At 33.3% G+C, this 60,948-nt stretch overlaps 6 protein-coding genes across 6 annotated transcripts; all 6 read right to left on the bottom strand.

Moving 5' to 3' along the window:
• Positions 1-4,504: 4,504 nt before the first annotated feature.
• On the bottom strand, positions 4,505-5,017 carry LOC115961537 (uncharacterized mitochondrial protein AtMg00310-like). The gene has a single exon (XM_031080509.1). It carries the CDS (start codon positions 5,015-5,017, stop codon positions 4,505-4,507), a length of 513 nt encoding a protein of 170 aa, XP_030936369.1.
• Positions 5,018-10,264: 5,247 nt separating this feature from the next.
• On the bottom strand, positions 10,265-12,533 carry LOC115959617 (MDIS1-interacting receptor like kinase 2-like). Its single transcript, XM_031078076.1, has 2 exons — positions 10,990-12,533; positions 10,265-10,892 (listed from the first exon to the last, which is right to left on the bottom strand). The coding sequence occupies exons 1-2, from the start codon at positions 12,071-12,073 to the stop codon at positions 10,555-10,557; spliced, it is 1,422 nt and encodes a 473-aa protein (XP_030933936.1). The 5' UTR covers positions 12,074-12,533; the 3' UTR covers positions 10,265-10,554.
• On the bottom strand, positions 12,097-13,735 carry LOC115961536 (MDIS1-interacting receptor like kinase 2-like). The gene is made up of 2 exons (XM_031080508.1): positions 12,173-13,735; positions 12,097-12,105 (listed from the first exon to the last, which is right to left on the bottom strand). The coding sequence occupies exons 1-2, from the start codon at positions 13,733-13,735 to the stop codon at positions 12,097-12,099; spliced, it is 1,572 nt and encodes a 523-aa protein (XP_030936368.1).
• A 5,498-nt stretch (positions 13,736-19,233) lies between these two features.
• Positions 19,234-20,811, bottom strand: LOC115959620 (F-box protein PP2-B10-like). Its single transcript, XM_031078079.1, has 3 exons — positions 20,446-20,811; positions 19,894-20,012; positions 19,234-19,786 (listed from the first exon to the last, which is right to left on the bottom strand). Exons 1-3 carry the CDS (start codon positions 20,758-20,760, stop codon positions 19,345-19,347), a joined length of 876 nt encoding a protein of 291 aa, XP_030933939.1. The 5' UTR covers positions 20,761-20,811; the 3' UTR covers positions 19,234-19,344.
• A 4,930-nt stretch (positions 20,812-25,741) lies between these two features.
• Positions 25,742-28,304, bottom strand: LOC115959619 (F-box protein PP2-B10-like). Its single transcript, XM_031078078.1, has 3 exons — positions 27,950-28,304; positions 26,476-26,594; positions 25,742-26,376 (listed from the first exon to the last, which is right to left on the bottom strand). The coding sequence occupies exons 1-3, from the start codon at positions 28,268-28,270 to the stop codon at positions 25,932-25,934; spliced, it is 885 nt and encodes a 294-aa protein (XP_030933938.1). The 5' UTR covers positions 28,271-28,304; the 3' UTR covers positions 25,742-25,931.
• Positions 28,305-50,861: 22,557 nt separating this feature from the next.
• Positions 50,862-53,187, bottom strand: LOC115959622 (F-box protein PP2-B10-like). Its single transcript, XM_031078084.1, has 3 exons — positions 52,617-53,187; positions 51,530-51,648; positions 50,862-51,431 (listed from the first exon to the last, which is right to left on the bottom strand). Exons 1-3 carry the CDS (start codon positions 52,920-52,922, stop codon positions 50,996-50,998), a joined length of 861 nt encoding a protein of 286 aa, XP_030933944.1. The 5' UTR covers positions 52,923-53,187; the 3' UTR covers positions 50,862-50,995.
• Positions 53,188-60,948: the final 7,761 nt, after the last annotated feature.

Genomic DNA, 60,948 nt, shown 5'->3' with positions numbered 1-60,948 from the left:
GTATTTCAGTCAATTTTTTAGATTACAAGGGCATTTTTGTCATTTTTAAGGTTTTCGGGGTATTTTGGTAATTTTTATATTTTGGGATTATTTTGGTAATTGTAGGGACCGGGTTCGAGCGCTCCTTCTATTGGACGAAAGGTCTCAAGCCCAACTAGCCCAATACAATAAATTTTTAGAGAATGGGTTTAAGAACTAGGTCTTAGTCCGAATCACAATCACTAGACATGGTTGTGTGTGGGCTGAGTAACAAGGAAATGGGTTAAAGTATGGAATTTTATCCTTGGGCGTTTCATTTGAGGAACTTAGTATTCTTCTTCTTCTTCTTTCAATACTAGGTTACAGAGGTTTTCAAGATCATGCAGACTGCCACAACTTCCTCCTTTTTCTTTCCTCCTGCTCTTTTCTCGCGATCCCCCATTCCTGGAGGGTCTCTCACATTATATACTTCTTTCCAATCGATCTTGACCCTCCACTTGTTGATTATGCAGGTCACTACTCGAGTGCTCGTCCCATCAGCCACCTTCCCAAACCCTCTGTGAGTTGCGGCAACCAAGGCCGCACTGTTCAGGGGTCATTTCCTCATTAATGCGGCCAGAACGTTAGTTGGGTGCATTTAATGTGGAGGTGACAATTTCTCCTTGGATTACTCCTGCACCATACGCCAATATGTATCCTATTGTACTTACCCTTCTCCTGGGGGCGCTTTGGGAGGCTGCCTTTGCCGGTGTGCTGTTCTCTCCCCTTGGGATTTGGGGTGCCGAAAGCAAGATCATCCTCGGCAACGCTTCTGGGCCATTTGGGCTTTCTTTGTCCGTCCTCGGCCGTTTCTCCCTCCTCGATACTTGTCTTGGGCTCAGTATAAAGTGGGTCAGGGTTGTCAAATTCTTTGGCCCCACAGTAATTTTATAGATCTTGGAGTTATTTTGGTATTTCAATGTTATGGGGGTATTCTTGTCATTTTATATGTTTAGGGGGTATTTTGGTAATTTTAAGGTTTTGGGGGGGAATTTTAGTCACTTTTTAGGTTTAGAGGATATTTTGGTAATTTTAAGTTTATGTGGGGTATTTTGGTCATTTTTAGGTTTTAGGGGGTATTCCGGTAATTTTTTATGTTTCGGGGGTATTTCGGCCGTTTTTTAGGTTTCGAGCGTATTTTGGTAATCTTTAGGTTTTGGGGATATTTGGTCATTTTTTAGGTTTCAGTGGTCTTTCGGTCATTTTTTAGGTTTAGGGGTTATTTTGGTAATTTTTAGTTTTCAAGGGTATTTTGGTTATTTTTAGGTTTCAGGGGTATTTTGGTCGTTTTTATGTTTCATGGGTGTTTCGATAATTTTTTTAATGTTTTTTTGGGGGGGGGGGGTTTGGTAATTTTTATGTTTCAGGGGTATTTCGGTCATTTTTTAGGTTTAGAGGGTATTTTGGTAATTTTTATGTTTCAGGGGTATTTCGGTCATTTTTAGGTTTAGAGGGTATTTTGGTAATTTTAAGTTTATGGGGGGGGGTATTTTGGTTATTTTTATGTTTCAATGAGTATTTAGATAATTTTTTTTTTCGGGGGGTATTTCGGTCATTTTTTAGGTTTGATGGTATTTTGGTAATTTTTAGGTTCCGAGGATCTTTCGGTCATTTTTTAGGTTTAGGGGTAATTTTGGTAATTTTTAGGGAATGTTTGGTAACTACTTTTTCCCCTAATTTTCTGTTTTCAAAAATAATTTTCTATTTTTGAAACTAAAAAACTTGCTTGGCAACCTAAAATGGATAGAAAACAAAAACTGTTCTCAAAACTTAATTTGTGAAGAAAATTGAAAACATGCAAAAAGCTGTTTTCAGTTTCTAATTTTCAAAAGTCAATGAAAACACGCATTTAATTTAATGAATCTAACTCATTTAATGAGTTAGCATTAGAGTTCAAATCTTAATAACAACATATTTTAATATTTCCTATTTTTTTCTTCAAAAAACTATCTTTTTAATTTCAACTAACCAAACATGTTTTTTATTTCAAAAATACAAGAAAATTGTTTTTCATTTATATTCCCAAAAACAAGTTTATGAAAATAGAAAACAAAAACTGTTACCAAGCATAACTTAGTTTTCGGGGGTATTTTGGTCATTTTTTAGGTTTCATTGGTCTTTCAGTCATATTTTAGGTTTAGGGGTTATTTTGGTAATTTTTAGTTTTCGGGGGTATTTTGGTCATTTTTTAGGTTTCAGGGATATTTTGGTTATTTTTAAGTTTTGTGAGTGTTTCAATCATTTTTTTTTTTTTTATGTTTCCCCGGGTGGGGGGGAGGGGGGTTTGGTAATTTTTAAGTTCCAGGGGTATTTTGGTCATTTTTAGGTTTAGAGGGTATTTCGGTAATTTTAAGTTTATGGGGGGGGTATTTTAGTTATTTTTAGGTTTCAAGGGGTATTTCAATAATTTTTTATGTTTCAAGGGTATTTTGGTCATTTTATAGGTTTAAAGGGTATTTTGGTAATTTTTAGGTTTCGATGGTCTTTCGGTCATTTTTTAGGTTTATGGGATATGTTGGTAATTTTTAGTTTTCGAGGGTGTTTCAGTCATTTTTTATGTTTCAAGGATATTTTGGTAATTTTTAGATTTCAGGGGTATTTTGGTCATTTTTTTAGGTTTAGAGTGCATTTTGGCAATTTTAGAGGATTTTAGGAATAATTTGGTCATTTTCAAGCTTTAGGGGCAATTTGGTAATTTTGATTATTGGGTAATTGGGTGGGTTGACCTACAATAATTTGGTTGAGTTGTGTTTGCATTAAATCTAATTAGTTAAATGTGTAATAATGGGTAATATCCCAACCCTACCCAATTACCTTCTACCCATTAAGAATTGGGTGTAACACCCTGACTCAACTTTATAATTAAACTATGTGTTTTAATGGTTAATTATTATTTGAAGCAACCTTCTTTTTTATAATTAATAGAAGAGTATTTAATAAACATATTATTTTATAATACCTTTGAATAAGAATTGTAAAGATTATAAATAATTGAATGGCCTTTTGTATTATATATATATATATATACACACACTAAGTATGTACAAAAATATATTAAGTGGTTTAAGTTTTTTTTTTTGATCTTCAACTTATAAATTCATTAAACTGAAATAGAAGCCAAACGGCTTACATCATTTAGCACTTGATTAACAATCATAGGTGGGGTATCTTCCACCCATATATCACATTCGTTTACAAACTTGGCATATCTTGCCATAATATGCGCTGCTGAGTTACTGCCTCTACGTGTGTGAGCCACCTCCCACGCATTAAAACAGCGCAGTCCTAGACTTGTGCCTTCAATCACTTTCTGGATGTTACTTTGCACCGGACCTTGCTTGTAAAATGAGTTGACCACAACCTGAGAATCACACTCAATAACTATCCGACCCAGGCTAAGGTCCCTTGCAAATTGGACCCCTTCCTCCACAGCTTTTGCCTCTACCTCCAGTGCTCCCAAAGGCAACTCCAGTCTTTTGCACAGAGCTCCCATGATTTGGCCCTTTTCATTCCTGACCACCACACCAATGCCGCAGTTTCCTGTCTCCCTGAATACTGCCCCATCCGTGTTGACTTTATACCAACCTTGCTTTGGTGGATTCCACATTTGTGCAGCACTTTGATGAGCTCTCCTTTGTGATGTTTTCTCTCCTTTAGTCTCTTCAATATACGCTGCCACCGACTTGATTAGCCCCTCCTGCCCTTTGCTTAGTCCACCATGAATCACCGTATTTCTATTATTCCACAAACTCCACGCTGTCACAGCAAAAAGCACCCAATTTGTATTTGGATGAGAATCCATAACCTCCCACACAAGATTCAAAAACTCAGGCACCGGTTCAGGCAGAGCAGGGAGTTTGATTTTTGATCCACACCAAACTTCCTTGGCTAATTTGCAGTCCCATAGGATATGCCCCGATGTCTCACTACACCCACACAAAGCACAGCAATCCTCACAACTAATTCCCTTCCCCTTTAGCCTATTCCTAGTGGGTAGAATATTCTTGCAAGCCCTCCACATGAAATGTTTTATTTTGTTTGGACAATCCAACCTCCAAACCATTTTCCAAATTGCTCTCATCTTTGCATTATCCGAGCAGCTGCCTAGATCAGATCTTGTTGGTCCCTCTTTTAGACAACTCTGAGCTACCCCGTATGCACTCCTCACAGAAAATTTTCCATTTGAGGTCCAGGCCCATATAACTGAATCATCAGGCAGTCTATAGCTAATTGGGATGCCCAACACCAGCTCTGCTTCATGTGGGAGAAAAGTGCTCCTGACCTTTGCTGTAACCCAGCACCTCCTATTGGCATCAATGAGGTCCGAAACCATCACCACGTCGTCCTAGGTTCGCCAAGGGCTGATTATTTTAAAGGAGTCAGGTCTCAAAACCCACCTATCATCCCAGATATGAACATTAAGACCATTTCCAATGCACCATCTAGCACCCTTCAAAATTATGTCCTTAGCCGCCATAATACTACGTCACGCGTAGGAGGGTCTCCTACCCATTTGAGCATTTAAGAATGACTCATTTGCAAAGTACTTAGCTTTGTAGACTCTATGAACCAGAGAGTTTGGGTTCTCCAACAATCTCCAACCTTGCTTTGCTAAGAGAGCTAAGTTGAACGCCTTGAGATCCCTAAACCCCATACCTCCCTCGGACTTTGGCTTACATAACTTCTCCCAAGAAACCCACGCCATTCTCCTTTCCCTTCCTTTTTGGCCCCACCAGAAATTACCCATCATTGAATTGAACTCCTTGCACAAGGAGTCCGGGAGCTTGAAAACGCTCATCGTGTATGTGGGGGTAGCTTGTGCCACAGCTTTTATGAGGATTTCTCTGCCTGCGTTGGATAATAGCTTTCCTTTCCACCCCGCAATTTTCCTTCCCACCTGATCCTTAATTCGGTTGAAGGCTTTCCTTTTCCCCTTTCCTATTAGCGGCGGAAGCCCCAAGTATTTCTCATGTTGTCTAACGATCTCAGCCCCGAACATTAGCTTGACCCGATCTTGCACTTCCCTACTTGTATTCTTACTAAAATATAAGGCTGTTTTCTCCTTGTAATAAGCTTTGATATTTGGTTTAGGTGTTACCAGTATCCAAGTCTAAGCTCCTTCGACTTTAGGCTCTCGGTTCCTCTGCTTTCGGGTAAATGATAAGTTATATGGGTATTTGGTAAGTCATGAGATTATTTTAAAGTATATTATGCATTAAAAAGTTTTTGATTAGAGATATGGTATATAATCATTACTTTGACAAAGATATGTTCGTGAGCTTTCAAAACCCTATGTATATGATTTAAGCATATTGATGCCATTACTAATTTCCACGAACATGATGTTTAAAGAAAAGAATGGAAATGCTATTATTATGAAATGTTATGCAAAATAAGAAATTTCAGTATGATGTAAAGTATGAAATGTTTTCAGGTTATGTCCTCTGGTGATCTGAACTCTGTCAGTAGGGGTTAATTACTGGTTTTCCATGGAAAACGTTATATGATTGGCCATTAAGTGGGACAGGTTCTACTGTACCCGCCCTTGTTGGTTACGGCCAACTTGTGGAGGAAATCAACATACCCCCATGGTTGAAAGATATGTATTATGATGTGATCTCGGGAATACCTGGCATTGTGGGGAATGCTGGATGCCTAGCACCGTGGTGCTAGAAGCCTCCCAAATAAGTATAGACTTATCAGATATGGACTAACCAACAAGTTATTTATGAACAACTATATTATGTTATTAATCATTTGAATGATTTTGTTTAAATGCATTATAAAAAGCTGTTCTTTAAAGATAAGAGTTTCTAAAGTTCTATTGTGCTATAAAGATAAAACTTCTGATGAAAGTACAAGTTTATGTTTAAAAGTTATCATATATCTGTCTTTATGAAATGTTATGTTTTATAACCATGAAAATTATAATATTTTATGAGAAGAAGTTTATAAAGAAAAGTTTTCTTATTAGTCAAGATGTTTTTAGTTTAATACAAAGTTGCCAATTATCTGATTTAAGTTATAATAATTATTTTGTAATGAGAATATATATATGGTGACTTTGTCAGAAATGAAAGAAGTTTGATCCGAAAGGTTTTGGTAATATTAACCTGATAAGAAAAATGAGAACAATTATTTTCTATGAAGAGCGTATAAGTTATTATTATGAATAGTATAAAATACTATGCATGAAAAGTTGTTTTCCTATTCGAATATTCATAGAATGAAATGATTTGATTTACATGCATCCTTATTAAATTCTCATATATCTCACATTTACTGAGCTGTGTAGCTCACCCCTTCCACTCTTTTAGTTAGCAGGTTTTATTTTGGAGCAGAGGGAGCCTTAGTCGAGTTTGGAAAGAGCTGGTTTTAGTTTTATATGTATAGATCCTAAATTAGCAATTTAATGTTTAGATTTGTAGTATTGTGTATTTTAGGATCTAATGAAAGTGTATACCTTAAAGTATTAAGAGATGTATTATGTGAAATTTAGAATTTAAATAATCGGTGGATTGTGTTATCCTTTGAGGTACAATGTAGATGCTCTGAATATCAAGTGGAAAGTTATATCATTTAAGTAAAGAAACAAGAATGAAAAGAAAGAAGGAAGATTTTGTAAAAGTTTTGAAAAAAGTTAATTTGGTTCTTGTTAATATCAGGTTTAAGCTTGATATTAGCATGCCGGTCATGGTCACAAATTCGGGTATCGGATTTGGGGCATGACACTGGGTATTACCCAGAATAATTGGATCGGGTAGGGTTGGATATTCATTATCTAATGGGTATGGCCATCCCTAGTCACACTATACTATTTCAGCTAATTTTTACTTTTACTTATAGTACTTTTAGTAAAAAAATTTCAATTTTAGCAAAATAAGCGAATCCCAAACAGACCCTAAGTAATCTTTTTACTCAATAGTATAATGCAAAATAGTCAATACCATATTGGGGGCCATTTTAGTTTTGCTACAAAAGGAAATAATTTGGTATTTATGTATGCTAGTATGTCATTTTGTTTTTTAGATAAATATCTAATTAATTTATTATTGTCAATTTTTTCTTCATTTGAGCATTGGATTTATTTCTGTTTTTTAAATTAGATATATAATTAGTAATAAAATAAAATTTACTTTTATTTTTTCTTATGCTATAGATATATAATTTTGATCATTATTTATGTATTTTTTTTTTGAGAATAATTTTTGATCATTATTGGTTCCGTAATAGTTGGGATTGTTTAGTACAACACTATGCTACAAGCAAAGAAAGTTGGCTCTTTTCACCAATCATCCTCTTTTGTTCAGAATCATCATGCTTAATCACATAACATATATAGAACATATAAATAAATGAAAGATCTCAAATCCAAATCCAAATCAACCTCAATTCCTTTGTATTTAAAATTATCAAATTTTGATCAAATTGTATTATTATATATTTAAAAACTAGAAGCAAGATAGAAAATTTATAGAGGGAGAATACCTTCCTTGGCTTTAAATACAAAGCAAAACTTACGAATTTTAAGAAGAGAGAGATTAAGGGTCCGTTTGGTATATGTGTTTAAAAACTGAAAATTGTTGTTTGAAAACATTTGTGAAAATACGTGTGGGTGAAAAAGTACGTTGAAATGCGTGAAATGTTGTTTAAAAACTGAAAATAGTTGTTTAAAAATACAAACCAAACACCCCCTAAGTTTCCGTTTGACAAAGATTATTTTTGCCAACTTATTTTACTATTCAACTTATTTTTGCTACTATATATGGGTCCCACTACACTTTTGGTACTATTCATGGGTCCTACTATACTATTTCAACTAACTTTTACTTTTATTTATAGTACTTTCAGCAAAAAGTTTTCAGTTTCAGCAAAATAAGCTGATCCCAAACGGACCCTAAAGAAGAAACTATATGCTTTGATTGAATTTTTCTGGAACATCCCTTACTTCCTTTGGTCAGAATCATCATGATCATGTGCGCGTGTGCGCGCACACACACACACACATATATATAAAGAGAGAGAGATGAAAAATCCCAAATTTAGACTTTGTCGTTCATAAACTTTGTCCTTCATAAATTTATGAATTTTTACTATAAATGGATTGTTTACATTATCAATACTACAAATAATAATATGATATCATATGGACCTATTTACAAACGAACAAAATCAAATCTTAAGTCTACATAAGTATATTAATGTTAAAATAGCCTTATATTCATGAGCTTGTTCATAGACACATTATTACGTTTAAGCATCGCTTGTTTTATAGTTAAGCTTAAACTTCAACCTAATCTTGACTTGTTTGTTAAATAGATTAATATATATAAGCTTTGTCTTGAGCCGAAGTTGGTTCATTTACAGTTAGATTCCAACGAGTTAATCAACAACTCATCCAATGCACAATCTAGAAACTTTGAGGAAGTAAATGTGGGTTGGCCACAATCCTTTGCATCAAGCTTCTCATAAATTACAATTGTCTTGTTAAGGTAAAAACATACTAATATAACTTTGTCATCTATTATTCACAACTTGTCACTTTGACAATTGAGAAATGTTTCATAAATATTTTTGTGGCTTTAAAGTCATTGGTTAGTCTAATGCATTGTTTTTACCATTATACTGCTAGATTTGGGACTAATGGATGGTTGTATCAATTAATAGAAGAGCATAATTATCTAGTCCAATATCTTTTAACAAACAACTTATTTTATGAACAAGTTAGAATATTTGAGGGAGTATATGCGGTTGTACCATTATAATTTATTTTTGATTTCATGATTTTTTTTTTTTTTTAAAATCTTACCTTAAGAATGCTGCAAATATGCAATGAAGCTACTACACTAATTTTTAATATCTCAAAATGTATATGTTTCTTTACTTTAATTTAGTTTACTTTTTCTTTATAATATATGCACAATATTATTCAAAACTGTCTTACATAAAATATCACAAAATTATTTGTGCATCGCACGGGCAATTTACTAGTACTCTTTAATCGATGTAATGCCTCCAGCAACAAATAAGGTTGTAAACGAGTTGAGAGTTATCGAGTATTGAATGTTTGAGATTGCCCACACCATGTCTTAATGTTGCACTATCGATGAGTGGAAAACGGTCAGAGAGTTGGACATACTTTAATTTCATGGTATGAAATATATGAACACAACACAAATTAATTGACTTTCATAGTTCCGTTACTTTTTTGCATTTATTTTTGGTTTCATGATTTTTTTTTTTTAATCTTATCTTAAGAAGGCTACAAATTAATATGCAGTGAAGTTACAAAACTAATTTTTAATATTTCAAAATGTATATGTTTCTTTACTTTAATTTAATTTAATTTTTAATATTTCAAAATGTATATGTTTCTTTACTTTAATTTAATTTACTTTTTCTTTATAATATATGCACAACATTAGTCAAAACTATCTTACATAAAATATCACAAAATTATCCGTGCATTGCACGGGCAACTTACTAGTAGTCTTTAATCGATGTAATGCCTCCAGCATCAAATAAGGTTGTAAATGAGTTGAGAGTTATCAAGTATTGAATGTTCGAGATTGGCTTGACAACAAAAGTAAAATGGTCAAGCTCGACTCGAGTTCGAACCATGCTTACAAATAATGTTTGAGCATAAGCTCGTCAAAAATTCCAAAAACTTGAGATTGACTTGATTCTTTAGTCAAGTAGAGCTCGAGTTCAATATCAAGCTTTTGAGCTTGAGATCCAATATAAGTACATTATTAAGCCCATATTAAACATATTGCTAAGTCCATTTGGTTTGGATAATTGTTCTTAACTCACCATTATTATATTTTTAATAAAATATAGATTTATATTGTTCAAAGTTCATATCAAGCTTATTACTATGCCCATAAATTAGCTTAGGCTTGGGTTGTTGTCTATCAAACCCTATTGTTTACAAGCCTGTTCATGAAGAAATTTATTTTTGCTTGGCCTCAACTCGTTTATTAAACAAGCCTAAAACTAATGATCAAGCTTGATTTATTTATAAACAAATAAACATAAATAGATATTTTATCGAGCAAAGCCCAAAATATATATGAATGGTTTGGTTCATTTATAGTTCTAGATACAAAGTAAGATCACCTTAAGAAAAATATCTAAAAGGATATGGATTAATTTAAAACAAAATATAAAAGGTTGAAGAACAAATGTGTAATCAACAAAAAATTAAATTATCACCTAAGCAAGTCAGTGTTTAAGTATTGCTAATTGTACATTGATTTTTGTGGAGATATGTGGCTTTACCGCTGAGTATGCCTTACAAATTTGCACATTATACCTATTTCATGAAATGCCATATACACCTCAAGTTTCAACTTTCAAGTAACATCAATCACATCAATTTTGGATTGTGTATGTTTCTTTTTCTTCATGGATCACTCTCCACATCAAAAGCAAATGGAGATTGTGTCTATACACAGAGAATCATTATGAGATATCAAGGTATTTGATGATGTCTGTAGGTGCATATGTTTGTAGCAAACATAGTAGCCTTATGATTTAGACCCTGACTAGTTCTCCAGATGTGACTGTTGTAGGAATCTGCACAATTGAGGATGATAACCGCCTAGAAATCATGAGCATGGTTGGTCTAGATTGTGGACTAGCATGTAAGCAAGCAGTTGCAATAGTTACAATCTTTATCAATTCATCCCGAACCTCACCCGTGGGAGGTTGAAGGCGTTGGTCCAATACATCCTTCAAAAATATGTTAGCCGATGGGGACAATGCAGAATAGATGAAATCACCAGGATGATTTCCTTTGATCACTTCAAGTGCTAAAACTCCAAAACTATAGACGTCACATTTCTCGGTCACTTGCATTGTGTAAGCAAGCTCTGCCAAAATTTGGGAGAGTTGAGAGTCATCATTATTGATTTATTGATGCTTTCTTTACTCAATGTAAAATTGACAAAAGTGTAAAATAATTTTTACCTGGTGCAACATATCCATATGTGCCTGCAAAGCTTGTCCAATTTGATGAGTCTTGCTTTAGTAGTTTAGCAGTGCCAAAATCAGAGACATGAGCTTCATAATCAAAATCCAGCAAAACATTATTGCTTGATATGTCTCTATGAACAATTGGCGGTGAGCAATCATGATGCATGTATGCCAAGGCATGTGAAACCCCTTTAACAATATTCACCCTTCTACTCCAATCCAATTCTTTAGCTTCTTCTTCTTTGCTTAGGATTGTGGCCAAGCTGCCCTTCTCAAGGTATTCATACATCAACAACGAGTGTTGTGTGCTTGAACAAAAACCATATAGTTTCACAATGTTTCGGTGCCGAATTTCTGTTAGTGCCACTATCTCATTATGAAACTCCTTCTGATCTGTCAAATCACCATCACACGATGAAGCGTGGATTTTCTTTACAGCTATAATATCACCTGAAGGCAATTGTGCTTTATAAACGCTTCCATATCCACCACTCCCAAGGCAATATATGGCATCAAAATTCTCAGTGGCTGCTAAAATTTCTTTATACATTTCTTTCCCATCAAAGGTTGATATGGGATACAAGTTTTCATTTTGTATTTTTCGTGGCTGTCTCCCTTTTCTTATGAAACTTGTCAGTCCCATAAATGCAAATAGTAGTACAAATACTCCCAAGAGGGGAAATATGATCATGAACACGAGATCATGGATTCTCTGTTTTTTGTCTGTGGTGATCAGTTGACATGGTTGTAGTCCTTTCACCTCTCCACACAATCCCTTGTTCCCCTTCAATGCTTCAATTGGAGCATCTTGAAATGCTTTGATGTTAGGAATCTGACCCTGGAATTGATTGTATGCTATGTTGACATCCAACAAGCCGTACAGTTTCTCAAAAGTTGTTAAAGTACCAGAGAAATTGTTATGGGATATATTCATGTTCTGCAAGCTTTGCAAGTTCATAAACTCCATTGGTATCTCTCCTGTGAGATGGTTATGACTCAAATCTAGCACGGACAACTGAACTAACTTTCCCACCTGAATTGGAACTCCTTGGCTAAACTCATTGTAGCTCAAATTCATATAAAATAGGCTTGAGAAGCTACCTACACTTCCTGGAATGGACTTGCTCAATTTGTTATTGGACAAGTCAACATAATCAAGGTTTGTCAAGGATCCAACCTCTGAAGGTATACCACCTGAAAGTTGATTGTTGCTCAATATAAGCTTCAGCAAAGAAGTCAACCTTCCCAATTCCTTAGGAATCTCCCCAACTAAATGATTTGAAGAAAGATCAAGAACACTTAGTTTAGTTATGTTTCCTATCTCAGATGGTATGGTACCACTAATATTATTTCCCCCGAGTTCTAGATCTGTTAGTATTGAGCTCCTTCCCCAGTTAGGTGAAAGTTCACCATAAAGTTTATTGTTGGCAATGTTTATGTAATACAAGTTTGGATAGATGCCAAAAACTTCAGATATATTTCCAGTCAGTTGATTTCCATCTAGACGAACTCTATATAAAGTAGTGCAGTTTCTCAAGCTTTTGGGAATTGGACCTGTTAGATTATTACCATTTGCTGTAAAGTTTCGAAGCAATCCATTTTGGCAAATATTTTGAGGCAAATAACCTGTCAATTTGTTTCGGGCCACTCGAAATACAGTCAACTTCATGAGATTTTCCACCTCTTGAGGAATGGAACCAGAGATTAGGTTGTCACGAACATAAAAAATTTCTAATTGGCTCAAATTACCAATTGAACTTGGAAAAGAACCATTGAGTTGATTTACACTCAATTGAAGAAAAACAAGAGACTTCAAGTGTCCAATCTCTTGTGGAATGGCACCCGAAAGACTATTCTGGGAGAGATCAATATAGGTAAGATTTCCTAGTTCACATAATGATGTCGGGATAGAACCAACAAGATTGTTTTTTTGAAGGCTCAGACATTTCAGTGATTTCAAATTCCCTATTTCCGTAGGGAGGTGACCAGCTAAACTATTGTTATTTATGTAAAGTTCAACCAGGTTGGTGAGATTTCCAAGTTCTAAAGGAATGGAACCAGATAGTAAATTTTGATCGAGACATAAGTAACCAAGATTGCTTAAATTACCCAAAGAAGGAGGTATGGGACCATCTAGATAATTGCTTTGCAAATCAAGCACATTAATAGATCTTAGCTGACCTATTTCTTGAGGAATTGAGCCATCTAACTTATTCATACCCAAACGCAAGACCTTAAGGTTTGTTAGTAGGCCAATTTCTGGTGGGATTTTCCCAGAGAACTGATTCATGGACAGGTTCAAATAGATGAGATTGGAGAGGTTACTAATCTGAGGTGGAATGGTACCAAAGAGTGAGTTCTTACTAAGATCAACATATTCAAGATTAATAAATGAGGAAAATGAAAACTCATGCAGTGAACCCTTCAAGCTTGAATGAGTAAGATTTATTTGGATGACACTTCCAACAGGGTTGCAAGAAATACCAAACCAAGTACATGGTCTAGTGCTTGAATTAAGATTGGTAGAAGAATTGGTGGCATTATTAGGAAGCAAAGTCCATGAAGATAGCTGAGACTGATCTTCATTTTGGAGGCTGGCTTTCCATGTGACAAGAGCATCAGCTTCTTCATTGGACTTAGATGCGGAAGCAACAATTGATGATGAAACAAATAGAACAATTAAAACAAAGGAAATGTGAGAGCATACCTTCTCAAAGGTTGATGATGATCCTATTCCCATAGTTTTGTGTTGGTGTAATTACTATAATGAATAATGATGATAGAGAGCTTCATTTGAGGTAGATAGTATTTCTCATTCTTCCTTTCATATTCAAAAAAGAATAAAGATTCTAGCTTGAGAAACTTCATTGTCCATTCCCATCTGGCCATCTTCCTGATTTTTATAAATTAAAGTAGTAATTGATTGACGAAGTGGCTTTGAGATTACCAACCTCTCCACCATCTTCGCCATCACTCTAGTAAGGCGATGACTTTTGACATTTTGTATTGTTTTGACTCGTTGTTCAAAGACTTGACATTTTAAGGTAGGAACCTAACAGGCACAGCCGAGGAAAACTTCATCCGGGAGTGATCAAGAGAGAATTTTCACTCTAGGTGTTCATATTTCAAGCGCAAGAATCCCAAGGGATTTGAATTCTTGAAGTTGAAAATACTAATACTTACCCTTTAAGCGTGTTTGGATAGCAGGATATATTGAGTTGTGGATTTGGATTTAAGTGATTAAAATCCAAATTTCTTATTTGGATAGTTTTAAAAGATCAAAGATTTGGATTTGACAAAATCCACCAATGATTTTAAACCTATAAAAACCTTAAATTTGAAATGATATCTAAAATCAGTACATTTAAAATTCAAATTCAAGTTTTCAAATGCAATCTTAAATTAGAAAGCTCATGGTGTCATACTATATATTTCAATTTGAAAAAGATACTTAGAAATTTAACAAAGTTTGGTGCGGGAGATTTTGCCAACTTTACTTAGTGCAGAGTGCAGGCAAGTATTCTTTTATTTTTCTCCCCTTTGTTGAATTAAAAATATATATATGTTCACATCGAAGCCTACAAATTAGAACAAAGAAAATTAGACAGCATGCTGTATTCAAGTCAAACTATTCAGCCTGGTTCAGTTTAGGTAGACATCATTACACATATGAATATGATTCAAAATGAGAAATTTCTTCGTTCTCAGCTTCTCCATTATTCAGTCGTTGACACATAAGAATCAAATCGAGAAATTTTATTCATTATCTTCTTCTCCGTGAATTTTTTTTTTTTTTTTTTTTGACTTGTTTCATAGAGTTGTCACTTGTCATATACTAGTATTTTAATTTGGAAGCGATTACTAGAAATTGAATATCAATAATGTTTCACTTCAAAGTCTCTACCACTCAATTATTCTTTTATTTTCTATTCTTTCTACACTCTGTCTCTTTCTGTTAAACATGTACTTTCTTTAAAAACGTGATGCTCACATAGAGTTGTCATATATTTTAATTTGGAAAACGATTACTGGAAATTGAATATCAAGAATGTTTCACATCAAATTCTCTACCACTCAGTTATTCTTTTATTTTTTATTCTTTCTACTCTTTTCCTGTTAAACATGTAATTTTATTTTATTTTTTAATTTTTTTTAAACTTGATGCTCACATACGTGTCACTTGTTAGAACTTTTAATATTGCACCTGAGATTTCCCTAGGAAGGAAAAAAAAATTTTGAAATTGAGATAATTTCATGCAAAGTCGTATAATATGGACACTTCAGGACAAAATGGACTTCTGCCCTTTCCACCCGAATTATATAGCCTTATGCCCTCATTTCCAAACTAATTAGGGAAATGCCCCTCTTTTGTAACTCGATTTTCTCAAAATCAAATTTTTTAAAAAAAAAAAAATTCTGGAGCCCTATAATGATGTTTTTAAGGACCTATAGTGACGTTTTAAGGATCTATAGTAACGTTTTGTAACTCAATTTCATGGAGCTCGAGTTACAAAACGCCGCTATAGGTCCTTAAAAACATCGCTATAGGTCCTTAAAAACGTCACTATATGGCTTAACTCAATTTTGAGAAAGTCGAGTTTCAAAAGAGGGGTATTTCCCTAATTAGTTTGGAAAGGGGGGCATAAGGCTATATAATTTGGGTGAAAAAGGCATAAGGCAATTTTGTCCGAACACTTCAACTACCAATTTAAGTCAATGAATAAATTAGTGGATAACCTATACAATACACAAGAAAGTTCAACATAATTTAATTTTTTTCAACATAGTTCAACATTTCTGCCCTTTTCACCCGAATTATATAGCCTTATGCCCTCCTTTCCAAACTAATTAGGGAAATGCCCCTCTTTTGTAACTCGATTTTCTCAAAATCAAATTTAAAAAAAAAAAAAAAAAATTCTGGAGCCCTATAATGATGTTTTTAAGGACCTATAGTGACGTTTTAAGGATCTATAGTGACGTTTTGTAACTCAATTTCATGGAGCTCGAGTTACAAAACGCCGCTATAGGTCCTTAAAAACATCGCTATAGGTCCTTAAAAACGTCACTATATGGCTTAACTCAATTTTGAGAAAGTCGAGTTTCAAAAGAGGGGTATTTCCCTAATTAGTTTGGAAAGGGGGGCATAAGGCTATATAATTTGGGTGAAAAAGGCATAAGGCAATTTTGTCCGAACACTTCAACTACCAATTTAAGTCAATGAATAAATTAGTGGATAACCTATACAATACACAAGAAAGTTCAACATAATTTAATTTTTTTTTTTTTTTTTTTTTTGTGTCTAAATATGATTATTAATATTTTTTAAAAGAAACAAACACACACAAAAGAAAATATTTTTAAGCTTAAGTAGAAAATTTAACCTACTAGTACACAAAATAAAACCAAGAAATAGACGTTGAACCAATTGATTTAGGGACTAAGGTGTATCTAATTTCCAAAAAATATATATTTATGAGTTGAGACTGATTTTTTTTTTTGGTTGTTTTCAACGTAGAATGTCATATTCTCTTTTTCTTGATCCCTTTCTTATTCTCTTTTAAATTCTCATACTTGACCAAGCCCAATTGTCAATACGGGGGCCACTAATTTTGATCATCCTAGAATGTCAAATAATTTATTTATCCCTCTAAGTGTGTGTGAGTGCTTTTCTTTGTTTGTTTACACTACTTGTACCTGTGAGGTTGTGATTGTGTATAGGGAGTGAATAATGAATATAGTATATGGACTTGTCACTGATTATTGAGATTTTTAAGATGTGATTGATCATCAATGCGTAATTGATTTAAAATAAGGCCAAAGATCTAAGAGTTATAAGATTCTTTAACTTAGCTAGGTCAAATTGTATCTTGAACCCAAAACATAGATCTAAGAATTCAATTATATGTGGGGAAAGCATCCTATGACATTTGTCAATGATGATACTGAAATTTGCTTATCCCTTCTAATGTTATGCAATGCAAGTTAAATAAAACACTTGACACTATTTTAGGGGGCCACATGTCCCATAATATCGTACATGCATCAAGATTGTTGCATGAGGGACAATATCAATGGTGTTAGGACATATATGATTCAATGTTAGGAACATATGTCAATATTTATGTAATTGGCTAATCCTTTGACAAAACACATTTTACTTGTAATTGGGTAGATCTAGGATGTGTTTAATACTTCAAGAAACATGTTGTTCAAGTCTAGTATTAAAGCCATAAAGATTGGACCAAGAAACAAGTGAAGAAAAATTGTTCACTAAAGCTGGACAGATAGCTCGACAGCTGCTCGATAGATAGCTATCTATCGAGGTTTAATGAGGCTCGACAGATACTATCTATCGAGGTATCTATCGAGAATTACGGAATTTAGTTTTTCAAATATGATTTTCGGCCCATGCTTATGTATTTGTGTAGGGTTTCTTTTCTCACAACCCTAGACATATTTAAAGCTTATTTTAGAGGCCGTCACATAAGATAATATAAGGAGAACACATGCAAAAAGTGACCGAGTGCCTTATTCTCTCTGAAAGAAACTACTGCGTCTTTTGTGCTTTAGGGTTTTGTAACCAAGTGCTTCTTGATCATCGTTGATGAAGTAAAGAATTTTGCAGCTAACAATCTTCTTCAAGATGGTGTGTTAGTCACGTACTAGAAGTCGTGCATCTTTGATTAGTTACGTACTGGGATCCGTGCAAAAAGGGTGGCGTTCATATATTGAAGAGTTTAGAGGTTCTTAAGCAGTAGAAGGTTTCTGCTGTAAGTTCATCTACGGGAATTGTAGAGTCTAGGGACAAAGGTTTTGTACTAGATCTGAAACTTCTCTTTACTATAGTGAATTGCCTTTTGGGAAGGTTTCCCCCTAGGTTTTTTACTGTAAAACTAGTTTGTTTCATTAGTTTTCCTAAGTTATCATATCTTGTCTTATTTATTTTTCTGTTGCATGATTTTGACATGATATTGATGTTTGTTTGTTTTAACAAGTTTTATTCATAATAAATCTAATTAATAACTTGGGTTTAGAATTTGTTAATTCTATCAACCGGGGTCTAAATTTCCCAACAAATAGTTTCGATTTGATGAAATTAGGAAAATACATAAAGCAAATTTTGATTTTGAAAAAATGGGTTGGCAAAAAGTTAACGTTAGATGTATTCAAAATCATAGTGTAACTTAATGCAACCACACTTAATTAGGGGAGGATGGAAGTTGAGGTTTCAAACTCCACATTGCCTTTCAATTTTTTTTATTTTTAAATGTCACTCCCTTGAAATTGTCAAATCATGAATGGTTGGTTGGTTGGTTGTTGTGGTTTAGGACACACAATTTTTGAAGTAAAAAAAAAAAAAAAAATAGCTTGACCATTGTTTCACGACCTAACTTGATCAGATAGGGCAATCCAATCCTAGTGTAAAAACCATTTTATTTTTAGATTAAATTGCAAACTACACCCCTAAAGTTTTGTGGTGTTTAAATTTTACATCCTGAAGTTTTAGAATTTGTAGAGTACCCCCCTTAAGTTTTATTTTGTTTGCATCAGCAACCTCTTCATCCATATTTTCCGTTAAGTGCCACATAAGCTAGCCACATATGTTTAGTTTATCCAATAAAATGATGTCATGTCCTTTTTAATTATTTAATTTTTTTAGGCTACAAAAATTATTTTATTTTTTACTTTTAAGCCTCATATATTTAAAAGCCATTTAGTAATAAGCCTCATATATTTAAAAGCCATTTCTACTTCTACTAACTATGTAAAAAGAGTGAATGCTCTTAGGAACAGTGTTTTTGGTTTAGTCAAGTAGTGAGCCAATACGCACCGTTTAGTAGCAATTTCTTTATTATCCACTCTCCTATTTACTTTTGTACCATTATAGTACTGCTAGATTTGTAGAAAATTGGACTAATGGTTTCAACAATCAACATAACAGCTTGTCAAGAACTGTGTAGCTTGTAGCTCATGGGCATTCCTGATTTCACCCACAGAATTGAACTTTGATTTAAATCCCTTCTCTGCTGATTTGAAAAAAAAAAAAAAAAAAAAAAAAAAACCAACAGCAACAACAACAACACAGAAGAGCACTATATCTAATTTACAGTTTGGCCAAGGGTTTTGAGGCTCAATTATAGCTCCAAAGATCAAAATCAAGAACAATGAAAAAGATTGGCTTTACTGGTAATAAGCTTGTTGTTTAGATGTTCAAAATTCTGTTTATAAAGCAGAATATTAACACAATATAAGTTTGACAGTATATAGATGCCACGATATTGACACAATATAGTGATGGTAGCAAAATTTTATTAATGCTACATAGTGATGATGAAGCACAAATTTTTATTAACCCCTTGTTGGCCTGATCTCGATCCCTTCAACAATAAGGCCAGACTTCACTGAAAGACATTTTACCTCCTTAAGTCCAAACTGCAGTTCATCAGCTTCTCCTCCCTCATTGAAAAACTGACCCAACTCAATCTCTAACCATCCATCATTTCTCTGCTTGGGGCGTGAAGTGTGCTGCTGCTGCGGCAGTACAACCTGGTCTTGCTGTCCTGGCTCCACGGCAGGCAGGCCCAAACCAACAGTCTGTTCATAAACTTCACCTCCTCCAGTTGTTCCAATTGAAGCCGTTGGAAGACGGTGTTTAAATCCATGGGCTCTGCTCCTCAACTTGTACACAAGGTAAGCAGCATAGTTTGTTTTTGGAGACAGCATGGAAGTACTCATCTTGCCATTGATGTCAAACCAACACACAAAACTAAGTTTAGCTATCTCTGAGAACCTGTTTGGTTTTTACAATGTACAGAATTAAAAACTAAATGAAAAGCATAAAATTAAAAAAAGGAGTACTAAAATAGAGCAGGAACAAATCTGGAATTATGAAGAGACCTGGATTCAGGTAGAGAAACCCATCTCCAGTACCGAGAATCGTCACCCCATGCAATAGTTAGCTCCCTTGCAGAAAGAAGGTAACATTTCTTACCACTCAATTTGTCCAAGAAAAAGCTCTGCTAGAAAGAAAGAAAGAAAGAAAGAAAGATGAGCAGAGATATGGTTATATTCGCTGATTGTGGTACAACTTAATATTCATGCGTGATCAGTGATATATCACATAACAAATTTAATCCATACAGAATTTCGATAGTCTTGATCACATAACCAAAGCCTCACACAAAATTGGAGAAAAAGAAAATGTTTAAATAGTTATAGCATACAATAAGGACCAACATTCAAGAACTGACCCCTTATTTCTTACTACGCTTATTTTCATTCAACGAATTCAGAAACAGAGTTCAGAGTTCTAGAATTGGAAAACTGTCCCGTTTAAAATGTTTGAAACTGGAATTGAACCTACGTATATAACTTACTGAAGCAAAGCAAACATTTAAAAAGTTATTTAACTCGGGATAATTATGGGATTGTTTGCTTGGCTAATACTACCTTTTTAGCGTCATCGATTAGGATGGGGTTATCGGAGAGACTGAGGTAGAGCTGTTTCTTAGAAGAGAAACTCAAGGAATCCGATGATGATCGAGCAATGATGGCTTGATAATCGGACGGCAAGAAGCTCTCCCAGACAGCGTTGGATTCAGCAGCCGCACGGAATATAGAAGAAACCGCACAAGCTCTGCAGGCATCCTTAGGAGTGGTTAACGCTACTATGTCCGATATGCATCCCTCTGGTAACACTGAAATGTCCACAACGCAGGCGCAGGGAGGACCACTCCTTTCTCCCTCTTTTTCTTTTTCCATCATTTTCTTTTCTCCTCTGTTTCTCTGTCTCGCTCTTTCTCACATACAATCCACATTTTTTTTTGGCTTTAATTGCTTATTGCTTAATGGTTAAGTTTTTGTTCTCTCAATGGTCATAGGTAGGTTTTTTTTTTTTTTTGTGAAACAGGTAGGTTTGATTTTAAATGTTCTAGGGCCCTTTGAATTTATTAAGGAATGTTCTAAAATTTATTTCAAGTGTAATATTATATCCACAAATTATTTTCCAAATTTTTATTGTGATCAACTGTGATTAGCTTTCATTTGGGTTTACCACAAACATTACTTTTGTAATTACCAATAACCATTTATTATATCAACCGTTTGTAAATAATAGAAAAATTATTATTATTATTATTACAAATTTTATATCTCTAGCATTTTTCTTATTTCAATATATAGATGTTCATGGGTAGGGTTTGGTCATATTGCCCACCAATTTGTCACTTGACTCAACTAGTCCAACTCTATTAAGTCTTATAAACCCAAACATGTTATTGATTGGTGGGATACAAGTTGTCGACCAGCAAGCCTTCATATTTCAATGGTAAAATGAGTCCACATTGCCGTCCTCCTCATCGATGGTGGCACGTCTCCAAGATATCTAGATTCGATGAAGATCTCAACAATTTGGTGAAGATATCGTCAAATTTAGTGAGATCTTTGTTGGATTTAGCAAGATTTGAATTGTGAAAAATGGTGTCAAGATACAAGGATGAACAACGAAAAGAAATGGTGGGTTGGTTGGAATCCTTTTATTTATTTAGAATCAAAATGGAGTTGTTTTATTGAAATAAAGCTAAGAAGCATCACAAATTACAAGAAGTAAAACCTCATGAGGGTAAGCAACAATATTTCCACTTCGCTTGACATGATGAACAAATGTTACCTTTCTAGAAAGGGAAAACCAGCACTCAAATGTTAGTCGATTTGAACACTCTATACCCACCATTTACTACCACATTGTGGCTCTCAATTTAGATTATTCTGAAACATGTGATTTTGTTAGATCCGAGCCTAATTTTTTTTGATAATTTGATAGCTAATGATGGAGGGATTTAAATCCTGGATGTCTCTCTTGAAAGTACCTTGAGATGTTAGTTAGTTAGTTTAGCTATAAGTCTTTTGGTGAACCCAAGTTGGACAACCCTACATTTAATAAATGATTTTTTTTTTTTTTTTCAAAAGAAGGTCTTGAGAGCTTTTAATACGCTCAAAGCATCTATAATTTATTTTGGTAATTTTATATATGATTTATTTGGTTTTTATCCAACTCATTCCAATTGTGTTTTCAAAACTTTTCTAATTTATTTGGTTTTTATCTAGTTCATTCCAATTGTGTTTTCAATTTATTTCTAACTCAACTGAACATGTGAATTTAAAAAGTTTAATAATAAAAAATATACATTATTAATATATTTGATTGAAATATATTTTATTATCAATTTAATAATTCATTAAGAAAAGAATATTTTCCTTTAATTTATTTTATTTATTTATGTAAAATTTTAAAATTCTAACTCTTTTTAGATATAAGTGTACTTTCAAAAAAAAAAAAAAAAAAACTGTGCTTAGTTTGTCTATTTTTTTAATATTTAATTTCAAATATTCATTTGATTTTAGTACCTTAAAAAAAGTAAAGCTAGTCATACAATAAAGTTTATTCCAATTTTTTTTTTCATTCTCTTTTAGGAGCCATTTATTTTTTTAGCAAATGTTAGGAACTATTTAAGTCCTACATAAATTAAAATAAAATAAAATAACAAAAAGAAAAAGAAATTATTTAAATATTATAGTACACGTGGGATAGTACAATATTTGGCAGGTATCTATCTATCTATAATCTATAATCAATCAATCAATCAATATATATATATATATATATATATATATAATCTATATATAAAATAATAGGTGAAGCAGAGAGAGTGTGAAATTGAATTCCAAATTAGAACTCTAATTTTGTGCCATGTGTCTAGAATCTGAAATTGAAGTTGAATTTTGCATCATGTGGCTAAATGTATGTGGGTTCATTCTCATTAAAACCACTTCTATGTATGGGGTCAAGTGAGTTACTGTGCTAATTAAGTTTTTTCTTGATTTTGTAGTCAAACGTGAAAACCAAAGAGATTAATATCGGTGATAAGAACTTGGTTTGGGCACATTGCATAATTTCCTAAAAAATAGCAAAGCTAGAGTTTGCATCTTTGTTATAAATTGCTTACAAAGTTTGCATCTTTACATTTGCATTGAGTTTCAGATTAAAGTGTTTTCTTCTTGGTTCTGACACTGAGTTTTGTTTACTATTCACTTACAAAGTTTGCATCTTTACATTTGTTATAAATTGCTAATATGTGATTAGATGCACATTATACCTAAAATTCACTATCCTTATATTTGGATTTTTGTTCAGGTTTGGCACCTATAACAATGAATAAAGCACTGCTGTGGACCGATGGATGATACTTTTTGCAGGCTGCAAAGGAACTTAGTGATCAATGGAATCTCATGCGAATTGGAGAGGACCTGGTTGTAGATGTTTGGATGGCAGATGTGAGTCACTATGTTTTTAAAATGTTCAGTGAAGATAAAGGTTATGAACAATGTAAATTTTCCGGAGAGAGATTTATTATTCTATATTTACGCAAGTTTGGTCGCCTTCTTGGAGTGGATCACTCCACCTTGTCTTTCTACTGGAATTTTTTTATTCAGATTGTTACAATTTAATTCGAAATTTTATTTGAATTTTTTTATTGTTGTTACTATCATATATTATCATTCCAATTGTTCAATTAGAATATGAAATTGGAGTCCAATTTTACTATTCACGTGTACAATCTAATTATTTTTAATTTTGCTGTCATGTGCAGAAGCCAATGAGATGAAATTAATAACACATTAAACACTCATGCTTTGGGAATCGGTAGTACCAATCTAAATCCATTGGACCTGCTTCGTGATAATACAACTATGAAGGATGTATAAAAACACGCACAAACCCCTCTCTTTATAAAAAGAGATTGGAGAGAATTTCTTTTATTAGCCATGGAACTTCAGAGGTTTTTTCTTCACACAAATGCCTATCATGTTACAAAATGACCCATCGTAAAACTACAAAATGAGTACAACTCTGAGGTTTTTTTTTTTTTTTTTTTTTTTTTTTTTTAATTTTAAATTTTTTAAGCTGCGAAAATTTCAATCACCAATAGAGATTGAAGATTCAAATGCGTGAATGGATCTTTTGGATAAACATTGTCACCAAGGTTCATCTTTCTGTGTAAAATATATATACTGCTAAGTTTTGTTAATGAAATTTTCTGGTTAATAATATGAATTTAGACTTAACTGGGCCTTTTAAACATGAATAAACTCATGATTAATAATATATCCATTCTCGTGCGATAGCACGGGGCTACATACTAGTATAATATAAAAGAAGAGATCTCATGTAAGAAAGTATGAGGTTCTGTTAAGTGGTGCATTTTATGCAAAAAGAATTAAAATAGTTTTAAGTGCCACATCAAAGATAAGAACAAATTAAATATTAACTTTTTGTTTCATTTGGTTCAATATTTTAAGACTTTTTTTAATTAAAAAGTAAATAGTCTTTGTATCTTATAGTTCAATGTTTCAAGACTCTTCATCTCTCACACATACAAACAAAACTCTTTGTATTTTAATTCACCATTTTTACCTCTTGCACTTCTACCCCTTTATATATACTTATCCATAACCCTTCATACCATTTCATGTCAAATACACACAAACCAAAAACGATGTCATTTACCTTTAATTTTTTGATGATACCTACCTATCTCTAATATTGTTATTTCATCTAATCCTAATCTTATGTTTTGACTACAACCAAGTAAGGGGAGCTTGCATTTTATATTGAGTGACAACGGTAATTACGATTTTGATATTAAGCTTAGACTTTGTGAATTTATGGGTTTTGTAAATGATGTGATTGACTGTGAGTGTTTGGAATGTGTATTTTGTTTTAGGATTAAGGAGAAAGAGAACACATTTTATATCAACTTTTATTCTATTATATTCCTCCAATTTTTTCTTTTTTTTTCATTCCTTCAATTGAATAATTATGATAGATATGCATGTGCAATTTATAATGGGTCATTCTATGGTACTCCCATAAAAAATAGGGGGTAGGGTACCCACCTAAATCTAAACCATGCATTCTAATGCTTTTAATCTTGACCATTTAAATAATTTAAGTGGGTTACCATTTACCGGTAGAATAAGTTAGGGTATAAGTTAAAAATAGAATAAAAAATCTTTCTTTCTCTCTTGTTCTTTCAACTCTGCTTCTCGTCCCTGATTTTCACCATGTCTACCCCCAAATCTCATGTAACCATTTTTCATCCATTTTCCTGAATTTTATCCTCTAGGTTTGTGCTTTTGAATGGTGGGTTTAACCATTTTTTTCTCTATTATTTATGTTGGGCCTATTTGAGAGATTTTCTTTAATATAGTAATTTTGGAGCACTAACATTGGGAAGGTTGTGAAATCTGAATTGAAATTTCCTATTCGACAGATTCGAATCGAAAATGAAGCTATTTTCTTCGATTTTCCCCCAATTGTAACCCATGTGAAATTTTCATCCTAAAATATCCTTTAGCAAATGTATAATGTGAAACTTATAGAGAAAATTGCCTACATAGTGTGCATTTGGAATGCACATTTCCGTGCATTCTTGCATTTTGTTGAAAAACAGTGGGTCTCGTGCACTGTTCAAGAAACCTGCAAGTACTTTTTTCAACCAAAAAAACTTTAAAACTGAATTTTACGACACTATTTACACATTTAAAAATTATTTTCCTACAACATTTTTAGTTTTCAGCAATAAGCGGTATCCAAACAAATCCATAGAAGAGCACTAATATGTAATATCTAATTTATAGTTTGCCCAAGGGTTTTGAGTCTTGATTTTAGCTCCAAAGATCAAAATCAAGAAAAATGAAAAAAGTTTGGTTGCCCTGGTAAAGCTTGTAGTTTAGATGTTCACAATTTGTCCATAAAGCAGAATACTAACACAATATTAGTTTGACAGTACATCAATAACGTAATATTGACACAATATAATGATGATAACACACAAAGTTTATTAATGCTACATAGTGATGATAAAGCACAAATTTTATAAACCCCTTGTTGGCCTGATCTCGATCCCTTCAACAATGAGGCCAGACTTCCCGTTTAGAACTTTTACCTCCTTAAGTCCAAACTGCAGTTCATCAACTTCTCCTCCCTCATTAAAAAACTGACCCAACTGAATCTCTAACCATCCATCATTTCTCTGTTTGGGACGTGAAGTGTGCTGCTGCTGCCGTAGTACAACCTGGTCTTCCTGGCCTGGCTCCACGATAGGCAGGTCCAAACTAACAGTCTGTTCATAAACTTCACCTGCTCCAGTAGTTCCAATTGAAGCCGTTGGAGGAGGGTCATCAAACCCATAGGCTTCCTCCGTCAACTTGTAGACAAGGTAAGCTGCATAGTTTGTTTTCGGAGATAGCATGGAAACACTCATCTTGCCATTGATGTCAAACCAACACACTATATGAAGTCTAGCTACCTCTGGGAACCTGGTTGTTACATGTACATAATTAACAAAAATGAAAAGCCTAAAATTAAAAAAGGAGTACTAAAATGGAGTAGGAACAGACATGGAATTATGTAGAGACCTGGATTCTGGTAGAGAAACCCATCTCCAATAGTAAGGATTGTCACCCCATGCAATGGTCAGCTCCCTTGCAGGAAGAAGGTAACATTTCTTACCACTCAATTTGTCCAAGAAAAAGCTCTGCTAGAAAGAAGCACATACATAGTTATATTCGGCATCGTGCTACTATCAATGAAATCTTTCATAATTTGATCTCAGAAATAGCAGGTCCTTTTTCTGTGTCTTTTGTTATTGATTCTGCTATTCTATTCGCTGATGGTGCTACAACTTAATTCATGCACGATCACATAACTAATTTAAACCAAACACAATTTCAAGAGTCCATAGTGAAACCAACCCACCAATCTTGCTCCTTGCTTCCATGTGGATCAGACTTACCAGGTTATTAATTTTCAAAAACTGTTGGCCATGTGAAGATTAACTATTGAGTTTCACGGAAGCTAGCATAGCATACAAAAAGTATGTGAACCAAAGCCTCACACAAAATTGGAGAAAAATATAGAAAGCTCAAAAGCTAACTTGATAGTTTGTAAACATTTTGTAATGAAATTTGTTGTAGTTTTAGCATTACCCTTATGATTTGATCAAGAACTAACCATATCACATGTTCAATGTTAGTGTGTGGTTGTTAGGGATCGTATTACAATTGTATTCTACTGAGAAGGAGGGAAATCAGTTAGCGACAGTTAGTGGCAGTTATTGACAGCTGTGAGTTGGTTGTGACAGTTGGCCAGTGGTTACTGTGTCAATCAGTTGTGGTCCGTTTGGATTGAGGGAGAGTAAAGTAGAGTAGACTTAGCTTAAAATTAGCTTATTTTTAACCAACTCTACTCTACTCTACTCCCTTCTACTCCCCCTCCTTCCCCCCTCCATCCAAACGGGCCATTAGAGTAGGGGATTAGAGAATTGCTGAGTGATGTATAAAGAGGGCATTACTGATTGAATGAAGATTTAAGCAATAAGAATGTTCTAAATTCAGTTCCAATTCTTTTCTTCTTCTTTTCTCTCTCTCTCTCTCTCTTGGAGGACCAGCTGACCTTGAATACAGCTAGATACATACATTTCTTGATTTCCACACTTAACAGTGGTTGTGATGGGTATAAGGTTAGAACTCTTGGTGTTGATATGTATAATTATACAAATTGTGTCTATTCCAAAGGAGTGCAAGCTTTTCTATAAGTATCACATGATTCACGAACACATTAATGCACAAGATGGACGATTGTGATCTCTGCCATCCACAATTAGGACCAGCATTCAAGAACTGACCCCTTATTTCTTACTATGCTTATTTCCATTCAACAAATTCCAGAAACAGAATTAAGAGTTCTAAGAAGAGGAAAATTGTCCCTTCAAAATTTTTGAAATTTGAATTGACTTGTATATAACTTACTGAAGCAAATAAAATAGTTATAGCAAATCAAAAAACGATCAGTTATTAACTTAGTATTATTTATGGGATTGTTTGCTAATACCTTTTTATTGCCGTCGATTAAGATGGGATTATCGGAGAGACTGAGGTAGAGCTGTTTCTTAGAAGAGAAACTCAAGGAATCCGATGATGATGATGATCGAGCAATGATGGCTTGATAATCGGACGGCAAGAACCTCTCCCAGACAGCGTTGGACTCTGCAGCCGCACGGAATATAGAAGAAACCGCACAAGATCTGCAGGCATCCTTAGGAGTGGTCAACGCTACTATGTCCGATATGCATCCCTCTGGTAACACTGAAATGTCCACACCGCAGGCGCAGGGAGGACCATTCCTTTCTCCTCCTTTCCCTTTTTCCATCATTTTCTTTTCTACTCTGTCTCTCTCTCTCTGTCTGTGTCTCGCATACAAATACAATTTTTTTTTTTTTATTTTTTTTTTTTTTATTTATTTTTTTCCTGTGGCTTTAATTGCTTATTTCTTAATGGTTAAGTTTATGTTTTCTCTATGGTCATAGACAGGTTTGATTTTTTTTTTTTTTTTCCTCTTTTGAATCAGGTAGGTTTTATTTTAAATGTTGTAGGGCCCTTTGAATTTGTCAAGTTATGTTTTAAAATTTATTTCAAGAATAATGCTACCCCATAAATTATTTTACAAACTGCTACTGGATAGGTTTCATTTTAAATGTTATAGGGTCCTTTGAATTTGTTGAGGTATATTATAAAATTTTGGGATAATAACACTCCCCTCCACTCCCCTGAGGTTAGAGAAAATGACACTCCACCTCAAACTCAAAGAGAAAAAATATTTTTCCCTCGTTGACATTCAATTGACCAAACTTTGTTATAATATAAATAATATTGTGTACTATTTGTCCTTCCTCCTTATTGATGGTGGCACGTTGGAGAGATATTGACATATTTGGTAGAAATTTCACTAGATTCGATAGATCTCATTAGATCAACGAAGATCTCGTCAAATATAGTGAGATTTTTGACGGATTTGGTAAGATCTAAACTTTGAAAAAATGGTGGCAAGGCATACAAGGATGGATGACAACAAGAAATGGTGGGTTGGTCGGAGTCTTTTATTTATGTGAAATGTTAACCAATGTGTTTAGGAACTATTTTTAGAAACATTTTATTGAGAAAATGATAAAACGATAAATACTGTTGATAGCTTTTTATATTTCTAATGAAATGTTAACCAATGTGTTTAGGAACTATTTTTAGAAATATTTTATTGAGAAAATGATAAAACAATAAATACTGTTGATAGCATTTTATATTTCTAATGAAAATTGCCTCAAAACTTTCCTATTATAGTTTATTAACAATTGCCCTAAGGACATTTGTTAACATGGCCCATTCTTTATTTATTTATTTTATATAAAATCAACATGATGTTGTTTTATTGAAATAAAGCTAAGAAGCATCATGAATTATAAAAGGTAAAACCTCATGAGGAATGTCTTCAAGCTAGACCTAACGGTCCTCTACATCTTTGGCCTTTCCTGCCAAGGCATGTGCAACAATATTTCCACTTCGCTTAACATGACGACACAGTTTACCTTTCTAGAAGGGTGATGTCGCCCAATTTTTGTAACAAAAATTGTAGTGTAGATAAGGTTGTCGTTCCACCGAGAAAAGGAAAACAAGAACACGTCAAAAACACCAATAATATAAATATATATATATATATATATATATATATATATATATAATATGATTGAAACTTAGGAAAAAGAAATTTTGGTAAAATTCAATAATTAAAACCACTAGGGCGTTAGGGTTTGTCCACCAATACTATTAAACATTCACTATCAATCCAATTTAGTACACAATTGGGTAAGTAAACACATAAACGATCTAATTGGAAGATTTAGAATTTAATAATAGAACTCTCTTTTTTGTTGATTATATTCATCAACTGTTCTAACAATTTAGTCTAGAAAATAAAAAATTTGCTAAAAAAACTCAAGAACATCACATACCCTAGAGGCAATACTATGGCAAAAGTAATATCTAACAAAATTAGCTCGTTTTACTAGAGTGATTATAAAATCTTATTCTAACAATAAGAAGATTCAAGAATAGACTTATGAAAGAATTAGAAATTAAATATCAATCTAGCAAAACAATTATGAAAAGAGAACAATTGATTTCAATAATAAAAACATGAAAAACATGCTTGAATTGAATAGTGGACAACTTACAACATTGGGGATTCACCCATAACCCTAGCTTAGGTTCATAAGCTTCCATAGAAAATCAAAACTCTCAAAAATTGATGTAAAATAAGGTTTCCTAGCAGCCAAAAACGTGGCTGCCCTTGTATCCCTTTAATATTTATAACATTCAAAACCCTAAAACACGTGCTCCCCAAAAAGGAAAAAATAAAATGTCAATTTCTATTTTTCAACAGTGGGTCAACTTGGTTTTGGCCTTGAATATGTCAGATTCTGAAGTTTTGGTAAACTACAAAGTTTTAAATCTTCAATTCCTCTTTCCATGGAGAAATTATAAGGTCCATATGGAGGACAAGTGACGTGGTCTACCATTCCACTATAAAACTTCCACCTGTTTAAAATTGTTAGTTAGAAAAATTTTTTAAACAGAAATTAATTGCTGACTCAGCAATTTAAAATAAGTGAAAGTTTTTTAGTGGAATGGTGGACAAGTGATGTGGTCCACCAGAGAACTCTATAATTTCTCCTTTCCATAGCCTCATGAATCAAGTCAATTTGACATTAAAATAAAAAGATATGGCTAAAATACCAAAACTGGTCAGAATATTTCCATGACAGGATTTTTTTCATCTTTGGCTCAAACAAATTTCTCTCTTTCCTTTTATGTTTCCACACATCTTTGACTCACTAAATTCTTCAAAAACCACTTCTCAATTGATCTTTACCCTTAGATTCTCTTGACTTCATGTCTGCATGCTTAACTCATTAGTTTAAATCTCCTACAAGAGAAAAATAAACGTAATAAGTATATTTTAGAGAAAACTTACAAACTCTCAAATTTACAAGTAACTGTAGGAATAAACAAAAAAGAGATGTGATAATGCCACCAAAACTAAGAAAATATTGTACTTTTAAGCTATTATCAAAGGGCTCGAATTGACATTAATTGGTTTAAATGCTTTACACCCACCATTGATCGTCACATTATGGCTCTCAATTTTGATGACTACGGATAAGGCAATTTTGTTAGATTCGAACCTAAGTTTTTTTTGATAATTTGATAGCTAGGAGTGGAGAGATTTACCTAGATTTCTCTTTTGAAAATATTATGAGATGTTAATTAGTTTAGCTACAAGGCTCTTGGGAGCCTAAATTGCATAACCCTACATTATATGATTTTTTTTTCTTTCAAAATAAGATGTTGAGAGCATTTAATGTGCTCAAAGCATCTGTAATTTATTTTGGAATTCTATATATGATTTATTTGGATTTGTCTAACTCATTCTAATTGTGTTTTCAAAATTTTTTTTTAATTTTTTTTTCTAATACATGTAAGTATAAAATATTTGTATTAGTGTTTTTTTTTTTTTTTCCTTTTAATTTAGCTTACTTATTTGTACAATTTTTAACATACTAACTCTTTTTAGCTAGGTAAGTGCACTTAAAAAAAAAAAAAAAAAAAAATCAGCTTGTGCTTAGTTTTACCTACTTTATATAATATATATACATATATATATATTTAATTTCAAATATTCATTTGATTTTAGTACCTTTAAAAAAAAAAGAAAAAAGTAAAGCTAGTCATACCATAATTTTTTTTTTTTTTTTCATACAATAAAGTAAAGCTAGCCATAAAATAAAGTTTATTCCAAATTATTTTTTAAGTAAATGTTAGAAACAATTAGGAACTATTTAAGTCCCATAGAAAAAAAAAAAATTTAAATCTTATAGACTTACTAGCCTCATCACACGTGTTTTGCGCGAGCAGTGGAACTTTTTTTTTTTTTTTAGTGTCATAATTTCCTTTTTTTTTAAAAAAAAAATTTTGTATAAGTTTTTTTTTTTTTGAAAACATGGATTAGTAGGAGAGTGCCCTATTTGGTAGGCCTTTTAAGTGGAGTTGGAGATATATTTTTACTTGGTTGTTCTTAAGTTTTTTCCTTGTTAAACACAAGGTTTAGAGATATTTCTAAACCACATAAAAGTTCAGTCCAAAAGATGAATCTTTTTATAAATAGTATAGATAGTCCATGTGGGTTAGTATGATGTTTGGCATATATTGATAGAAAAATACAAATCCTTTGTCAAAATTTTCATCATCCACTTTATGCTTTTATTAATCCATATGATATACGGCAACGAATTAAGTCTATTTAACGTGTTGAAATGATTAAAAATAAAATAAAATTCAATGCATTTTCCCTTTTCTATTACATTGTACGTATGATATGTATCATGCTGCCTTTAGTCGCATAAAAACTTCATTTAAGGGAATCTTAGGGGTTATACTTTTAACCCTTAAAAAAGGCTTTTTTCTATGAAAAAAAATTATAGAATTTAAATCCCCATGGAAATATCTTTTGAAATGATTTTATGGAATCATTACCTCTCATATAAACCCAAACATACTGTTAATTGGTGGGATACAGATTTTCAATAGGCAAGCCTTCATATTTTCAATGGTCAGATTAGTCGAAGTTACTGTCCTCCTTATCATTGGTGGCACGTCGGAGAGATAATGACAGATTTGGTAGAAATTTCACTAGATTCAGTGGAGAGATCACATCAGATCGGTGAAAAAAATGGTGGCTATACATACAAGGATGAACGACAACAAGAAATGGTGGTTGGTTGGAGTCTTTCATTTATTTATTTATTTTTTATAGAATCAACTTGAAGTTGTTTTATTGAAATAAAGCTAAGAAGCATCATGAATTACAAAAGGTAAAACCTCAGGAGGAACATCTTCAAAGCCAGACCTAAAGGTCCTCTACATCTAGCCTTTCTTGCGAAGGCATGTGCAACAATATTTCTACTTCGCTTAACATGACGAACAAATTTTACCTTTCTAGAAGAAGAAAACCACCACTCGAACTGATATTAATTGGTTTGAATGCTCTACACCCACCATTGATCGTCACACTGTGGCTCTCAATTTTGATGACTCCAGATCAGGCAATTTTGTTTGATCTGAACCTAAGATTTTTTTGATAACTTGATAGTTACGGGTAGAGAGATTTAAATCCTGGATGTCTCTCTTGAAAGTATCATGAGATGTTAACCAGTTTAACTACAAGGCTCTTCACAAGTCTAAGTTGCATAACCCTACATTTAATACATAATTTTTTTTTTTTGAAAAGAAGGTGTTGAGAGCATTTAATGTGCTCAAGGCATCTGTAATTTATTTTGGTAATTCTATATATGATTTATTTGGTTTTTATTCAACTCATTCTAATTGTGTTTTCAAAACTTGTTTGATTTATTTGGTTTTTATCTTACTTATTCCAATTGTGTTTCCATTTTTTTTTAAATTTTATTTCTAATACATGTAAGTATAAAATGATTGTATTAATATTTTCTCCTTTAATTTAACTTATTTAATTATGTAAAATTTTTAAATACTAACTCTTTTTAGCTAGGTATAAGTGTACTTTAAAAAAAAAAAAAAATCAACTTGTGCTTAGTTTTCCCTACTTTATATATATATATATATATATATATATATATATATATATACGAAATGGGTTCAAGTTACACCTGGTGTAACTTCATAATAGTTACACTTTTTTTAAACCGTTGATTTCAAAAAGATCTAATGGTTAAAAATGCATCATTAAATGTTTATTACTTTTGACATCCATACCTAATTAATTGCATCTTTTCTCTCTCTCTCTCTCTCTCTCTATTTATTCCTTTCCAAATTCCACCTCATTAAACGGCCATGCCACTTCTTCTTTTTCCTTTCTTTTTTAAAAGAAACAATGATTAATTTTATTGCAAAAAAAAAAAAACTAAGGAATTGTGCTGTAAACAATCTTGAGAGACTTTGTTGCTGTTACCTCTATGTTTCTATAATCCTCTCCACTGAAATTATATTTCAGCAGTTCAATTTCCTTTCCCATAAATGATGTCGTATTTGCGTTTGAAAACAATGACCCCTCATTCATAGACGCTAATGGATTCATTAAAAAAAAAAAAACCAAATTTCAATTTGTATTCATAAACGCTAGTGGATTCATAAACTCAAAATCTCCTAGCAAAAGCAATTATTAATATTCAGTTGCAAAGCCAAAGAGGCAGTAAGTTTTAAATTTTCAAAAGAATAAAGAAGTTGGAAAGAAAGTATTATTCTTTTAAACTTTGAAGTTTGAAACAGTAAAAGTGTAAGGTTGAATTTATCAACCATCTTATTGGCTTCATTCCGTGTCAAATTTGCTTGTATTCCAGCATTTAGTAACCCTGTATCTAGGTGGGTTTTGTTGTAAGGGTAGTGAGTGAGATAAAGTGTTGATTGCTCAAGAGTGTACAAGAAAACAGAGACTCGCGGCTTAATCTCGCGGGTGACTCGTGGCTGCAAGCCGCCAGATGCAGCACACGTGCCAAGCATGCCAGAAGGTGAACCGTCATGCTAGCTGGAGCACTACAGGACAAAACAGGACAACTGGCCATACGGTTATCTTGCGACTGGATCTCGCGACTTAATCACCCCTGTTTTGAAAAACCTGACGTTTCACATCATCTTCTCACCTTAGTATAAATACCCCTCATACCCACAAATGAAAGAGAGCTTCCAGAGAGATTTTTGAGAGAAAAACCCTAGAGTAAAACAAGATTGATTCACCTACAATCTATACATTAGAGTCTCTTCAAATTTCTCAACTCTCTTCCTCTTCATTGTCAAACCCTTGAGAGGCATTTTACCAAAACCTTGTTCTCACCATATTCATTACTGTGAGAGGGCTGTTTGGTGTTCTGGGAAGCAGTTAGGAAGGAACCAATCTACATTGGTTGATACTATGGTCTAGTAGCGGAATCCGGGAAGTTAGAAAAGAAAAAGGTTCGGTGCAACCTCGTTGGAGCAAAAAGCTTGGACGGCTTAGGTGCACTGGGTAGATTAGGCTTAGAGGGTCTATTGTCGTCCATGTATTCCAACTACATTTTCTAGTGGATTGTTTACCGTTTGGAGGGCGACGGAGAGGTTTTACGTCGAGAGCTTCAGTTTCCTCTTTGATAACATATCGCGTGTTGTCTTTGTGTTTGCATCTTCCTTCCCTTTTATCTTTGTTTTTTATTATCTGCTGTGGGTTATGATTTTAATTTGGCTTAGATCGTTTTTCCAATTCTATATTATAGCTTTTGTTCATTTTTTGCACACTAGTTATTTGACATAAAGCTTGAATTGGTTAATTTGTAAATTGGGGGTCTAAACGTTCAAGAGTGTTTTTATACTATTTAAACTTTCAATTGGTATCAGAGCGGGTACACTTGTTGTGGTTTAAATACCTAAGTGTGATCCTTGACCCCTTATGTTTATTTGCCATGGATTGTGCTTTGTATGCCTCTTTGTATGATTTGGTTGATGATGAATGTAACATGCCACGTGTTTGTGAAAATGCCTCTATGATTGTTAATCCTCATAAGTGTGATGACATGTTATTTGAATCTATGGGTGTTGTTGACAAACTCTTGAAGAAAAATGCTAAGAAGTTTCAAAAGAATTTAAGCAAGTTATTTTGTGAAAATGATGATTTGATTGCTAAGCTCAATGAATCCAACAAATTGGTTGAGAAATATAAAAAACTTGCTGAAGATTCTCTTGAAAAGCTAAAAGAGTTTGAATGTTTAAATATGGACTTGGATGCTAAACTTGTGTTGTCTAACAAACTTGTTAATGAGTTAAAATGTGAAAATGAATCTCTTAAGATCCATGCCAAGTGTTTGATTGCTGAACCTATTGCTAAAAAGGATGATAATATTTGTTGCAATCATGTTGTGGTACCCGATTTTGTGCCTAGTGTGTGTTCTACCTTAAAAGACAAATTGGTGTACATTCCTCCACATAAAAGAAATCAAAAGGTGGAGAGAAAGGCTATTAAGTCAAAACCTCCGTTTAGGTCTCAACCTAATGTTTTGAATGGATCTAAGTTTATTCCAACTTACCACTATTGCGGTGTGATCGGTCATATAAGACCTCAATGCTTCAAGTTGAAAAGGGAACAAAACAATGTTGCTAGATCACTTCCCAAAAAGCCTAGTAGACCTAAACGCATTGTTTGTCACCATTGTGGTGTCTTTGGTCATCTAAGACCTTAATGCTCTAAGTTTCATGTTTTTAAAAGAATCAAAAGAAAAGAGAAACTTGAGCTTTTTGGAAGTGCTAAAAAGAGTAAACTGGTTTTGAGTGAAAATAGCATGTTGTTAAAGAAAATGTTTAATGCTCTTAACTCCTTGACTATGTGCATCTCCGGTTCTCATTCTTCCAACCCTCATCTCACTTCTCTTGAGACACTCATTCCAAACAATCGTTCCGTTTGGATGAGGAAGGGTTCCTATGGTTGAACTTTTGCTCTTTTGGTCTTTGATCTAATTCTTTCGATCTTTGTTGGACCCTTCATGCATTAAATGTCATATCTTCATGCATTTTGTGCATCTTATATTTATTTGTATGCATTGTTTCATTTTTTATCTTACTTTTATGTTTCAGTTTTGTGTGAGTAAAAAATCTAAAATCGCATAAAAGTGAAAAATTCAAAAAGTTTGATCGTATATGTTTGAGCACATATCACATGTGAGTTTGGCCTTGTACCTTTGTACAAATGGCTTTGTGCATTTACGAGCTTAGCTTGTTATTTTTGCACTTATATCTTTGTGGGAAAAATCTTGACATCTTTGTGTGATTGTTGTAAATCGATTTCCAAGCTTGTCATGAATGATTAGTCAATAGTCATGTTGGTTTTGATACTTGCGTAGACTTGTGCTTATATCTCTTCTCTCTCTTTTATTTTTATTGCTTAAAGAGCTCAATAAATGTCTCAAAATGAAAAGAGATAATGAGCTGCAAAAGTCGTCGCATATACTAGTATTTGACTAGGAAAAAGGGAAAGTGACTTGTATTGAAAATGTTTGATGCCCAAAAGCCAAGAACTTGTTCATCAAATTGAAATATCAAAAATTTCAGGCATCAATCTCAAAAATGAGATGTATTGCTCAAAATGAGTTGTATTGATTTAAAATGATCAAATGATATGAATTGTAAGAAGCCAAATGAAAAGCTTCAATCTTATGTAATCATTTTCTTGTGGGAGGTTATATATATTCACTTCTATAATTGAGATAGACCACTTGACTTAGTACTAGTTGTGTATGACTTGATTGAATTGATCATTGAAATTTCACTCCAGACTAAGGACTATTCCACATTTGATACACACACACAACACACACGTCTAATGTTCAATGAATGTCTTATTCATTTGTTAGATTGTACTTGTCTAAATGTGATGTGTGTGTGCTCAATCTTATATGGATTAATCAAAAAAGATTTTTGATCATTTTATATGTTTTTGGAAGTGATTTTTATCACTCTTTGTGTTCATATTTAGTACTTACATTGTTTTTCATTGTTTAAACATGTTCTGTGTTGAAAAACAGGTGTCAGAGTTTTTCGCAACTCAGCTGGCGACTCGCTAGTCGCGAGTTCATCCAGAAGATTTGGCAACTCACTCGCGACTCGCAAAAATTTTCGCAACTGAACCTGGCGACTCGCGAAAATTTTTGTGACTGAACCTGGCGACTCGCCCAGTCGCGAAACGCCCAGAAATAGCTTTTTAAGGAGCATTTTCGTGGGAAACTTGTTTTAAACCTGTCCCATCCTCTCTAAAACCCCTCTTTCAATATTTTTACATCAAAACCCAACCAATTTTAATGATTTTTCATTCCATTAACATCTCTAAGGTAATTATAAACTCTTTTCATTAATTTTGTTCTTTAGATTATGTTTTGGAGAGTTTTATGCTCTTGGTTGGGATTTTCATCATAGGGGTTGGAAAAACATAATTTTTGTCAAATTTCTTCATGGGATTGGTTTCTTTTGTTGATTTGCATTGGATATTGGCCCCTTATGGCAGAAAAAACATGTATTAAGGGTGGATTTCATGATATTCATGCATTGTTTCACATTATTGTTCATAGTGTGCATGCTAGGTGTTTGATAAAATGCCTCTTAAACATTTTCAGGCTTGTTTGGACTCCGATGAGTACCAAACTTTGGGGTTTCTCATGTTTCCTCATTAGGAACATGTTTGGTTCATTGGTTGTGTATTTAACACACCTTACCCCACATGTGCATTTTTCATGCATTGGTCATGCATTGTACACAGCCACCTCTTGCACACACCTTTACTACCCTTGTCATGCATTGGTCTAGACTTTATTTCTTCATCCTAGCATGTCATGTCTACCTTATGTTCTGTAGCATTTTACATTGTCTTAGGTTTGAGCTTCATTTTCTCATTCATCCCGTACCCCTCATGCATCATTAGCATTGTTCGTACCTTCATCTCTTGCCCTCGTTTCTTCTTGACCCTTGTCTATTCCTGACAAAAAGGGGGAGAGTATACTCTAAAGAGTATACCAGAGTGTTTTGTCATTTATATATGACTATTGTGCACATTCTTAGGAGGAGAAATTATATTTCTCATGCACATTTATAGGGGGAGAGTTATTCCATAAGGGAGATGCATATACCAAGGGGGAGAAGACATTGAGATAATAAGAAAACTTTGTTTTGTTTGTTTCTCTTTATGTTTGTTTTCTTGTATTGCATCATTTTTGTGTTTTGAACATGCATATATCCCTATGCTATTGTGCTCTATTGAATGCATGTTCGGATGATCATTTGGTTTGCTATGTGATCATTGTAGTCATTTCTATATGACTGTTTTGGTGTTTGATCAAATTGCTCACATGTTTCACATCATGTTTACTTGATCACAATTTACTTGTTACATTATATTTGTCCTTTTATTACTTGCTTTAACTTGAGGGTCTAATGTGTTTTGTGCAAGTGTTTCAGGTTACAAGTATATATGTTCCAAGTGCATCACAGCTTCTCATCACTTTGAAGGGGAGAAACTTTAAACACTTTTAGTTTATATTGTTTAAGTTTATATTCAGTATTTTGTGCTTTGTACCCATGTCGCTTTTGTAAACTTTTAGGGTTACTTGTAAGCTTTATGGTTTGTACCATGCTTTATGCAGTCTCTATATTTTTGTTAAATCAATACTTCTATCTAAATGTCTTGCATTTTCTTTTAAGTACTGTCACTCTTGTGCCTTTGTAGGATTGTTCCTAGATGCATATACTTAGTGTATTATGCATTGGTTGAGTGTTGGGCATACAAGTAACTTGCATTGTTCTTGTTAACCTGTATGTTCAAGTGTTCATTCCAAAGGTGAATGAGTATTGTGATCACTACCTTGTAGTGATTACCTGTTTGATCAAGCCATGAGTTGGTTCTTCTCTTCATCTTTGCTTGATCACTTTAAGCCTGTTTCATATGCATTTCATGCTTTTCTGCATACAATGATCATGATGTATTGTTGTGTTTTAGAAGTTTCATGTTCTTATGATTCAAGTGTTTCACAGCTTCTAGAGTTAGGTGTGAGTGAGTTCTACTCAACTGTTCCCAACTCACATGTTAAGTCTAGAGTCTGTTTTAGGGTTTTGTCACGGAATAGCCAAAGGGGAAGATTGTAAGGTTGAATTTAATTAAACATCTTATTGGCTTTATTCCGTGTCAAATTTACTTGTATTCCAGCATTTAGTAACCCTGTATCTAGGTGGGTTTTGTTGTAAGGGTAGTGAATGAGATAGAGTGTTGATTACTCAAGAGTGTGTAAGAAAACAGAGACTCGCAGCTTGATCTCGCAGGTGACTGGCGGCTTGTAGCCGCCAGATGCAGCACACGTGCCAAGCATGCCAGAAGGTGAACAGTCATGCTAGCTGGAGCACTACAGGACAAAACAGGACAACGGGCCATATGGTTATCTCGCTACTGGATCTCGCGACTTAGTCAAGTCGCGAAGCCAAGCCACGAGCCACCCCTGTTTTAAAAAACCTGACGTTTCACATCCTCCTCTCACCTTAGTATAAATGCCCCTCATACCCACAAATGAAACAGAGCTTCCAGAGAGATTTTTGAGAGAGAAACCCTAGAGTAAAACAAGATTGATTCACCTACAATCTGTATATTAGAGTCTTTTCAAATTCCTCAACTCTCTTCCTCTCCATTGTCAAACCCTTAAGAGGCATTTTACCAAAACCTTGTTCTCACTATATTCATTACTGTGAGAGGGCTGTTTGGTGTTCTAGAAAGCAGTTAGGAAGGAACCAATCTACATTGGTTGATGCTATGAAAGCAAATTTGCAACTTAATACGGTAAGAATAGGAACTTGTGCAAGGTTAGGGAGGAATTAATTAGGAGAGAGAAACAAAGCAAAAAAAGGAAATAATATAATATTCTCTCAAATTAATTTAGTGGGCTGATGTGATTTTTAACCATTAGATCTTTTTGAAATCTACGGTCCAAAAAAGGTGTAACTTTTGTAGAGTTACATCAGGTGTAACTTGAAACCATCTATATATATATATATATATGTGTGTGTGATGTGTTCAAGTTACACCTGGTGTAACTCCTTAAGAGTTACACCTGGTGTAACTCCTTAAGAGTTACACCTTTTTTGTACCATAGATTTTTAATAGATCCAACGGTTGAAAAAATAGCATTAAATAATTAAGGATTTCCACCTTATTTACCTAATTAATAACTAATTTTCTCTATCCTCATTTATTACTTTCCATAGACCTCATTGGATGTTGTTTAACTGTGTCCCTTTCTTCCTTAAAAAAAAAAAAAAAACACTTTTGCAAGCTTAGTAACGAAAATTATTTTTATTATAGAACACAGTTTTGACACTCTGCCACCTTCTCTCATTGACTTACACTCCAAAAAATCTGATGCTTTCTTTAAATGAACACTCTTCTTGTCTTGCTCCCTTCGTTATTTTAATTTTTGATCTCAGATCTGCCCTATCTTCAATAGATTTGAGTTTTGTCATGTGTTTTTGCTATAATGCGTTGAAACTGGAAACCACAAGGCTCTTGCTCATTCAGTCATTCTATGAATTGTATAGGGGCAGTTCTGCAGACATAGTGTACTTATAAAATCACAAATTATATATCTTTAAATCTTTCTCAAGGGATACACTTTTCAAGTAACAAGCCTCTATGGGTTGCCTAAATATTTACCACCATGTACCAGTTAGTAATTAGTCACATTGGTGTTTTGGGCTCCTCATCAATATAACCACACTTTTTCTTTGTGAACTTGAGGGGAGGAGGAGTCCATTCTTCATTGAAATCTAAAGTGGAATTCATACTCACTTGGAAATCCTCCACCAAATCCATATCTTGTCCCCCCATGTCTTCAACGTCTTCTCCTCTATCATATCTTGTTCGTTTTTCTTCATTGCTGAGAACCTCATATGCAGCAGGCCGGCACCCAAGGATTTTGAGAGAATAAAATTTTAAACTTTTTCAGTCTTTGTTTTTTGCCTAGATTCATATATATCCAGTAATTTTAGGAAGAAGGGACATAGTTAAACAACATTCAATGAGGTCTATGGAAATTAATAAATGAGGATAGAGAAAAAACTATTATTAATTAGAAAAGTAAAGTGGAGAGCAATAATCATTTAATGCTATTTTTTCAACCGTTGGATTTATTAGAAATCTATGGTACAAAAAAGGTATAACTCTTAAGGAGTTACACCAGGTGTAACTTGAACCCATCTCTCTCTCTCTCTCTCTCTCTCTCTCTCTCTCTCTCTCTCTCTCTCTCTCTCTCTCTCTATATATATATATATATATATATATATATAATTTCAAATATTCATGTGATTTTAGTACCTTAAAAAGAAAAAGTAAAGCTAGTCATACCATAAAGTTTTTTATTCCAATTTTTTTTTTTTTCATACAATAAAGTAGCTAGCCATACAATAAAGTTTATCCCAAATTATTTTTTAAGTAAATGTTAGAAATTGTTAGGAACTATTTAAGTCCTATAGAAAAAAATAATTAATTAAGTTTTATAGACTTATAGTCCACGTGTGTGTTCTAGTTAGTTCAACTGGTAAAGTCTCTAATGATTGAATAAGAAAGAAATCTGGAATTTAATCTTCACCTATACCAAAAACTGATTGGTGTCTTGGTCTAACGTGAGCAGGGACGAATCTAAGTAGGGGCCCAAGGGGGCCTGGGCCCCCCTGGGTCCATTTTTTTTATATAGTTATTATATATTTTATTTTTGTAGTTGGGCTCTCCTTCCAAAACTTTAGATCCCTCTTTTCCCCAATCAACCTAGTTAGTCTAACTTAAATAGCAACTGTCCAACCCAAAAACTTAACAAAAACAATAAAAACATTTACAATGGTGATTGTATTTTAGCAAAAAAAAAACCAAAAAGTCATGTGTTATAAGAGAAGTTAAAGCTAAATTTTTGGCAACTATAGTAAACTGGTATAAATACTAGTTGATTATAGCAAGTTATTAAAAATAAAATAAAATATTTTGTTAAGATTATATCTCTTCTTTTAATTTAAAAACTCAAATTCTCTCTCTTTCTTTATTATTTTAATGAGTTGTTTATATTATTTTAAATGAAGTGATAAAAAAATAGAACATTTGATATTAAGTGTATTGTAAAGTGAGGCGGTAAAATAGATAAAATAACTTTTTGAGGTGCTAAAAGCTAAAATTTTTAGCACCACCATTGTGAATGCTCTACTTTCAACCAAAAAAAAAAAAAAAATCCTAGCCAGTCTAATATTAAAGAAAACATTATTTTGTTTTAGTTTTTTTCTTTGTTGGTAAATGATTGTATCTTAATGTATTTAGAAATAACAATTTTATATATTTATAATTTTTTAATACTATATGGATGGCTATTTGAAGTTTTTTTTTTTCTTTATATTCTAGCCCCCGCTAACTTAAAATCTTAGGTTCATCCCTGCATATGGGATAGTATGATATTTGGCATATATTAATAGAAAAATACAAATCCTTTGCCCAATTTTTCTTCATCCACTTTATGCTTTCATTAATCCATATGATATATGGCTACGAATTAAGTTAATTTAACATGTTGAAATTATACCACTGCACATCCTTGGTACGATGATCACTCCACAATTATAAGTGCTTGTGAGGTGTAAGGGGTAAAGGTCGGGGTTCAAGTTTGTAGGAGGGAACTTCACATACATATACATTTAGGTTAGGTTAGAATAGAATTTTTATCTTGTATTTAAAAAAAATAATATTAAAATCTTTAAAAAAAATTCAATGCATTTTCCCTTTTCTATTACATTGCACGTATGACATGTCATGCTGCCTTTAATTGCATAAAAACTTCATTTAAGGGCATATTAGGGGTTGTACTTTTAACCCTTAAAAAAGGATTTTTGTTTTCTATAAATAATAATAATAAAATTATAGAATTTAAATCCTCATAGCTGGGAAATATCTTTTGAAATGATTTTATGTAATGATTACCTCTTTCATAACCATAAAAAAAAAAGATGGCCTGACATCATCAATTTCAAGCCGGAGACAAGGATGTTAAATGGGGACAATATCTAGGGACGTCAATTCAAGTTAGAGCAACCATATCAGTCCATGTATTTTACACATTCATTTTTACACTAAAAACCTACTTTTTCTATTTTACACCTTCACTTTTACAAAATACCCACATCAGTTCATTTATTTTAACACCTCCTTTATTAAAATAATCGATATTCTCAATTTTTTTTATTATTTCCTCAACAACCCGCGCATGTTCTCTCATTTACCTGATAAAGCTCTCTCTCTCTCTCTCTCTCTGCCTTGTACCAAACCCGTTTTCTTTCTCATTTTTATCTGATAAAGCTCTCTCTCTCTCTCTCTCTCTCTCTCTGAACCCAACCCATTTTTCTCTCATTTTTTCTGTTAAAGCTCTCTCTCGCTCTCTCTCTCTCTCTCTCTCTCTCTGAACCCATTTTCTTTCTCATCTATCTGATAAAGCTCTCTCTCTCTCTCTCTGTGAACCATTTTTCTTTCTCATTTTTTCTGTTAAAGCTCTCTCTCTCTCTCTGAATCAACTCTCCCTCTCGGTCTATACCGATCCACAGCTCCGATTCACAACTCCCTAGCTCCGATCATCTCTATACCGATCTCCCTAGCTCCGATCCCTAGCTCCGATCCACAGCTCAGATCAGGCATGCACCGATCTCCCTAGCTCCGATCCACAAGCATCGATCAGATCCGACCAGATCAGATTTGACCAAGATCTCCCTAGCTCCGATCCACAAGCACCGATCAATTATTGTATCTTCCTAGCTCTGATCAGGCAAGACCCATACCCACGAGCTCCGATCGTTCCGATAAGCACCGATCTGTCTCTTTTTTGTTTTTCCGTTTGGGTTTGTTTGTTTTTCCGTTTGGGTTTTTTTTTTTTTTTTTAGCAAGTATATCTCTGTGTTGGTTTAAGCACCGATCTGTCTCTTTTTTGTTTTTCCGTTTGGGTTTGTTTGTTTTTCCGTTGAGGTCATTGTGCACGGAGAAGAGAGAGAAAAATTGGTGCGAATGGAAATTAATAAAAAACTAAATACACATGCTACAGTGCCCGTGTAAATTTACACGGGTACTGTAGCTCATGGAAAATTTTAGATGATTATGCATGATTTTAGCTGGACTGATGTAGTGTGTTTTTTGCTTCAAAATGTGTAAAAACGGTCAAAATGTGTATTTTACACATTTATACACAGTTATGCAAGAACTGATGTGAATGCTCTTAGTATGTCAGGTTTGTGTCGTGTCAAGGTAGGAGTATTCGAATAAATGGCTCAACTCTAACCCAACTCATTAAATAATCGTGTCATAATCTTTTGATCCTAACCCCACCTATTAATGAGGTGGGTTGACTTGACCAAATCCACTTGACACGCTTAATAAATAGGTCGTATTGGGTCGACAAAAATGTGACACAATTACACAACCCATTTCAACTTGCTTAATATTAAATATAACATCCATTTAGAAATAAATATTTTTTACATCCCAAATGTAGTGCATACACTTCACGTCTTTAACCCATTCAAAATAATATAGTTCAATTTCCAATTATATTAAGATATGTAAAGTTTGTAAAGTTCTAATTTCCAATTATACTTATAAGTTTTTTGTAATTACTTACTTTTCATTTTAAGTTTAAAGTATAGGTTGGATATAAAAGGTAGTTGACAAATCTAAAATAAAATGAATATTTGTTTGTTATACAAGTTAAAAGAGTTGTATTAAATGGGTCATTTTAGGTTGATACAAATAAATTGATGTGTTAAATATGTCTATTATGGGTAATGCAGGTTAACTCTCTTATGACCTATTTTTTAACATGTTGCTTTCGGGTCAAACTATTTAGGATCCAAACCCGTTTATGACCCAACCCCACCCCTAACAATATCTTAAAATTAAAGCCGAAATTGATGTAAACAAAAATGGACTCAACTTTTGTTTTGTGCACAACTATTTCCACAATATAATTTATGCGATTATGAATGTGAAAAAAAGTAGTGAGTGTGAAAGTAATAATTCACCAATTACATGGATACGCATATCATCAAATTGTCACAAAAATTGGGAGAAAGTATACTTCTAGTTAAATGAAACAAACCACTAAGTGGCATGTATTTGGATAGGACACCCCAAGATGATCTTTGGCTAGAATTGAGGTATGAAAGGGTCTCAGATTCTTGTTTCGCTTGTGGCCGCCTGGGATACACAGAAAAAGAATGCAAGTTTGGTTGAACTTAGATGCAGCGTGAATTGCAAGTTGAGTACATGATCATGGATGAAACTACTCCTGACATAGAGCTGCAAAAATTTCTATGTGACACAGAGAAAGAGAAGTTAGACAGTGAAGAAATGTTGAATTTTGATTCAAAATGCATGTGATTGAGAGTGAACTCAAGTACTTACTTAACAATGCTAGCGGGACAAACGGAAATGGTTGTCTCCATGTCAAAAAGGAGATGTGTCTCTAGGAAAAGAAGCAACAATGTCGAAGCCAATGGGTAATGAGATGCAAAAAGTGAGAGAATGCATGTCTCACGTGTGAACTATATGGGATGCATAAAGAGTTTTCTGGTATCCCAAACAAACCATAAACTTGTGATATGAACCTATTTTTTTTCTCTATAGCTCACAATTAGTCATGTGGGAGAACCAGAGAACTGTGGCAAAAGTTATGAATTTTTTTTGTGGTATTAGATTTTTTTATGTAGAAACCAAGAAGTGGTATGTGTATTAATGAATGTGAGGCCACGTGTTTGAAGTCTAATGAGTTTGAATTTTATTAGGGTTGTAAAGAATAGACTTGTGTATAAAATTTTATTTTGAACATAAGTTGAGCTCAAGTTTATTCCCAAACGAGATTACATATTCAAACTTTGTTCATTTTTTTGTTGAATAAGTTTAAGCTTATTTACAAGCTACTTAATTAACTTATTTTTTCTATTATGTAGTAAAACTATGACTAAATTTTTTTTTTACTCCTTTACAAATCTATGAATTTTTACTATAAATGGATTGTTTACATTATGAATATACTACAAATAATAATATGAAATCATATAGACCATATTATGGTTTTAAAAACCATTATGGTCAAAGAACCGGAATAGAGAGTGGTTCTCGGTTTTATGGTCGGATTGGGGTCGGATCGATGGTCGAACCAATGATGTCATAAATAATTAATTAATAATTATAAAATATAAATAAATAATTTTATAACTAATATTTTAACTAAAAAATTAAATTAAATAACAATAAAATATTATACCTTAACTTTAATTTATAAGAAATGATTTGTCCACAATATTTTCACAATATTTCTACAAAAAATTCTAACGCTCCATTTGTTTTGATGTAAAATATTTTCAGGAAAATATTTTCTCATTTTACTGTATTTGTTTTGCAGTAAAATATTTAGTCAAAAATAAAATATTTTCAGTCAACCAAATCAACTAGACAAATTTATGTAAAATATTTTACGCTTAAAATTTTGGTAAAACATTTTACATTTGCTCTCTGGCTCTCACCTCGATGCTTTCACTCTTTCAATCCAAAGTCTCAACAATATCTCTCCCTCAGTACCTCTCACACTATTTCCCATGACTCTCTCCATTCCCACTCTCAGCTCTCCGTTCCCACAAACTAGAGCCACCAAACCATTCTTAAGTTCGCGGCAACACTCTTCTCCGGCGACTCTTATCGTCAGCTCCACCTTTGCCATCGTCAGCTCCACCTCTGCCCACACAAACCAGAGACACTAAACCACTCAGGTTCGTGGCGCCACCCATCTCCAATTTCTCTCATCGTTAGCTTCACTTCTACCATCGTCGGCTCTACACCTCTGCCCACCGATTCTTGGTTTGACCACTCAAATCCATTAGTTCTTTTTTCAGTCCGACCATACACCGTCTCTGACTCCACCCCAATTTATTTATCCTCCATCACACCGATTCTACCTCCATCGTTGTCAACTCATCCATTGGTTCTCAAATCTAGGTTTTTTTAACCACTTTGGGCTTTTTGGCTAGTTTATGAGTTGTGGTGGGTGGCTGGGTTTTTGAGTTGCGGTGGGTGGCTGGGATGGTTTGTGGGTCACGGTGATGGTTGAGTTTTTTGGTGGCTAAAATGGTTTGTGGGCCAAGGTTTGTGGGTTAAGGTGGGTGGTTGGCCGACTTTGGCCTGTTTTTTTCCTTCTCCAATTTGTGGATTTGAGTTGTCAGTTAGTCAGTGAAGTGTTAGGGTGGTGGTAGGTGGGTTTATGTAGATATGGTGGTGGTTTGGGTGGTTGGTGGTGTGGTGGTAGGTTGGTTTTTGCAGGATTAGGTGGTGGTTGTGAGATTGTTAAATTTTTTTCATTTTGTTGAAACATACATTTTTTTTGCATTTTCAAGAATGCAAAACAAACATGGTAAAATGAAAATAACATGGTAAAATGAAAATATTTTTAGTAAAATATTTGACTTTTGCAAATATTTTACATCAAAACAAACGGAGCGTAAGAGACAAGTTGTTACTAGTTGTTATTGTTAAGGTAAAAAAGTAATCTTAGTATTAAGTTCAAATTTGAACTAATAATAACTAATCACCTATAATTTATTATAAAAATATTATAAATATAACGTCTCTCTTTATTTATATATTAGACAACCAAACTCAAGTCCACTACAAAAATTATTTTAGTTATTCTTTCATTTTTCAAATATCAAAAATTTCATTTTTCAAATATCAAAAAGTTACGTGACAATATCATTGCCCATTACTTTTCCATCACATATCCTACCTTTAGTCCTTTACACGTTGATACTCCACCTACCACATATTTTGAAATCTTACATCCACACCTTGGTTAATTAAAGCTCTGTACTAGTTTCTTCTTTTACTTTTCTCTAATTTCTCATCTCTTTGCCTTCAATACTCTCTCTCGGTCAATATATGTGCATCAGTGCATGTGCAAGTCTCCAAGAGCAGCAGCAAGATTTTTCTCATTCTTTTTATTCACCCCCCAAAAGAGAAAAAAAAAATACAAGAGCAGCAAGGAAGCTCTTAAACTGAAGCGGACAGATTGTACCTGCGTGGCTGCATCTCTTTGGTTTGGGTTTCCTCAGTTCTTTTCAACTGTAAAAATATTGTGATAACAATAAGTGTTGTAACATTTTCTCAAAACATTTATTTTTAGTTGTAGTTGGTCACAATTTCATATTTTATTATTTTATTTCGACTTGTAAGAAATTGACACGTCAATAATTGTAAAAATATTATGAAATTTGTTATGTCAGTATAACAATATATATATATATATATATACCAGCTTATATAAATATTTAAAAGAAAAAAAAAACACTTTAGGCACTGTAGATACAGTGCCTGTTGAATAAATCAAAAGCATTGCACAATAAATGTTGTAACATTTTCTCAAAATATTTATTTTTAGTTGTGGTTGGTCATAGTACCATATTTTCTTATTTTATTTTGACTTGTAAGAAATTGACACGTCAATAATTGTGAAAATATTGTAAAATTTGTTATGTTAGTATAATAATATATATATCAGCTTACATAAATATCTAACCAAAAAAAAAAAAACCTAAACCGATTACTTAAAAAAAAAAAAAAAAGAAAAAAAACTTTAGGCACTGTAGTTACAGTGCCAGTTGAATAAAGTAAAAACATTGTACAATAAGTGTTGTAACATTTTTTCAAAACATTTATTTTTAGTTGTGGTTGGTTACAGTCTTATATTTTATTATTTTATTTTGATTTGTAAGAAATTAACACGTCAATAATTGTAAAATTTGTTGTGTCAGTATATCAATATATATACCAGGTTACATAAATATTTAAAAGAAAAAAAAAACACAAACCGATTAATGAAAGAAAAGAAAAAAAGAAAAAGGCACTGTAGTTACATTGCCAGTTAACTAAACCAAAAGCACTGTAGATACAGTGCATACATGCATTGGCGATAAAACAAAAGCACTACACAATAAGTGTTGTAATATTTTCTCAAAACATTTATTTTTAGTTGTGGTTGGTCACAATCTCATATTTTATTATTTTATTTCGACTTGTAAAAAATTGATATGTCAATAATTGTGAAAATATTGTAAAATTTATTATGTCAGTATAACAATATATATACCAGCTTACACAAATATATAAAAGAAAAAAAACACACACACCGATTACTGTGTAGCTTTTACACATTTATCTAACAAGTGTCACAACATTTTCACAAAACATTTATTTTCAGTTGTGGTTGGTCACAGTTTCATATTTTATTATTTTATTTTGACTTATAAGAAATTGACACCTCAATAATTGTAAAAATATTTTAAAATTTGTTGTGTCAGTATAACAATATATATATAAAAGGAAAAAAAATGGAAGACCGAAAAAAAAAAATCTGTAACTATTCAAAACTAAAAAAAAGAAAAAAAAGAAAAAAAAAGAAAAGAAAAAGTAGCTCACCAAAACTGCACTGTAGATGAACAGTGCAATACGTTATGTGAACAGTGGCTAACACTGTAACAACATAGCGACTTTTTATATAGTTAATAGATATTAAATATTGTTAAATTGGGTCTACATATTGCATCTTTCTCATACATCCAAAAAGGTAAATAAAGGAAAAATCAAATATTAACATAAATACAATAGAACAAATAAAATGTTAAATCAATGAATTTGTAGAGAACACCAAACGTAATGTAATTAGTATTTGTTTTAAAGAAGATCAGACATAACTCAGACAGAATTTTTAATCAAAACATGGTTAGGATTGTGTATTGAATTATCTTAACCTAATATCATAATTGATTTCAAGTTTCAACTACTTTTTGTGCTTAGATTATGAAACAGCCTTATACGATACATTTTCCTTAATAAGATAGATGTTGATGTGGAAATACTTTTTGTGGCTCTGAATACCAATGGCTCTTAATATTTAGATGATGTTGCTGATATGGAGATAAATAGATGGTGTAGTCTAATGCTTTATTTTTATTATTATACTCTACTAGATTTGAAGAAACATTGGACTAAAAGTTGTGTCAATCAACAGAAGAGCATGTCACGACTCGAGCTTTCCTCTGTTCTCCTATAACTTGTAGCTCATGGGTATTCCATTATTCTCTCCCCTAGAGACTTTGGTTCAAATCCATCCTCTTCACTTAATGTCAGCTAAGGCAGAAAAAAAAGAACACAACAACAACAACAAAAAACAGAACTGCACTAATATCTAATTAAAAGTGTACCTAAGGGTTTTTAGGCTCAATTATAGATCCAAAATCAAGAACAATGACAAAGAACACAGTTGGAAGGGTATAAATATGGTTTTACCAATAAGCTTGTAATTTTAGATGTTCAAAATTTTGTCAATAAAGGAAAATATTAACACAATATAAGTTTGATAGTACATTAATGCCACTTAGTGATGATAAAGCACAAATTTAATTAACCCATTGTTGGCCTGATCTCGATCCCTTCAACAATGAGGCCAGACTTCCACCTACCAGCTTCTATCTCCGTGAGTCTAATCTGCAGTTCATCATCTTGTCCTCCCTCATTGAAAAACTCACCCAACTCAATCTCTAACCACCCATCTTTTCTCCGTTTGGGACATGAAATGTGCGGCTGCTCCGGAAGTAGAATCTGGCCATCCAGGCTTGGCTCCCCCAGGTCCAAACAAACAGATTGTTTATAAACTTCACCTCCTCCAATAGTTCCAACTGAAGCCTTGAAAGGAGGGTCACCAAATCCATAGGCTCTGCTCCTCAACTTAAACACAAGGTAAGCAGCATAGTTTGTTGTCGGAGACAGCATGGAAGTACTCATCTTGCCACAGATTTCAAACCAACAAACATCGAGAAGTTCAGCAACCTCAGCGAACCTGTTTGATTTTTACATGTACATAATTAAGAACTAAATGAAAAGCCTCAAAATTAAAAAAAGGAGTACTAAAAGTGAGGGAGTGAGAGAGGACCATACCTGGATTCAGGTAGAGAAACCCAACTCCAATACTCAGGAGTGCTACCCCATACGATGGAAAGGTCCCTTGCAGCAAGAAGGTAACATTTCTTACCACTCAATTTGTCCAAGAAAAAGCTCTGTAGAAAGACAGAAAGTAGATGAGCACGGTTATGGTTCTATTCAGCATGGTGCTGCTTTAACTGGCCACAAGCATACATTTAATGAAAGTTTTCATTTGATCTGAGAGTTAGAAGCTCCTTTTTTGTGTATTTTGTTTTTGATTCCATTCTTCTATTCGCTGTTTGTCCTATACCTCAATTAATGCAGGATCACATAACTAATTCAAAACAAACACAATTTCGAGTCCACGGAGAAACCAACCCACTAAATATTGCAGCTTCCATGTGGATCAGACTTTCCGGGTTAAAAAATTTCAAAGCTGTTAGATTAGCTTTTGAGTTTCAAGGAGGCTAGCATAGCATACAATAAGTATGTCCGATATATGTGAACCAGAGCCTCACACAAAATTGGAGAAAGATGCAGAAAGCTCAATAGCTAACTCAGTAACATTAGTTGTAGCACCATGCTGAATAGAACTAATCAGTAACATTAGATCAAGAACTAATCATATCATATGTTCAATATCAGTGAGCGATTGTGCCGGGTGATCACACCCTAACATGTTTCACACTCACATTCGCAAGAACCCCACTTAGTGGATGGTGTTGCTTCACACTGTTAATCTTGGTGTTCATATGTATGTTTATACAGGTTGTATCTATATTCCCAAGGAGTGCAAGCTTGCCTATAAATATCACATAAACATTACTGTGATCACTGCCATCCACAATTAGGACCAACAATCAAGAACTGACCCCTTATTCCTCTCTCTCTATTCTGCAGGGAAAAAAAAAAGTGGAGCTTACTTTGCTTCTTTTCAATCACCGAATTCAGAAACAGAATTAAGTGTTCTAGAATTCAACCCCAACAAAAAAAATTAAGAGTTCTAGAAGTTGAAAACAATAAAGCTGTCCTATTTTTTTTTAACAATTAAATAATACAATTTAAAATATTAATATTATGGGATTGTTTGGTAAAGGAGAACCTTTTTATTGTCATCGATCAAGATGGGGTTATCGGAGAGACTAAGGTAGAGATGTTTCTTAGAAGAGAAGTTCAAGGAATCCAATGATGATGATGATCGAGCAATGATGGCTTGATAATCGGACGGCAAGAACCTCTCCCAGACTGCGTTGGACTCGGCAGCCGCACGGAATATAGGAGAAACCGCACATGCGGTGCACGCATCCTTAGGAGTTGTCAGTGAAACTATGTCCGATATGCATCCCTCTGGTAATACTGATATTTCTGCAACGCAGTGTAGACCATTTCTTTCATTTTCTTTTTCCATTATCTTCTATTCTCTCAGTTTATTTGACGGAATCTCTCTCGTACATTCCATTTATATAATCCGATTAAGGAACATTTCTTTCATTGCTTAATGGTTAAGTATGGTTTTTTTTTTTTTTTTTTTTTTTGGGGAAGAGGTCGGTTTGATTTTTCCTAGGGCCATTAAAATTTTTATGGTATGTATTTAAATTCACTTAAATAATTAGAAGTTGTCACGGAACTATTATTCTCAAATCTGTGTTTACCGCAACAACAAAAAGAAAGTTCTCAAACCTATCATTTTCTTTGGTAATTTTAGATAAGATTTATTTGGTTTTTTATCCAACTAATTCCAATTGTGTTTTATTTTTATTTTTATTTTTTTGCTGATTTATTTCTAATACATTGAATGCATAATATGTTTAGATTGACTTTTCTTCCCCCTTAAATTTTGGTATAAATTTGATTTTGCCCCCTAAAGTTTCAAAATTTTGATTTATACCCCTAATGTTACATGTTTTTTCAGATTTAAGTCGGTTTATCAATCGTTGTGATGAAGCGTTCGTCAAGTGCCAACTAAGCTTGAAACGACATCGTTTTTTATTCAAAACTATGTCATTTTGAATCTTATTAAAGCCATGTCATATATTATTTGGAATTTATTGTGATTTACACCCGTAAAGTGTAGGGTAATTTTGATTTTATCCCCTAAATTTTCAAAATTTGGATTCATAAAACTATGTTGTTTTGAATTGAGATGGCATTTAACGAACACCTTATTATAGCACATGGTCGGAAGGGCTTAAATTCAAACAATATGTAACATTAAAGGTACATTTCCAAATTTTGAAACTTTGAGAGGTAAAATTAAAATTACCCCCCACTTTATGTTTGTAATTTGCAACTTGACTGAAATTTTATTTTAAATAACGGTTATATACAACATCTCTCTCACATGGGAGATAGACCCCACAAGTATGAAACTCAACCCCATGTAAGATAGATGTTACATATTCTTGTTATACCAAATGACAACTCCTTTAGCAGGGAATATTCTTAAAAAATGATTGTACGAGATCACCACCACTTCCATAATAATTATTGAAGATCAACCATTATCAGTATCTATTAAAAAGTTGGTATAGAGAAAAAATAGTCATAGTACTTTTTTTTTAAAATGAGTAAATAAAAATAAAAATGAATTTTAAACGGTTAAGAGTTTTTTATTTTATTGTTTTAGATAGGATAATATTTCAACTTATGGAGTCTACTCATATGATTCCCATATATCATCAAGTCAAAACACCAATTAGTTTTTGGTGTAGGCAAAATGATTCGTGATAACACTCAAATGGTTAAAAGAGAAAATAAGCTTAGGCCGAATTAGGAGAATCATGACAACTGGAGTCAAATAATCCTCAAATTGTTTTACCGTAGTAAGCTTGAAGTTATTTATGTTCAAAATTTTGTTAATAAAGCAAAAAATTGAGACAATATAAGCTGGACAGTATTGCAATTTAGTGTATCAATGCCACTTAGTGATAACAAAGAATGATTTTTATCAACCCTTTGGCCTGATCTGGATCCGTTCAACAATAAGGCCAAACTTCTTGGTACCAGCTTCTACCTCCGTAAGTATATCCTGCAGTTCATCCTCTTCTCCTCCCTCACTGTAAAACTCACCCAAGTTAATCTCTAAAGTCTAACCATCCATCGTTTCTGCACTTTGGACAACAAAACATGCTGCGGTGGTGGCTAAATTAAAACAAATATTTTATATACTCATTGGAGTTTAAAAAATGATAAATTCTCCTAAAAAAATTATCTCTTTTGTTAGGTAATTGTTTATGCGGGTGCGGGGGCTCGAATCCCCAAGCTAACGGTTTCATGGTAAACCGGGTACCACTTGGGCTACGAAGCCCGGTAAAAAAATTATCTCTTGAATATACATGTCAAAGTTGATATTTTTGTATATAATATATTTGTAAATTATGACCTACTGTAATATTAAAATATGAATATTTATATATGTGTATTTATGCATGTATGTGATTGTCTCTCTTGACTATTCCCCCCCCCCCCCCCCAAACAAAAAATCCTGTCTCTACCATGCACTAATTGAATGTTTTACGTGTCAAGTCAAATTCATAAATAGTATCCCAATGGTATGTATGATATGAAGATAGTGAAGATAGTTTTTCATGTTTTCGAGAAAAAAAAAAATTAGTTAATGAAAAATTCATGAAATATTTTTAAGGGTTGTTTTCCTTTATTTTTATTTATTTATTTTTGAAAAATAACTTTATCTCATACACCCTGAAATAAAGGAGTAAATATTCAACATTTTTAAACTCATTTTTAAGGTCTCTACCAAACACACAAAAAATCAGATAATTTTTTAGAAAATACCTTTTAAAAAGTAACTCATTTTAAAATTAAAAAAATAATATAAAAAAAAGTAAGAATATAAAATAATTTTAAACAATATAAACAATTTCCCTATAACTATAAATAAGTCATTAAAATTAGGACTTGTTTGCAACACTTCCTGCATATTGGTATATATGTCAAGATATTAGAAGGACACCTGTCTATGACTATGACCGTTTAAAGAAAACTCTGTTAAGTGCTTAACGTTTCTTTCACTCTCTCTCTCTCTCTTTTTTTATCACACGCACGGGAAAAAATAAAACAAATCCATCTCTCTCATCAAAACCCCACAAACTCTCTCTCTCTCTCCTTCTTCTGTTCTTCTCTCTTCTCAGATACCCAGCCACATCCTTTGTGCCCAGCACAGCCCCGCCACATCCAACTCATCCCTCTCCACCGGTCTCACTCCGCCGCCAAAAACCGCCGCTCCACCATGGTTGAAGCTCGCAGTTGTGGGTTGGTTTTTGGGCTTTTTCATTGAATGGGGATTTTATGGGTTTTTGGGGTTTGATTTTGGTTTATGGGTTTCTCATTGAATGGGTTTAATGGGTTTTTGAGATTTGATTTTGATAAGTGTTTGAGGTTTGGTTTTGGTTTATGGGTTTCTCATTGAATGGGGCTTACTGGGTTTTTGAGATTTGATTTTGATGAGGGTTTGATCACTTTGATGGATTTTTGGGGTTTGATTCTGGTTTATGGGTTCCTCTTTTTTTTTTTTTTTTTTTTTTTTTTTTGTAATGAATTTATGGGTTTCTCATTGAATGGGTTTTTGGAATTTGATTTTGATGAGGGTTGAATTCGTGTGAAGAATTTGAGTGGGATTTTGAGTAAACATGGCAAAACGGGTCGGAATTTTCTGACCCGACCCGACCCGAAAAATACCCGACTCGAACTCGATTTTTTTGACCCGAAGCAAAAACGGGTTAACCTGTGACCCGACTCATGTTTTGTGCGGGTTAACCCGACCCGACCCGCGATCCGACCTGAGCCTGAACCATTTTTTTAAAACTTTTTTTTTTTTTTGGGTAAAAAAAATAGTGAAATTAAGACAATATTAGTTTAATTGTTTATTATGAGTTTTAAGGAAACAATTGATACATTTACATAACTGCATGCAAATTAATTGAAAAATAAATAGTTGAGCATTCTGTAATGAGCAAAGATTTTAAGATATCAAATAGCAAAGTACATGCTAAGATAATCTGGTTACAGTAAAGTTAAAAACAGATTTAAAATTGTAGATATGTGTGAGACACATTCACAAGTGTGAAAATAGTAAAGCCAAAGTATCAAATTAGCATAAATTATGAATGCTTAGATCTATTTTTTAACAATTTATGTACAAAATAAACAGCTTTTCAAAATAAATTATGATATTTCCTAGAGTGTGTGCTGCTTAACAATGATATGATCTTCATAAAAGAGACTAGGTATAAATAAGTAAGCAATCAAACTTTAATGTATATCTCAAATTGAAATAGAGTGTCAGCCACAATTGATAATAGATTATAAAATTAATTTTTAAAATTGTAACTTTCATATATGTTTTTATTCTTTATCAAATGAGTTATCCAATAAGTCATTTGTAATTTTTTTTTGTGGAATGTTGATATTGTGTAAAAATAAAACTTGTGTATTTGTTTTACTTATCTTTGTGTTGTTTTGTTTTAGATAGCAATGTTAGGATTTGTATAATTTTAAAATTATTGAATAAATATTAATAAGTTTAACTGAGTTTATTCTTGATATAAGTAGTGAATTCAAAATAATGCATTTTACATCAAGTAATATGTTGCATAACTATCCAAATGGCAAATACATATTGTTTTCTTTATAAAAAAAATAAAAAAAAATAAAAAATTTCATGTGAAAAATACAGGTCAACCTGACCCAACACGACCCGACCCGAACCCGATTTCAACCCGCTTAAAATGACCCGTTTTTGACCCGTGACCTGATTGACCCGACCTGCCCGTTTTGCCATGTCTAATTTTGAGTTGCAGTGAGAAGTGAGAAGAACAGCCATCTTTCTAGGTTGACATATCTCAACCTCTAACTAATTATTTTTTGGCCAGATTTCGTCAAAATTTTCAGAGCTTTCCAAGTTAACATCCCTTGATCTGTCATATGATTCTGTGCTACATGTCACTAGTCTAAATGGTTTAGTTCAAAACTTAACCAGCCTGAGAGATTTACGTCTTAGTTACGTTCAAATATCATCTCCAATGCCAGAAATCATTAACTTTACAACTTTACAGGTAAAATAAAATCACTAACTTTACAGGTACAGGTTAATTTCACACTATAATTCATTGCATCTTCTCTGTAACAAAATAAGATGATTCCATTTTGATTCAACCTTACAAACATTAAAATTTGTCATGGGTCCACAGACCTAACTGTTTCAAGGCTCACGCAGGATCACATTTATTTTGGGCCAGAATGTGATTTCCACATGTTATTAAAAGCTTCTAAAGGAAATCATTAAAAGGGGTATATACTGATGTTTTCAAATACTACTAGAAAATTGGAACTGGTGAAGAGCTATGGGTAAGAAGGAAAAATATTATCGTAGGAAGGAAGAGAAAGCGTTGGTGGGGTTTTGAAGAAAGAGAGAAGGATTTGCATTTTTATTTTTTCCGTGCGTGTGAGAGAGAGAAACGTTAACAATTTAACAGAAGTTTTCTTGGTCATGGACAGGTGGACTTTTAATATCTTGACATATATATCAATATGCTGGAAGTGCTGCAAACTCATATATGTGATTTTTAGTTAGTTTACTTGGTAAAATTTTTTGTAATAACAATCATCATACACAAATATTATAGGTTAAAACTATCTCTGAAAAAAAAAAAAATATATATATATATATATATATATATATATATATATATTGTCAAAAGACATCATAGGACGGGACAAGTCCAAAGAATGGAAGGGTTAGTCGGTTAAAAAATGTGTAATTCTAAAATCCACCAAACCTGATGGATGTGTGATGTGTCCCACGACCACAACTGTGGGACTACAGTGGGAGTGGCTGTAAGGCCTCTGTCTCTAGCTTCCTTTCAAATTTCAATGGACCGTCCAATTCCCCTTCATGTCAATTTGCATTTGATGGTTGAAAATGTAAAATTGAACCGCAATTATTGCACTTCAAAATCAAAATCAAAATCCTTTGGGCCTCATTGAAAGCCATAGCACTTGTAGGCTTGTTGTTTGTGAGAAGAAAACAAAGTGTTACCTCTCAAAAAAAGAAAAAGAAAAAAAGAAAACAAAGTGTTAAGACAAGTCCGTGATCTTGGAGGTACTACTTCAAAGCTCTTGGAATATTTTTATAAAATGCAATATTTTTTTTTTAGGGTAAATTATATATTTAGTCTCTAACCTTTATGCCAAATTTCAATTTGATTCCTAACTTTTTATATGTGTCAATTTGGCCATTAACCTTTTGATTTTGTATTAAAATGGTTTCTGCCGTTAAGTGATAGATGAAAAATACTGACATGACTAACAAACAAAATAAAATATAAATTTATTGCCACTTGGACTACCACGTGTCCTAAACTAAATAATACTAATAAATAAATATATAAAACTTCAATCTCATTAATTTTTTCCTTTTTGCACTTTCTCATCTTCTCTGTATACTTTTCTTGGAAACAAACATATAAAAAAAAAAAAATCAAAACTCAAACCCAAACCCAAACCCATACTCTCTACTCCCCATAATTGCACCCATAGACCCACACTCCTTCGCGAACTCAACCCAACCCACCCACATCTCCCTCTCTCTCTACTTGGACTTCTCATCCTCCACCATCTACCATCCACATTGGCCCCCTTTCTCACCATCCATGACCCTCAATCCCATACACCCATCCCCTTCACTCTCTCCCCCCAAAAAGGCACAATCAAAGGCCACCACATCACCCTCTCTCTCCAACCACTCCTTCCCCATTACCTACTAAAAAGAGATTTTATTGAGATTAAAATCAAGGAAGCAACATTTTTTACATACACTAAGGTAAAATGAATGGATTTTGAAAGATATATAGCTTGCTGCGATCAATTGGTATACTTTTCAAGACTAGTAATGATGGATTCAACATTTACAGAAGATGAAAGATCATCTTGCATGTGAGAGTGAGACACAATTGGGATTAGGGCCTCCTCTGCCTACTTGATGCTTTAAGGTTGCATCTATGACTATTACTATGGGAGTTTTCTGTTTGGAAGCCAATAAAATGAGATTTTCTCTTAGTGGTTGGGGTTTAATCTTTGGTTCTGAGTTCTTATAGTATGTGTTTGTTTCCAAGGAAAGTTTACAAGAAAGATGAGAAAGTGCAAAAAGAAAAAAAAAATTGATATTTAAGATGTGTTTACACATGCACTTGCTCTCTTTCTTCTTCTTCTTCTTCTTTTTTTTTTTTTTTAGGTCACTTGTCAATCCAAATGGCAATTTATGCGTTAATAAATTTATATTTTATTTTCCTATAAAAAAAAAAATTATTTTAGCCATTAGTCATGTTAGCACTTTTCATCCATCACTTAATGACAGAGACCATTATAAATTTATAACATAAGACTAAAATGTTAGGGACTAAATGGACACATTTAAAAGGTTAGGGACCAAATTGACATTCAGCGTAAAGGTTAGGGACCAAATATGTAACGCTCTATTTGTTTTCCTGGAAAACCTTCTATAAAGATAGTTTTCCACATTTTCCAGTATTTGGTAACATAAAATAAATAAATAAAAAATGGTTCTTTCTCAAATGCTATAAATTATATGTTGGTCTTTCCTTATTAAACATTTTGTATTTATGTTTTTGTAAAGGAAAAGATTTTGGTTGTAAAACACAATTGGCATATGAAAGGGTATATGACCGTTGGTTTCATTTTAACCAAGCTTTATATGTAAGTTACTAGTATAGAATAATTTCTATAACTAATTTGCAATAATAGGCAAAGTAAATTAGCCTTTTATGCTTTTTTTTTTTTGAGAAAGAAGTTAACTATTAATATTAATCAAAATTGGCTAAATCAGCCTGAACAATATGGTGGATGTCTGGTGATACATCTTCCATCCAGATAGTTAAATCAGCTTCCCTAGCAGCCCTTCTAGCCAATGCATGTGCTACACTATTCCCTTGGTGACATACATGAGAAAAACCAATAAATTGAAAAGTACTTGACAAACACTTAATGTCCTGGAGAATATGCCCGTGCAAAGCTAGAGAAGGGTTTGGGTCTTTTAGTTCCCTACAAATCACTTCTGAGTCTCCCTCCAAAATCACTCTAGTAAAGCCAAGATCCAGTGCAAAGTACAGAGCTCTTCTCGCGGCTAGTGCTTCGACTTGGGCCACAGTTGTTGGGAGTGGTAGTTGCTGTGCCATCAACGCCATTACAGCACCGTCTTCGTTCCTGATGACAACGCCAATACCAGCTCTCACTTGCTGGGCAAAAATGGCACCGTCGTAGTTGACTTTGTAAAGGCCTTGATCTGGTGGCTTCCATCTGACATGATTCTTATGCTGAGGCGTTCCAACCGATTTATGGAGGAGTTGAAACTCGTTCTTGCTGTCTTTGGACAAGGCATGTATCTGCTCAAGAGGACA

This window comes from Quercus lobata, chromosome 9, assembly GCF_001633185.2.
Source record: "Quercus lobata isolate SW786 chromosome 9, ValleyOak3.0 Primary Assembly, whole genome shotgun sequence".
Taxonomy (NCBI): Eukaryota; Viridiplantae; Streptophyta; class Magnoliopsida; order Fagales; family Fagaceae; genus Quercus; species Quercus lobata.
The sequence above is the reverse complement of the archived record's forward strand: the minus strand, read 5'-3'. Positions and strand labels throughout refer to the sequence as shown.

Bases quoted from the DNA above. Each gene is read 5' to 3' on its own strand.
- LOC115961537 (XM_031080509.1), bottom strand. From the start codon at position 5,017: ATGTTCGGGGCTGAGATCGTTAGACAACATGAGAAATACTTGGGGCTT.
- LOC115961536 (XM_031080508.1), bottom strand. From the start codon at position 13,735: ATGGGAATAGGATCATCATCAACCTTTGAGAAGGTATGCTCTCACATT.
- LOC115959617 (XM_031078076.1), bottom strand. From the start codon at position 12,073: ATGAATTTGAGCTACAATGAGTTTAGCCAAGGAGTTCCAATTCAGGTG. The intron at 10,893-10,989 runs GTAAAAATTATT...AAATTTTGGCAG, and splicing joins ATATGGATATGTTGCACCAG to AGCTTGCTTACACAATGCAA.
- LOC115959622 (XM_031078084.1), bottom strand. From the start codon at position 52,922: ATGGAAAAAGAAAATGAAAGAAATGGTCTACACTGCGTTGCAGAAATA. The intron at 51,649-52,616 runs GTTCTCCTTTAC...GTCTTTCTACAG, and splicing joins TGATCGATGACAATAAAAAG to AGCTTTTTCTTGGACAAATT. The intron at 51,432-51,529 runs GTATGGTCCTCT...AAAATCAAACAG, and splicing joins GTTTCTCTACCTGAATCCAG to GTTCGCTGAGGTTGCTGAAC.
- LOC115959620 (XM_031078079.1), bottom strand. From the start codon at position 20,760: ATGATGGAAAAAGAAAAAGAGGGAGAAAGGAGTGGTCCTCCCTGCGCC. The intron at 20,013-20,445 runs GTAGTATTAGCC...TCTTTCTAGCAG, and splicing joins TAATCGATGACGCTAAAAAG to AGCTTTTTCTTGGACAAATT. The intron at 19,787-19,893 runs GTCTCTTCATAA...AAAACCAAACAG, and splicing joins GTTTCTCTACCTGAATCCAG to GTTCTCAGAGATAGCTAAAC.
- LOC115959619 (XM_031078078.1), bottom strand. From the start codon at position 28,270: ATGATGGAAAAAGGGAAAGGAGGAGAAAGGAATGGTCCTCCCTGCGCC. The intron at 26,595-27,949 runs GTATTAGCAAAC...TCTTTCTAGCAG, and splicing joins TAATCGACGGCAATAAAAAG to AGCTTTTTCTTGGACAAATT. The intron at 26,377-26,475 runs GTCTCTACATAA...TGTAACAACCAG, and splicing joins GTTTCTCTACCAGAATCCAG to GTTCCCAGAGGTAGCTAGAC.